This window comes from Perissodus microlepis, chromosome 12, assembly GCF_051167445.1.
Source record: "Perissodus microlepis isolate ML-2025 ecotype Zambia chromosome 12, ASM5116744v1, whole genome shotgun sequence".
NCBI classification, from domain to species: domain Eukaryota; kingdom Metazoa; phylum Chordata; class Actinopteri; order Cichliformes; family Cichlidae; genus Perissodus; species Perissodus microlepis.
The window spans coordinates 34,880,091-34,952,179 of record NC_140472.1 but is presented as its reverse complement, the minus strand read 5'-3'; the positions used below and the strand labels follow the sequence as shown (position 1 = coordinate 34,952,179).

The following is a 72,089-nucleotide window of genomic DNA, read 5'->3' as shown; positions in this document are numbered from 1 at the left end:
AATCTATCTATCTATTGTCGCCTCTTACAGATTAAACAAGTAATTATTTTTACCTTGTTACAGCTGTGCACGACAAGCTCTGATACATACTGGATAGTAAGTGAAACATCTGTTTTCATAGTCTGAGTAAAAACAAGTGTCAGAGGCCAGGACTACACTGGAAAGGTTTTAATGGTTTACTGGTACTAAATTGACCAGGGGTAAATTTGTGAGTTTTGCATCATCTGTGGATAACAGCAGTGAAAATATACCTGAGGTTATACTAACGATCTGTATGTGCTGGTTATGTTTTCCTGTACACACTCTAGCATGAAGAGTTTCTGGGAGAGCTGCCCGAACGTCCCCTGATGTGTCAGGATCATGAGGATAATGACAAATTCTAAAACAAAAATATGCAGAATTAACATGAATGAATTACGGTGAATTTCAAGTGTTTCCCTGCAGTTTAAAATGTCAGCAGGCTGCTTGGTTTTACTGTCAGTCATAACACATTTTACCTTCTTTCATCAACAGGTTTCTACTGGTCACATCGTTATTCCCTCCTCTCTCTGACTGCAAATCAAATTCCTCTTGAAGACTGCAGTGGGGCTGCTACGCGCTGGCTTAGAGCCAGGCCTGTCTGCATTTCAACGATGGACTCGCACAGCAATTTGCCTGAACAAACTTATCCCAGCTGTACGGCTAAACCTCTGGAAAAGGCATCACTGCGACAATTTCAGGCATGTTTGACTTTTCAAATGGATTTTCAGAGATGTTCCTTCCTGTAGCTGCTGTTATTTGAGTCAAAATAAAAATAGAATCAAAGACGCACACCTCCTAAAGATGGCATTCAGTCGATGGGTGAGCTGTTCTTTTAAGTCAAAGTGGAAACATGTCAGGAGATGAATAGCAGGACAATAAAGGCTTTGACTGTACTACAAAATGACACCATCAATACCATACCATAATAATGGAGAGGTATAAAAACAGATGTTTTAAATGAAAAATGGAACAGTGAAAAATGTTCCTGTCTAAAACCCTCCCACGAACTCTGGTCGTGCATACATTTCAGTGTTCTGTAACTCTCACGTGGATTTATGCATAAATATTTGCATGTTCTTTCTCACTTTGTGCTTGTTTCTTTTTCTGTTGTGAGGACAGCTGAGACGTGAGTCTTTAGGTCTTTCATTTTCATTTGTAAATACTTTGTAAAGCTTAGCCAGTCAAGGTCATATAAAAACGTATCTAACTAATAACTATCTGAATTTGCAATTGTAATTTTAATCAAGTGTTTAAAAACATCTCTATTAAAAAACAAACAGTTAGTTCATCTTATTCTATAATCATCTACTTAGATTTTCTAAATCACACCATAATCCATTAATGTAATACCTTATATAGAAACAGTGACTCTGTAAAGTATAATGACGCTATCTTTAATCACATTATATATGAGCTCATTAATCAGTACTAAAAATATCTGAGCTCTATAAATGATGAATTAAGTTTTAAGTAATACTTTATTAGTGCTTAATAGTGTGTAATTAATATGAAGTTGTTACTAGCTGGTGTCTGGTCAGATAAGAGATTGTCTCTTCCCAATTGGTCGCAGCAGATGGCCCCGCCCCTCCCTGAGCCTGGTTCTGCTGGAGGTTTCTTCCCACTGTCACCAAAGTGCTGCTCATAGGGGGTCATATGATTGTTGGGTTTTCTCTGTAGCTATTATTGTGAGTCTACCTTACAATATAAAGCACCTTGAGGCAACTGTTGTTGTGATTTGGCGCTCTATAAATAATATTGATTACTTTGTGGTAAATTACTGCAGTATAGCTAACAGCACAGTCTAACAGCCTCTAACAGCAGCTAACTGGGATCATTGATCTCTGATTTCCATCACTATGAAGCTGTTTCAGGTCGTTTTTTTCCCTCATACAGTATTTGAGTGAAATTTGACTCCAGACTTTGAATGACCCGTTGCATTACCCTCCTTTTCTTCTCTTCTTCTGATTTCTTGGTGGATGTGCTTGGGATCATTATGCTGTTGAAAGCACCACTTGTGGTCCATCGTCAGTTTTTAGACACATGGCTTCAGAGTTCAGGATTCACAGTTTAATCGATTATTGCCTGCTGCCCAGTCGCTGATGCAGACAATAGCATGCCAGCTCATTCATTGCTGCTGTTTGGAGGTTCTTCTGTTAAAAAGCTGTCTGCAGTTTGTATCAAGTACATCTACTGTCACTCGTTCTGGTTAAACAACACACTTCAGCAGCGACACTTGAAAGCGTTACCTGTAAATCCTCTTGTGGAATTTTGAGGTTCTGGTGGGGCGCTCAGCTCTGGACCACCTGAAGATAATTTTATTAAAGGGGGAACATGAGCATAAGTCCAAAGTCAGAGTTGCAAGAAACCATCATCTTTTTCTCTTTTCTGAAGGTTTCGTGCAGGTCTTCTGATATCTGCACAATAAGGTCACACATTTCAGTGGCAATTCACCTGTTGCTTCCTAGAAAAGGTGCACCTGATGTAAAATTTCACAAATATAGCACAAATATTTGATGTCAAAACAAAGACATTTCCTTCTGTTTGATTGCAAAATTTTGGTTTTGTGTGTCATATCCTCCTGAGACTCATCCTGTTCATTGTGTCCTCTGCAGTGGACAAAAAAAGTTCAACTGAAACATCCTTTTTTTCCTCGGTTCTCGGGAGAAAATGCTGCAACATTTACTGTGAAATTGTGCCTCTGTATACCAATCCTATTTAACCCTGTAACACATATTTGATACATGAGTTTTTGAGACCTCTCCATGTAGCAAAAATGATACAAATTATGATGATACAAAACATTATTTCAAGTTTCAACCAACATTTCAGTTTCAATTGTTCCATGGTTCAGGCTTCGCATGGCCAAATTTTGTCTGTAATATGTTTTATGACCCCAAGGTCGTCATGAAAGGCCAGGGAAGCTGTTCTGTATCCAGGTGTCCAGGTGTGGCGTCTCTGTGCACCTGGGAATTATGGGAATTTGTGCCTGAAACTGAGCTAAGATAAGATTAGAAATACTTTATTTATGTCAAAAGTGGTGAAATCACCGAATAAAAGCATCCGGTTGAATCTAAAGTGGAAAAAAGTGAAGAGATTAACAAATAGAAATCTAATATGATACAATAAGAAGGTGAAATATAAAATGAATGCAGGTGTTGTGGTGTTTATATGTGTAAAGTAGACACATACAGCATCCCACTATCATCTAGCTGTGTCCTCTGTATATGCAGCTGTGGACAGAAAAAATATTTTGGTCAACGATGCACCGCACGCAGGAGCAATACGCTGAAAAGCCTAGCATCCACCCTCTGTTTTGCTTTGCCATGCTTCATTTTCTGTTTTCTGTATGCTCCAAATTGAACTCATCTTATTTTGGAGATGATTGCATCCCCTCTTGCCGACTCCAGAGTAAACATTTACTCTGAATAGGAAATAAAACTAGTTCAGTAAAGTGTACAGTACAAGCTCGCTTCTTGGAAAGGCCGCAGAGGAGCGGTGGTTTGGGTAAGAACCAATCGCGGGCTCTGCTCAGACTATCCTGTCAATGAGTCCCTTAATACCATAACAAAACACGATGCTGACACATACGACAGGCCCGTCTGTTTGTGAACAAGTCATCACAAGATTCCCATCCAGGGTTAGAAAGTTACATACACATCAGTCCTGACACGGAGGACAAAAAAAGCCTTTTAAATGGAGGCTGGTGGGGGGATTTGTATTGTGAAAGGCATGAGAGGAGCGAGGTGTGGCACTTTGACAAGCTCTTTGTGAGCACAGGGCTCACATATTAATTGCAGCGCAGGGCGGCTGCCGTTGCTGTCAGAGAGCTTTGGTGCACAGCGTCGGGTGAAATACCACAGGCTTGAATCAAACGACTAAATACTTATCACACGTATTGTTCTCTCAAAGTGAGTGCTGAGTGTCAAGGCTGATGTATCTGAAGGCAGCATCTGATCCCATTTGTCAGAAGCACGTCTGTCATTACCTCAGTAATGAGTAAGGTCTTGAAATCTGTCAGACTGCACAGAGCTGACAAAACATACATCATCTCCTTTTTACAAACTCTGATAAGAATGGTGTGCATTACAGCAAGTGATGACCTGTATAAACACTGAATACTACAACACTGTGTGGAAAAAATGCACGCCTAATCGGAGGAAATTCACCGTACATTAGAGGCGGAGAAATAAGGAAAAAAGACACGAGGAAACAGAGGAAACTAGAAGTGGGCAAACAAAAGAAACGTGGCTGTTTCACTGACACAGACTAACAATGGAAGCAGAGTTTACATAAAGGTCAAAATCCATGAGAAAATACACCACAAAGTAGCACAATATATCACCTGTGTTAGCTTTGTCACACAGCTCTTTTGTCGGAGCCTCCAGGCTGACGTACGGCTGTTCAAACACAGTTGTAGGAATCATCTCAACAAAACACATCAGCTCTCTGCTGTCAAACTAAAGACACTCTTTCTCTACACAAGTGTGGGTGAAAGGCAGGCTTGGTGATTAGCTGAAACACAGTGATGTGAATTGATGATTTGCTATTTTTTTATATGTTTGTCACATTGAAATGTTTCAGATCATTAAACAAGTTTTAATATTAGACAAAGATATAACAGGTAAACACAAGATGCAGTTTCTAAATGAGGGAGTTTATTAAGGGGAAGAAAATCCAAACCAACGTGGCTCTGTGTGAAAAAGCGATCGCCCCCTGAGCCTGATCTGTGTTTGACTTAACCGTATCCCAACATCTGCAATCAAACGTCCTTGGCAGGTCAAACCACAATAAATAGCGAGAGCGTACAGGTGGTGTGTGTGTAGTTGTCTGCCTGTTTCATTTCTCGTGTGATACTGTGAATTTCTCGAGTCCAGGAAACTAACCACTCTTACTAGATTGTATCAGGTCATCTCAACAAGAACAAATTAAGTTGTTGAATTTCATACAGATCCTACATGATTTAATTACGTTCATAGAAACATAAAATTATTTTGTTCAAATTACAAGTTAGACTTTTGTAAATGTGACAACCACCCAATTTCCTTGTTTTGAGTGCAGGACCAGGAAACTTTGTATAACTTTTCTGCCTTGGTCAATGACATCACAACTGCATTTTGTATTTACTGGGTTATCTTTGTCTAATATTAAATGTGTTTGATGATGTGAAACAAGTAACAAGTGTAAGTGTGACAAATATGCAAAACACCAGGAAGTCAGGAACGGGGCAACACTTTTTCACAGGGTGATATACAACATTTCCCTAATGTTCAAAGCACATGGCAACAGTGGGGAGGAAAAACTCCCTTTAAAGACAAAAAGCACCTTCAATAGGACCAGATTGTGACTCAACAGGCTGGGGTGATGGGAAGGAACATATAAACTATGCAGCCTCATAAACACAAAGTGAGAGACCACAGAGAGGAAAGAGCACCAGTTATGGGGGGGTGCTGTGTTAATGCCATAAATAAATAAAGCTTGTAATAAGCGTAATAATAATAATAACAAAGAAATTATTTACAAAATGAGAAAATGTTTAAAATAAAGTAAAAATGCTAAACCAGGATCTCCACAAACACAAACACACTGAGTCACACCTTTGTGCGCTCATTGTAAACTTTCTATCCCACTGGGACAGACTGGTCTTTGCTAAAAAAAAGAAAAAGGTCAGTAATAATAATAATAATAACTTTGTATAATGTCTGTTAAGAAATCCAAGGACCAAAGAGTATAACTAAACAAAAGGATGGAAGTTAAGAGTCCCGTGATGAGACATAACGAGGCTTCAAAAGTAGGCAGTGCAGACGTTTGGACGGATCTAAAGAAATCACAAATCAAAAGCATTCAGATAGAAAAAAGAGCACAACAACACCGTGATCTTAAATCTTACAGCTGACCTGATAATTTAATATGTAGTTTTTACTAGAGTAACTTTGCCCCATCCAAAGTTCAACACAGTCATTTATCTGCCTTTGTGCTGCCACCATTTGTTTGCTGTCTGCAACAAGCCTGTTTAAGCCCCTTTCTCCTCCCTTTAGACAAAGGTTCTTCTCATTGGCTGCCCCTTGCAAACATAAGGTGTGATTTATATGTTCAGAGCCGGAGCTGTGTGCCCGAGATCATCATATCAGAGGAATCTATGCTCTCACTGAAGAGATACAGAGCCAGGTAGAAACAAACGACAGAAACACTGAGTGTTTAAGCTGTGCGACATCTTATTCTTGATGGTACAGAAGTGGAAAGAATAACCAAACAATCAGACATCATTTAGACTTCATACATTTAGCGCAGGTTTCTGCAGTACTAGTATTTTAGGAATAAAAAAGGATTTTATTTAGACCATTCACACTAACCTGTGTGAGTGAAAACAAACACAGGGCACGTCATTCCTCAGAGGAACCACAAAACAAATACATATGTCTTCCTGAACGGCCGACAGACACATTCCTCCACAAATGCAGACAGACATGTTGCAGCCTTCTTTACACCTCAGCACCGCTCAGCCCGTCTGTGCATGTGGTTAAGATGAAGTGGTCTTAACAGCTCGCAGATGCTTGCCGTGCGCTGATGGTGGGCAGGTATTCAGGGCTGACTTCATTCACTGTGACAAGTTTAAAACACATGCTGGCTTTGTAGCTTCAGCTACAACTTGAAAGGCCTGGAAACACATTTGGGTAAAATGAGCCAAACTAACCATTCTGCCCCGTTTCATCCGTTTCATCCAATTCCAGCTCGTGGTGAAAGAAGAGGACACAACTCAATTACAGGTGCCATTAACAGGCGTGTATCAGGAGCTGTTTCTGGTCTATTTGGACTTTAAACGTTACAGGAAACTTTTTTTATTTATGTTTTTTTAACTAAATTTTGTGCATTATATTCCTGCATTTCCCCTACAGCTTTCCTGGTTTTCCTATGCAACTGTATACTTTTAGGGTCAGAGTGAATTGTCAGGATGATGATTGTTTTTTTCAGCTGGGTGCAAAAAGAAAAGCAGTGAGATGCTGTCCTACAGACCTTACGTCAGTGAGGACACTTAAATGAACATTTTGGGTTTTAAACCTATGTCTGCCATGTTTATTGTGCTGTTCTCAACCCTTTATCATCTGCTTTTATCTTCTACAGGCTTCAGGCTAACGTTCCTTTGCAGTAACACCCCTGAAATCCGGGTAGGGACAGATCTTTCCAGGAAGTGCGAGTGACAGGAAGTGTTTAAACTGTCAGGGCTCAAACTTTCCAGTTATTTATAGTCCTTCATTTATTTTATTTTTTAGAATGAGCCAACAATACTATTTCATACAGCAGCATTTCCAGATGCAGAGCTGTTTGTTTTTTATTGAAAACACTCAACTAGGGTGAAGATGCATGATTAGAAAATACTGGTCCGTCCTCAGAGTGCATTTTCAGGTTTCATTTGGAGGATTCGATTATGCAGAAGCGCGGAGTAAAGTTGACGTTTCAACAGTTGCCCGTGCGCTGACTGATTAGACATCAACATCTGTGCTCGTGTGTAATCTGTCCAAAGATATTAGCAGGGTTATCATCGTGCTGCTGCTTTGTCCGGCCCAGGCCACCAGATGTCTGGCAGGCTGTAATATTAAACAGCGTGCTTTAACAATGAATGGCAGAGCACCTGCAACAAAGGCAACTACAAAGGGGCTTCCTCTGACAGCGTTTCCTCTCTTCTCAGCCTCCTGCATGGCCCCTGCACCATCTTGGAAAAAGATCTCAGGGCCGTTGCTCCGGACCAGACGCCGGTCCCCTGAGAACACTCAAAGGCAGCTCTCACAAATTGAGCACCGACAGGCAGAAACTGAGGTTGCGGTGAAGGAGGAGGGCACGGTCACCTGCACGTAAATCTCTCCAAGTTCCCCTTTCATGAGACCCGCTCGAAGAGAGCAACAACAAACAACGGTCAGAGGGTCGGGGATAAAGCACAGACCTGCAGCTGGACACGTTTAGGAAAATTATTTACAACAGATAATATTAGGCCGAGCTGGACACCCCTGATATCCGAGTCAGTCGCTGAACACCTGCGTTTTCCAGCAGTCTGTGAACATCCACTGTACGTGAAATTTTAAAACCAATGACTTTTAAGGATGGAAAACAGATGCAGGTAAAATATTCGTAACCTGACACGGACACATGGCTGCGATGATAAGAGCGACCTGATGATTGGAGAAGTGTGGATGCAACTTTAAATCAGAACAACTGAAAGTAGGTGATGTCCAATAAGCATAGGTTGTACAAAAGGAGATGTCTGTTCCTATATGCAAAATACGCATTTATATATTATATATAAGCATATTGTATTCAAGAAATATTTAATTATGATATGCTGAAAAAATACAACACATCTTTGCAGAGTTGATTTTGTGCGCGTTGTGTCTTAAAAACACACAAACTCACCAAAATCAGAAGATCATCGTTCCATGAAAAAATAATGTGATCAGCACATGAAGACAGTTAAGTTCTGTTATTGTCACGATGATAATGTGACAAAACTACAACAGCAACACAGCTGAGCATAACTTAATGATGACCGACGTCCTAAACACACTCAACCTGTCACAAATGCACAGAATCATAACTTCCGACATGCCAATAATAAGTCCACCAATGTGCCGTGAACGTGTGGGCTCTAAACGTTAAACATAAAACAACACGACGCCTAATTAGCTGATGTTCTTTAATGCCACCTGAGAACTTCTTCATTTGTGCACCAGCCAATTAGAATCCAGGGATCGAGACACTGTTTTTCCTGTCATGTGATGACGCTTGTGTCTGCCTACTGAGCATGTGCAGTTGCTGCATGTCCCTGACTTTTCTCTGAAACTGCTCAAACGCACATTGCAGTCGACAGGCCCTTACTTCACTACGCAGCCAAAGCCTTGCTGGTATTTAGTTTATTATATACATTCAAAGTTATATCAGTGCTTTATGTTTATGTTTTTTTAAATATCAAACATTGTATATAATGTTTATATGTCAACTAGATGTTTAGCTCATTGGTAACTTCTAAATCTGCTTTACTGCAAAAAAAAAACTGTAAAAGATGGATGCAGAAGTGAGGACAGCGTGGAAGAGCCACAAAGATGCATTTTTGTTAATGCCCAGCAGGAGGTAAAGAGACCTCCAGTCCAATAGAAGTCTATGGGAAGTGACCCTCAACCCTGACCTGTGAACTCTGAGTTTTTAGGCTCAGTCACACATTTTAATTCATACTGAAAAAGAAAAAAGAACTTTTCAAATGTTGGTGCCAGTGAGTGTGCAGCATCACCTCAGACCCCCCTCACACTTATTACTTATTATGATGCTGATGGTTACGCCCATCTTCATATGTCACTGCAGTGGTAACACCTGGGAGAGCAGCCACACTGATCACTGTGTTTGATTTGAATCAGTTTGTTTTTTCTCTTTGCTTTTGAGAAATAAAGAATCTTGAAACCAAAAAAGGCAAATGACAGACTGAACAGGCAGTCAACAAGATCTTAACAAGATCTGGGAATCAGTTCACAGTGTGTTATCCTCTGGCTTAACAGTGTCTTCTAAATAATAAATGAACGTGGTTATAACTAGAAATAAAAAGTCAAAAATGAATAAGAGATAAAAGGAAATAACAGGATTAAAGTAAAAAGAGAAAACTTAAGAACTCACAGAAAAAGTTCTTCCAGCTGCTAATATCAATAATAATTTGTATGTACTGTAATACAAAGAACAAGCAGTGACACATGTAATGTGAACTGTATCACACTAAACAAGCACATTTACTGGTATCTACTCATAACAAACATGGCCGCTTTATTATTTCAGTGCTGCCTGTCTGTGCTGTTCAAACAGCCATTCCATCATCCAGCTCAGAAATAAATCAAGTACACCACAATGTAAGCATTGGTTATTCAAATGGGACTCTCAGATAACACAGAGAAAAAGCAAACAGCTCGCTGCCAAATGTGGCTCATGTAAAACTAATTATAACACAGGCTTTGTTTGCACCTGTGGAGACGCAGTGTGTGCACAAGCCTCTGTTTCTGTTAGCTGCTGATGTGACGGCGCAACAGGAAATTAGTACTAATATCTAATAACTTTAATACTTTAACTTTAATAACTTACTTTTGTCTTTGTTACTTTGCTGTCTAGTTTCTAATTCTGGAGACATTAATAATAGCTTTGATTGAAACCTATTATTTATTTGTTTATTTGTTAAGATATTTCATGAAATGTGTGTGTGTGTGTGTGTGTGTGTGTGTGTGTGTGTGTGTTCTACATTTAAGTTCATATGTTTTGTGGTTTATATAAATTATTTATTGTTTCACCGTATCGTCTTTGCTGTCTTCAGATTGCGATCTGCTTGGATTAGAGCTACCATACACGGTGTCTTTTATCTGCATATTATTTTAAGCACATTTGTCATCTTGCGTATAGACGTTTTATGTGCAATTAAAAAAAATTATTGCTTGCATTTGCAATCCAAATTATTTTTCCTTTCATTTGGAATTTTCACTGAGGCCAATAACGTCCTTTGTAAGGCCATGGGAATCAGTTTTATATTTTATATCAGGGGTTGCTGATGGAAAGAGACGTCTCTAAGTATTTCTGGTATATATGAGCCTCGTAGAGCTGTGCAGGCTTTGTCTGTACAGATGAATCAAATTAAAAGCAGCCCACATTTAAATGAAAATAAAATAAATGAGTGAATGAGCAACACTGGAAATGGTTTGCTGACTATTTATTTTTACAAGATAAATTTAAAATATAGTTGCCAGACAAACATCTAATATAAAAATGTTTTAACCATTAATTAATCAACTATTGAACTAATTTTATTCCACTATTATTAAGTCAGCCAGTAAGTAAAATGTATAAAATAAGAGATAAAAATAAAACATATAACAACGTAAAGCAATAGAATAAAACAAAAAAATATAAATTAAATGAAAAACCTGTTGTGTATAAAAATGTCTTCAGCTGGTTTCAGTGGAGTCTGCACGACGTGAAGACAGTGGGAGTGAATTCCAGCCTTGCTTCTCTCCCTGAAAGCCCGATCGCCACTAATTTTGAACCGAGTAAATGTGGCCAGCAGCAGCCTCGTACCTGAAGACCTGATGTTTGAGTATGTCAGAGATAAACTGGGGCTGCGACCATGAAGGGCCCAAAAAATTCAAACTAAAATTTTCTGGCAACCAATGAAGAGAAGCCAAAACTCGAGTATATGCGATTTTCTGTTGGTGCCAGTTTAAAGTTCTGCAGTCTGAAGACCAACCAAAGCTGATTTATTAAAACATAAAAAGAAAACAATAATAATAATAATCTTTCAGAATAATCAGAAACCGTATTTTATGCTGAATGGTACCAGAAACAGAAGCACCTTTCAAACCTATTTATTTACTATCAAAAATGACTAAAAGTGTTTTCTAATTGCTGCTGGAAATATTTGGTATTTAAAAAGTAAAACTCTCACATGTGGTATTCTTTATTCAGTCCCATTCGGCCTTTAAAGAGACTAATAAAGCAAAATAGGATATTTCAAAGAAGAGAAAATTGAAGAGCCCTTCTTTGCATTTCTACTTGAATGTTCTTTTGTTTGACCCTTTATTTAAAAACTTTTAGACTTTGAATAAATTGTCATGCCAGTGATTCCCTGAAGCCTTTTACGGAGGGTTTCAAGGTGAATGGAAGCCACAACCACTAGTCCTTTTACTGACAAATGACTGCGGCCAAGCCCTTTCCTGGCTCGGTGAATTTGAAGGGGGTGGTGGCTTTCACCACAAACTTAATTAGGTTTGTTTATTTGGGTAAAATTTACATTCAGGAACCCTGTGCACATCCTTTATAAGGACACGTAAGAAAAGGCAGAATTGTTAAGGAGGGGAAGTTAGGACAAAGTTTCGTGAGCAGCTTTGTTTATCGATCTGTGGGGTGCAGGCCATTCAAATGATGGCTGGTCAGGCCTTTCAATACCTTTGAAGGTCATCAGAGTGTCACTGCTCGTGCACAGAAAGTTCACATCAAATAAAACTGTTTTTTCAAAAGACTGAAATTTGAAAAATAATCATTAACATGTTTTTAAATATTTGATTTTTATTGCAAATCCTGTTGATTACATTTGAAAATAACCATAAAACAGACGAGTTTTGTGCATATTTGTAGGATCTGGTGGATCTTATTTTTTATCTACTGTAAAAAATGAGAAATATAAACTTTCTAATGTGAAGCACATGCACATTTCTTCCTTTCAGCAGAAGACTGCCAAACGGTTTTGGGTGTGTTAAAAAAAAAAAGCCAACAGGGCATTAAAATAATTTACTTCCCTGAGTGGTTCTGAAAGCCTGACAGCACCAGTTTGTAGAAAGAGTCAGCCTGGAAGTGATCCCAAGGAAATATTTAGAATATATTACCATGCTGAAATAGGCTGTAATCGTTATTAATCGTTATTTTAATTCATTTGGATAAGATACACTTCATGTAAATGCTGACAAATTATGAACTGTACTATGCAGAAAAAAACAATACTCTGAGTTTAAATAAACAATGTTCAGTAAAAACAGCTTTATCTTTTCATAATGAAAACAAAACACAGTTTCTGATATCAATAGGATGCAAATGGAGCTTTGCTTTGCCGTGCATTATTTGCATGGCTTGCCTTTAAACTCTGCTATCATCAGACTTGCTAAGTTGGTAAATGTAAACGTGTGCTGTAGTACTCAATCACTCTGGATTTGGCGTGTTTGTTTAGAGCCCAGGCGTGTGGTTCTTCACAGCTGCTTGTGTCAAAGCAGGAGGCCGGCTCGCTGAGGCATCCGCTGGTCAGTGTCTCCATCTTGTGTTCACTTCACAGACTGCATGCAGGAGCGCTTTCCTTAAGCTGCTTTAATGTTACCACAGCAACAGTGTGCAAACACTGTGCTAAGATGTAGTCAGACTGTGACTGACAGCTGACAGCGACATGATCTCTCATATATTGTGGAGTTTTTAGCTCACGATATGAAGTCCACAGAGGCAATGTTGTTGTGATTTGACACTATGTAAATAAAAATGAACTGAAGGAGGTTTTTTTAATAAACTACAAAAAGTAACTAACAACATAAAGAGTTCTATGAGATGAAATGTGCAACATCTGCATGTTGTTAGATTTGATTTAATCACTTAATTGATATATTTTAAAGAAGACGATGCTTCAAGGAGAGGAGAGCTGTGCTGACTCAGTGCTGCAGTTTTGTCTGATTGTGGAAAGACAAACACACAGCGATGCAGGAAATATCAAATCATATGTACAAGTGCCACAAGATGATGTATGCTGAGACGTTTAATCTCAGTTTAGGTTTAACAATGTCAACTTACTGTTTATTGGCTTTTATGCTTTTTATCCCTTTCCATATTTTGCACTTTTAATATACTAGCTACTCCTCACGGATCCCCTAAAAGTGTGTAATTTGTTATTTGCTATCAGGAGAATTTTTATGTTCTGTTGTATGAATGTAAATTATATCTGCATGAAAAGAGGTTGCTTGTTTATATCTTCATTAATGTAGATGTGTATTTATGGTTTTATGGAGGAAGAATAGCCAAGGCTAAGACTGATAGCATATTTTCATTAAATACAAGCAGCTAGAATAAAAGCAAAAAAGCATAATCACACTTAAAGGTTACTGATGATACAGCAGAGAGGAGCCTCACCATGACATGGAGTGTTCAGCATAACATTTGCATATTTGTGTTGACCTTTGAAATTGAATTACTTAAGATTATAATATGATTTATTATTATTAGTGAAATTAATGCTGTGCCCCTCTTCAGACACCCCTCTGCATCCCTTTCTTCACATTTAAACTATAATCTACTCACACTCATATAGTACCTTTCTAGTCTTACTGACCACGTTTAGACTACGAGTCAAATTCTAACCATATATTCATGTAGCACTTCATTCTATACAATTAAAGTATTTTATCTGCTTCACATCCATGCCCTGTTTAGAAGTTGGATTACCCAGAGGAATCCCAGAGGATTTGAGCCAAGAACCTTCGTGCTGCGAAGGATGGTGACAGCGGTAACTGCTCCATAACCATGCCATGTCACGGTCATATCAACTATCCACATGGTGAAGGACTCTTATTGGTATTTTACTGTGAAATACTGACAGTAAGAAAAAACTGCTCATTTATTAGGATCCTTTCAGACAGTTCTCTTTAAAAGAGAATTGAATGACCCACCACTGGCCCAAAGCTCACCATCCCACGGATTCTACGTTGGATCAGGCCTTGTGTCCATAAAGTTTGCTTCTGCATGCTTTTGAAGCTTCATGTATTAAATGTTAAATATGAATAAAACTTAAATTAAAACATGAAACAATAAAAAAGTGAGCTTGTACTTTCCTGCTGTAGTGACTAAGAACATATAGAGGCATACATACGTTACATACATACATATTATACACACAGTGCAGTGCATATATGTACAGTCTGTATAACTAATTGCTAATTACTCTGATGTTAAACACAATTATAAAAGCAAAGTATTATTTTTAAGTATTCATTTCTAAAGGCAGGGAGAAGAGCACTGACAGATGGACAGCATCAAATACGTTATTACAACACAAACCATGAACCGCGCGTTTGTAATAAACTTTTACATGAGCGGGATATTCGTCCAGGCTGCTGCTCTCAAAGTTATAGCACTGGTCACAGAGCGGACACACGCCCAAAAACAACACTGCAAGAGTGACAGCGATTCAGCCTATCACCGTTTACGGTAGGTGGGACTTCCGGTGACATTGACAAATCAGTAATGGCGACACAAGAACAACTTAAACATGACAGCAAAACAACACCGAGGGGGAGTGAACTTATGGACAGCAGTCATATTTTGAAGAAATATTATAAAAATTTCATCTAATTATCTGCAATTTCAATCCAGCGAAAAGGTAAAACGACTAACGGTGGTTCGGTTTTGATGAATACTGAGGTGTAACTACTGTTAGGAACTGCTAACTGTCCAAACTTTCTGACACGGACGCAGTTCGCTACATGGAAACCAGAGCCAGCTAACGGGCTATGCTAGCTGACGTTAGCAGATGGCTAAGTTACCCAACGATCGAGCAAAGCGGCAGCGAAAAAACGGCCGAATTTAGGGCTTTTGTGAAACCGCGTGTCTATAAACGCGATACACAAGTTAAATTATGCATCTTTAAATGTTAACTAGGTCATGTCAGGTGCTCGACTTTCATCTTAACTTTGATTTTGTCTGCATATCCGTTATGGCCACCAGTTTTTTGGGGAAGCCATGATCCAATCAGAGTGGGCTCTACAGTTGATCGAGCTAACGTTACTGTAACTGTACAGGGACGGTCGGAAAACAGGGCAGCTGGTCCTCCAACAGCGTTTATCTACGTGGCGCTGATTGTTATGCATGTTTTTTGTTTTTCTTATAGGTGTTTATGACATCGCTGTGTTTTCTAACGGTGCAGATACGTTTTGCAGTCACTATGCAGCTCTATAAGTCAATCATGCTATGGCTGTTGAGACCCTGGAAATTTCTGGCTCATAGTGACACTTGTAAGCAGAACATAACGTCAGACACATGTCAGCTAATTCTTTCTATATAAAAGAATCCTTTCACGCAGCCTCGGGTTTTATTATTCTCTGTGCAGGAGAGCTTTGCCTTTAACCCTTGTGCCCTCCTCAAATTTTGCACCCCTTTCCACACCTTCGTGGACAAAAATGTCCACGCACAAAATCTGCCATAAAATCCTCATACAGCAATAATTTTTCTGCGTGTTTTCATAAATCACCAACTTTAACCTTTTTCAAAATGAGCAAGCGTTAAATGATTTTCAGAATTTTAACCCTTTAAATGCCGGTTTAAACATTTGAACCACTGCATTTTATCCCCCCCCCTCCCCCCCCACAGACACACACACACACACAAGAGGAATTATTTTCCGTATAATGAATAGAATTGGGGATACGGACATGTCAAACATCAGCAACAAGTCTGATTTGAATGGATTATTATTTTTTGTGTAGTGCACATGTATAATCATAATCAGCATACTTTATTAATTCCTAGGGAAATTATGTGGGTTACAGTTGCTCCAGTACAGTAACATTAACAAAAAGACTAGACTATGTAACAATACAATATTTTAAGATATAAGAAATAAGGAATAATACACACCCAATCTGCCATAAAATCCTCGTAAAGAAATACATTTTTCTGTCTTTAATTTTTCATAAATCATTAATCAACTGGACTTTCTCTCAATGTGTACATCACATATTCAAAGCCTGGGTATTTCAGTTCATATTTGTTCATATTTCATATGTTCTGTTGTGTTTTCAGTGTTGTTGCAGTTTGCATAATAAATGTTCTCATTGATGAATTAGATGTTGTTTCACACACACATCCATACAAATCACTCTTGGGGCTCCCTGGTGGTCACAGGACTCCATAATACAACTGGCAAAAATACAAGAATTTCATGCATTGGTCTACCATGGGGAAATGGTTGAATATGGTGAAGTACAGTAAAAATGTCAAATATCACTGCTTTTCTTCCAAATGAAATGCTAACATTACAGAATGCATGGTTTTATACTGCAATGCAGAGAGATTAAAAAATGTTGTTTCAGTGGAAGTGAATGAGGCATTTCTGTCCACGAAGGTGTCGAGAAGGATTATCAGGCACTACACAAAAAATAAGAGTAATGAAATTAAATCAGTTTGACATGCCCAAGACTCTAATCACCACCAATGTCCTATTCCCATACTATTTATTATATGGAATCATAATCAGGTTTAACTGTTACACAGGCATTGAATTAACTCAGTGGCTGTTTCCGACATTCTTTGATCACTGATAAACATGATTGATGTTGTTCACAAACAACAGTTAACATATTAAAATCCATTTTCGGATGGTATGTGCCTCATCTTGTTTTCATAGAATTAAAATCACATCAGTCATGTTCTTATTTTCCTCCTCTAGCTGTCTGGACATAGGGCTGGGCGATATGGCCTAAAATCCATATCGCGGTATAAATTGAAGCAAATGCGGTAACGATATATATCGCGATATATACGTTATACATTTTCTTCTGTATAACGTATTTTCTACACTATAAGGCACACTTAAAATCCTTTCATTTTCTCAAAAATCAAGAGTGTGCCTTATGTATGAATTCTGGTTGTGCTTACTGACCTTGAACCGATTTTGGTGTGCAGAAATCTGTTAAAAAATGTTTTAGTACAACTTTGGTAAGCCGCACTGCTTGATGGATTGTCAGAGCATTACGGCTGCCGTAGTGAGGAGCTTCGCGGAGTAATCTGGGTCCAAAACTCCGTCCCTTCAGGTCCCAAAGTCAAACAAACACTGAGAGTTAAAAACGGTTTAAATTCTTTCATCTTTAATAAAATCATCAGCGTTGCTGCTTTACCAGGTGTAACAATTAAGTTTTACATCCAGGCATCCATGAAAACAGAATTTATTACATTTAATGGAGTTAGAAGTTAGCAGGAAGTTAGCTCGCTAGTTTCCACCTAAACATGACATACCATGTTCTGACCGAGAGATTTTTGAAACTAATTAAAACGTACAGCTCTGCTACCACTTCCAACATAAATGAAGACAGAAAACTAAACAGCAGTGGCGCTTGCAGGGTTACTGAAGTTGGACTACCTGGTATATAATGTTGTGCTACGCGATTGCTAGCTACACAGCTATGTTAGCATAACATTAGCACAGTGAAGCTGGAGGATGAACGGCAACTTTTTTTCCACTCGATAAAAGTTAACGTGAGGGATTCTGGTGGTCTGGGACAAATGCAATCGCACAGCAGGATGCTATACACGGGACAAACATCAGTCAGGAGAACAACTGAGATTATTCATCCACAACACGAGGTTAGTCATTAATATACTGCAACAACATGGGAACAGAGCAGCTGCGAGAGAATTCAACATTAATGAATCAATGTTACGGAAGTGGAGGAAGCGCAGTTTTTGGCTTTCCCCATATTTCAAAAGTGCTTCATCTCTTTGCTATGACTGTCGCCCGCCATAATTTGCAGATGATAATGGTTTTAGCCGCTGCGATACTTTTGACCAAAACAGGGGCAGCTTGATGACATCATCAACATGCGCTATCGCGATAGAGCGGTTTAGTCAAAATCTCTATCGTTGGCCAAATTTATATCGTTTCTATCATATATCGTTTATATCACCCACCCCTATCTGGTACCTTCACAGGTATTCAGTAGATGTCCGGCCCCTCAGAGACATCAGGTGGTATGTCGCATCCTGGCCCTTCTCCTGGGGCGGGTATGTCCCCAGGGCCCATCTTGGGCCCCAGCCCTGGACCAGATCCCTCACCGAGCTCTGTTCACAGCATGATGGGCCCCAGCCCCGGACCCGGAACACCCAATGCACCTCACGGCATGCAGGGCCAGGGACAAAGTGATTACTCTCAGGACAGCATGTACTCTATGCATAAGGTACAGCGTGCAAACAGTACTACAAACTATGTCGTGATGTCATTAGTGCTAAAGGAAACTGTTAAAGTAGATATTTATATCACTCTGATGGATTCAGTTTTTTAAACATTTTAGTATGCTCACTAATAAACCGACCAAACTAAAACAAGGAAGGGAGGAAAAATTAGGAAGATATGAAATACTTTATTTATCCTTTTTTATATCATATTAGGGCTGCCACGATCAGTCGACTAGTCACGATTACGTCGACTATCAAAATCGTCGACGACTGATTTAATAGTCGACGCGTCATTTTAAGCTTTGTAAGATCCCAAAAGACGCAGGAATAAGTAGCAGGATTTAAGAGTGTAATAACGCATTGAAACAGAAGATGGCAGCACTGCATGTACAAGGATGCCAGCTGCCGTTAAACCCCGAAGAAGAAGAAGCTGTGTCCCAGAATTCATAGCGCAGCCCAGCTCAGTTTACAACAATGGCGGCAGCTAGTTAGTTTTAATATTACTCTTATTATTCTTTCTGGGTCACAAAATAAACGTTTAACATATTTTCAGGCGAGAATGTAGCTGTGTAAACCTCAAATATCTGCTCAGTTTATCAAGACGCCACATATTTTCAAAAGCGCTCCGACGTTTTCGGAGACGTCTGTTACCCACTAGCTCGATAGCTAGCAGGGGGCAAGGCTCGCTAGAGCCCGTGAGAACACCAGACTCCCGGCAAATTGTTTTCAAACCCACCACCGTCTTTCGCTACTCAGGTTAAACATGATATATAAGTCACTTAGATAACTTAAAAATGTTATTGTTTGGCTTTTTTTTTTAGTGTTTTATTTGTTCCTGAGTAAATCGGTTTGGCTGAGATTAAAGTTATAGTTTTTACACAGCTGAATAAACGTCAAGCAGACAGCTGATTATCAGAAGTGTGAGATGCTCGAGAATATACTCCGGTGTCCCGTTATATTTTAGATAGCAAGGAGTTTATTAAACTTCACAGAAACAATCTGCAAATTTCATTAAAATGTAATAAACTATCATCTTGTCTTTATTTTTAGTTAGCACATACCTTAAACACTTAAAGCTGTAAGCTAATGATAGTTATATAAGAGCAGATGCTGCTGGTGCAATAAGCTGTACGTTTTAAGTCCAATGGATGATGATCTGATTAATCGACTAATCGCAAAAATAATCGGTGACTAGTCAACTATCAAAATAATCGTTTGTGGCAGCCCTATATCATATAAATATATATTAGCTTAAATGAGGGTATACGACATATCTGTTGTTTGATAAATTGATACAGAGATAAATAATAAATGTGAATTTTTGCAGTACTTTTATAATCTTTTTATACTCTTGAGTTCATGCAGTGGAGGGTGGAATAGATTTTTTTTGTTATGGTAATTTTTAAAGATTTTGGCAGTTTCACAGTAGAATTACTGATGTTACTTCTGCTTAGGCAGGCAGTTCATTTTGCTGCTGTAATAATCCCAACTTTGGAACTAATAAAGGCTGTCTTATTTTCTCTTATCTTATGTTATTAATGTTTATTTTTGATATGATTAGAACCATCAGTGTGCTAAATTCAATCTTAAACTGGCAGGACAGTGTGTTTTTGCAGTTAACTTGTGTAGATCTGAAACATATTTTGCGTTTTCAGCCCATGGAGGGGATGAATGACAAGTCAATGGCAGAGGCAATGCACTTTGGTCACATGAAAGGTGTGGGGATGAGGTCTCTCCATAGTGGCATGGGACCTCCACAGAGTCCTATCGACCAGCACAGCCAAGGTTTGAAACCCAAGTCCTTCAGCTCTCTAAGCAGCCTGGTTTATTAACTTAACCTCATCATCCACTTGTGGTGTTAATGTTTCTCAGACATCTTCTAAATATAAGAGTTAATATTAAACAAGGAGGAAGCAGCAAGGAAATAAATAACCCAGCTATGTATTTTCCTCTTTCTAGTGTGTTAATGAGTAAATAACCTCTAAGACTCATTGGCTTTTGCTCTGATCCCGAGGTTGTGACCCTATTCTTCAAGGCTTTGATGTGTGGTTGGTTGTTTTTTTAATATTGACAATGAAACCTCCTTTCTGTCCACTTAAGGGTACATGTCTCCCCACCCATCCCCAATGGGAGTCCATGAGCACGCTTCAAGTCCCATGTCAGGAGGCGGAGGTGGACCTACACCACCACACATGCCCCCTGCCCAGTCAGGCCCTATGATGTCAATGGATCCCCAAGGAGGCATGTCCAACATGTCCAACATGGGCCAGCAGGTGAGGGGGTCATCTGCTTTTAGTCCAGTACAGCTGCAGCAGCTCAGAGCTCAGATTCTGGCCTACAAGATTCTGGGTCGTGGGCAGCCGCTACCGGAAAACCTTCAGCTGGCTGTTCAAGGTAAAAGGAGCCTACCCACAATGCAACAGCAGCAGCAGCAACCACAACAACAGCCGCAGCCGCAGGCACCAAGTGCCAGTCCTTACAACAGGCCTCCAGGTACGATACAGATTTATGTTAGTACAAATATTTTGTGAGTATCTTTGTTGTGAAAGTCTTTGAACATTAACAAGTAAAGATAAAGAAGAATTATGATTTTGTTTTTGGTTCTTTTTTGTACCTTAATGTGAGGCTGTAGTGTAGAAAGATGCCGTTGCTGTCAATAAATTGAGTAAAAAGCTTGAAATTGTCATTGAGCCCAGATTGAAACATTCATATTGAACCTGTTTTGTCTGACGGAGAACAGAGATTTGTGTGATTAATGGTGTAATGACAGAAAAGAGGCGTGAAATAATTTTCCTTTACAGTTTCAAATTGTAACAGACATATTGTTGAACTATGAAATCTGTTATTGTGTTGAAAGGTATGCCAATGGCACCTATGGGGGGTCCCCAGTCGAGTCCCTGCCCAGCCCCGGCCATGCAAGTACACAATCAAAGCACAGGACCCAAGCCTTGGGCCGATGGTAAGTTTGGCAGGTGTATGTGGTAAACCTGGGCTCTGTGACTGGACCGATAACACAGGGATCTGCATGTGGCTTCACAGTAGGGGTGGGGGAAAAAATCGATACTGTGTAGCATCGTGATATTTTGTTTGCTAATAATGTATCGATACAGGGACAGCAGAAATCGATATTTTGTTACAAAAAAAGTTTTTGTGGACTGGAACTCTGACTTCAGAGCATGTTGATCCTTTTTCTGAGAAAAAGTCCTGACATTCCTTCACTGTCCAAATGTGTTTAACTTGTTTTTTTGGCAGCAATAAACATGACAGTTTACTTATTTTAATTTAAGACATGTTTTATTTTAATTAAGTTTAAAACTTTTTTATTTAATGTAAAATTATATTTTGTTTTAATTTACTTTCAAATTCTTCAGTTGCTGAAGGGGCTGCATAGTTTTCATAAATTGCATAGTTCAGAATAGCTATAATTGTCCCAGATGGTTGCGTTCAGTTAAGTTGGACTAGACTGTAATACAAACCGTTCAGTTTGTCAACAATAAAACTGACTGAAATGAGAGAAAGACTGAGTGCGAGACTTTGATATTAGATCAAATGAATATTGATAAAGTTTACCTTTATGTACAGAATCTGAATATCGCAAAATATTTTAAAAAATTGCAATAATATCGTATCGTGCGTTAAGTATTGTGATAATATCGTATCGTGGGATGTATGGTGATTCCCACCTCTACTTCACAGTCAGTCCCACTTTTCATTCTGCCCAGTCTAATCCAACATGCAGTGCCCAACAGATTTTTCTGCATGACTCATTTTTCTGTCAAATGGCTTAAAGCAGATAGATCCCCAAGCATTTACTAAAACTTCAGTTCAGCAGGTAAAGGTGAAGAGAATAATGGTGCAGTAGTACTGCAAGAAAATATGACAAGAAGATGAAATCTTTAGAATGAATAGTAAAACAGTCATAAATTAAAAACAGATACAGAACAAGAAAATCTCATCTTCCACTGTGGTCGATTTAAAATTGAACAAATAGAAAAATGAATCTGTCAGAAACATCAGAAGCTCAGGGAGATCTTTCTGACAGCTAATTGCTCCCAGGTGAGGACACTCTTTCCTCTGTCATGAGCTCTGGCGTTGTGTTGGTCAGTTAACCGTGTATGAGGAACAGAAAAATTGACCTCCTAAAGCCAAAGGGGGAAACATCCATAAGATATGTGTAAGTGCCAGGTTGTCTGTAAACACACAGGTGCATTTACTGAATTAAGAAAACCCTGGTTGATGTGCGTGTGTTCATAACTTCCCATGTGATAATTTGGTATTTAGGAATAATTCCCAGTGCAGACATTTTTACAGACGGTATTTTTACCTAACGTATCCAGTTCGTCCCTTTAGGGTCATCACAGTGGATCCATCTCACCCTCTGCACCGTCTTCTCTCACACTAATGATCTGCTCATCCTCTCTAACTACATCTGTAAACTTTCTCTTTGGCCTGAAAACTTTCTTGTGTCTTTATAATTCTTTGTCCAGCGTATTTCCTCTCTCTCCTCTGTAGATGTTCAGACCATGTCCTCTCCAAAGATCCAAGCTGAGCTGTCCCTCTGATGTGCTCATTTCTAAATTGCTTCCATCCCCATCTTTGTCTTTTATGTTAGTGTCTCCAAACCATCATAGCAGGTCACTCACATCTTGTAAACCTTCCTTTTCACTCTTGCCGCTGTCCTTCTGTCACCGATCACCCTTGACACTCGTCTCCACCCTGCTGCACTCTTTTCTTCACCTCTTTTGTCCACTGTCAGTTGCCCCCAGGTATTTAAGCTCATTAAGCATAAAAAACTCATGCAGCTTGTTGTGGTTAAAACCAAACTGAAAAAAACGAAACGATACTGACACGTAGGACTGATGTGAGGTTGTTGTGTTTTTAAATTTTTAAAAACCTTTTGGTACTGAAGGAATTTGAGATTTTGGTCATGTGGGACTGGATGCAATAACCAGAAGTCTTTGCTCTCCAGGTCAGTGTGCTGAAAATCAAACCATTGCACAGAAGCAGCTCACTCCTGTTGCTAGTGGTCGCCCCTCTCCTGCACCACCTCAGGCCTCTGCTGTGCCAGCTGGGCCCATGCCAGGCAGTTCGGGGACCCCTCAGCCTCCTGGGCAGCAGGGGTCCGTAATGCTCCCGATACAGCACAAGCAGAACCGCATCACGCCTATCCAGAAGCCCCAGGGCTTGGACCCGGTGGGAATCCTGCAGGAGAGAGAATACAGGTAGACACATTCACGTATTCATCAGTGGTCTCACAATGGTGCAAAAACTTCACATCTACACAACTCATCACATTAAAGAATAAAACTGCCTGCATGAAATCAGTGGTAAAGGAAAGTTTGAAGATGAATTTATGTGTCGAGGTCAAACTGCTGCACATAACAAACTGCATTGCTCTGCATATGTGACATTACATGTTTTTCACTTGAAATGAGTTTAAGTCACATATCCAAACATTGACTGTGACACGAAGACTTGCGAGCAGAGTCTGCGAGCGTTTGACGAGGGTTAAGGTTACAAGCTTTACCCGTATGAATATGATAACGTGAGAAACACTTTGTGGTGGAGCCTCTATGGCCTTTCTTAAAGGTGCCTCGCGTGCTCAATCACAACTCACTGTTATCCCCGCAGGCTGCGTATTTTTCTAAAAACAAAGATTCCCGAAGGAGACGTCGGGAAGCCTCCACAGACCTTAATCCTGCTTTGGCCCTGAGGCTTGTTTTTCTCTCCATAAATTTGATGTTGTTTTGATGATCTCTTCTTCATGTTGTCTTGACTGAGCTGCATTGGTTTAGACATGATTAGAGAGAGACTTGTCCTCAGTCCACCTTGTTTGTCCAGTGAATACATTATGAAATACTGTGCCTCTCACAGTGTTGTGGAACAGCACTGCATTATTGGTAGTGTTATGTAGTAATAAATATACTCCTGAGGCTGTTGAATAATCAAAACAACTTTAGATCTTATTGATTTAATGCAGTTTCCCCTCAGAAAGCTACCTGATGATACTACTAAATAAGTAAAGCTCACAGTGTAGCTGCACCATGGATGTGTGAAGAGGACCAGAACTCGTACAGCGGGCAACAGACCACCCAGAGATATAGGGGAAAAAACTTTCAGTAAGACTACACAAAACGTGCAGGTTTTATGGTTTAGTTGGACCCAGAGTGTCATCATCCGTGTTAACATGCACCAAAGAAGCTAAAGAAGCACTGGGAAACTAGACTTTAAGCCTGAAAGATACTTATTGAGCAAACACTCAGTATGCACCTGAGGCAATGAGACCATGTGTTGATGGAGGCTCTAATGAAGGTAACTGCAAAACAAAACATACGTCAAAAAAGTAAGAGCCATGCTAGATTCAGATGTTGCAGATTGCTGTGAAAAGTGCAATCTGCATCCAAATCCCATCTAAATAGTATGATAACATGAATCACATTCTATGGCTTTAACAGCTGACAGGTCTCATGGCAAATGGATATAATAATAATAATAATGGATATATCACCATCGTCCAAATTTCCAGTGATGTAAATACCTGACAGCATGTGGTGGCCAAATGCCTCAATAAAACACTGTATGTGTGTCCAGTGTCCTGCAGTTTAACCAAATGTCTCCATAATGTCTCTCAGACTGCAGGCTCGGATTGCGCATCGAATCCAGGAACTGGAAAGTCTGCCAGGCTCGCTGCCTCCGGACCTCAGGACTAAAGCCACAGTGGAGCTCAAGGCTCTGCGTCTGCTCAACTTCCAGCGTCAGGTACGCGGCAGCTGCAGCGTTTCATGTTTCACGTGACTGCATCAATGTAAATGCATAACTGCAGCGGCTCGTAGTCGAAAGGAAAGAGCTCACTTTTGTTATCACTGGAAGTTCATCGGATCACCCGCCGTGTGAGTGTGTGCGGCGCTTTTATCGATAAATCCACACTGGGCTGGTTTGCTGCTCAGGTATTCTTAGAACAGCGATGCCATTTCCACTGATTTATGTTAAAGGTACACGTACATACAGAGTTTGGACTTCTTACTCTCAGTCAACAAAATACATTCATCCACCTAAAAATATTATTATTAATTTGTTTTCTGTAGGCTGGGTTTTATTGTAGTTTTGGTTTATCGACACTTTCAGAATTCTTAATTTCTTTTATGCAGTCGTGCTTTAAATAGAAGTCAAATTGTTCATTTTAAGCCCTTTGATAATACAATAGTGCCTCAAGCTGCAGCTTAGCACTATTTTCAACTCGTACTCAATGTGTACTTTAGAGATACAGGTTAGATTAGATCACTTTAGAGTTTGATGTGTAACCCGTTGATGAATATCCCAGCTGAGGCAGGACGTCGTGGCCTGTATGAGACGAGACACGACCCTGGAGACGGCCCTCAACTCGAAGGCTTACCGGCGCAGCAAGCGGCAGACGCTGAGGGAGGCACGCATGACCGAGAAGCTGGAGAAGCAGCAGAAGCTCGAGCAGGAAAAGAAGCGCAGGCAGAAACATCAGGTGAGTCACACCAGAGTCCATGTAACAACCCACAGCACTTATTATATCATTTATCTTATTGTTGTTCTTGTAAAAACTGCAGTGCCATGGAAATCATTAACAGTAGTGGATCAAAAATCTCACGGTTCGGATCGGATCACGGTTTTAAGTCACGGACCGGATCAATTTTCGGATCAGCGAAAAAAAGAAAAAAGACAAAAATTGAACATTTACTTATTGAAGTCTTTTTTGCCTGTTAAAAACATTCATCTCTAGACTCATTCCACACAATTATTAAAAACAATTATGGTTCAATATAGGGCAGTGTAGGTCTTTGTATCTACCACTCAATTCAATTCAGCGCCAAATCACAACAACAGTCGCCTCAAGGCGCTTTATATTGTAAGGTAGACCCTACAATAATACATACCGCTCATTATATCGCACTCCGCTGTGATATAATGAGCGGTCACGGACACGTAGCTTTCTGTTGCCCTGGAGCTCCACCCATTTTTAGTTGGGCAACAGAAGATGCCTGGGACAGTTCAGCCATAACTTTAATCTTTTCCTGCTCATACATGCTTGGGTACAATCATGTCACTGAAGTGGACGCGCAGCGGGATATCATAGCGTGGCTCAAGCACGTTCATCATAGTTTAAACCCCTTGTTTTGCACAACAGAATACAGCCTCATGTCTGCAGCTAAACACCCCAGTAGCTTCTGTAATAGCTTTAGCCCGGTCGAACTGGGCAGCAAAGGGCTGCTTAAATACCGCAAACTCCTCTGCTCCTCCACTTGGACCGCTAGCGCTGACCATAGCTACCACAGACTGACCACGCGCACCACACACATACTGTTTTTCCTTCTTTTTCGGATCACAAAAACCGTGGAGTGGGATCGGTTCAGATTACGGATCAACCGTGATCCGCTGCACCACTAATAAAAGGTATTCATGACAATTTTTGGTTAAAAAAACAAAACGCTACCGTCTCATTTCCTGCAGTCAAAACAAATGCAACAAAAGCAATCAGAAAACTGTCAACAGTGCGACAGCATCCAGCAGGTCCTCCGTGTGAAAGCAGGTGACAAGCTGACAGGAAGGAAAACTCATGTGGCGTCAGGGTTGTGTCTGCAGTGACGAGAACAGAAACAAAAACTTGTGACTTGTTTTTCAGGAATATCTCAACAGCATCCTCCAACATGCCAAGGACTTCAAAGAGTATCACCGCTCTGTGTCCGGTAAGATGCAGAAGCTCACCAGAGCCATCGCCACCTGGCACACCAACACGGAGCGTGAGCAGAAGAAGGAGACGGAGAGAATCGAGAAGGAGAGGATGAGGAGACTCATGGTGAGGAGCGCCAAACCAAGATGAATCTTTTTGGAAGTCATGTGTTTTCATAAATGCTCAAAGCAAAAGTTACGGATATACAGGCTGATTATTCACTATACTTGCTACAAGCATATCACAGCTTCCTAAAGCCTGCTGAGCTTGGACCAGCCTGCTGGTGCTGTTCTTATGATGCCAGTTGTTGCCACTGAGCTCAGTGTTGGCTTGACACACTTAGACATCTGTCTAAATGTTGCTCTCTGCATCTGTATAAGAAATGCCCCCAAATGCACAAAGCAGACCAAAACTGAACCTTTCAGAATTAGTATTTAACGTGGGTGATGGTCTCAGTGAGAAGCAGGATGTGACTGTCCACTCGTTTTCCGCTGTTCTCATTCTTCTCTGGTGTCTGATTTCATTCCGACTCATTAAATCAGAGCTGGAGTTTGTCAGCTAAATAATAGCACACCATACAAACGTCCACAGTGTCGTGCTGCGGCTCTGCGTTCCTGTTTCGCACTTCTCAGCCCCCCACTCGGCTGCCAGCGCTGTTAGTGCTGCTGAGGCCTCATTACACGCATGACTGAAGAGAAGGGAAACTGTAAAAGTGTCTTATGATACAGACAGAGGAGGACTTTGCGACAGAGACAGTTTACAGATAAGGTCGCTGGTGTGCAAATACACAGTTTAGCCATTTAAAAGTCTATTTATTAGTTTTTTAAAAATTATTGTTAGCATGTTTTGTAAAGGATCTAATTGTAATCATAATAATAATTAAAGATCCTAAAGGTTAAACTGGCTATTAACTATATGAGTGCAGTGGAGTTTATTTGTAATTCCGTCCTGTTATTATAATGGATCATTTACACTTTACCGTTACAGCAGCTCTCGTCTTTAATTTGATGTCACTTTGGCTCATCCAGGCAGAAGACGAGGAAGGGTACCGAAAACTAATCGATCAAAAGAAAGACAAGCGTCTGGCCTACTTGCTGCAGCAGACGGATGAATATGTGGCCAACCTCACCACCCTGGTGTATGAACACAAAGCTGCTCAAGCTGCCAAGGAGAAGAAGAGGAGACGGAAGAGAAAGAAGGTAGGAGGACGAAGGTCAAGTGTGTGCTCTGTGCAGCACTCAGCTTCAGACAAACATGAACACAATAAAGTGGCTGCTGCTGTTTATCCTTACCTGTAGGATATGTGGCCTGCTCTAGGATCAGCAGTGTCATATTCAGTTCAGGGCAGTTTGTTTGCTCTTCTCTCAGTGTTCTCAAATGCTCCTGAGTAAATGATTTCGCTACAACTACACTCACTGGCCACTTTGTTAAGTGCACCAGTTCAACTGTGCATTAATGCTCATGTTGCAGCGACTCGGTGTGTCCGGCCACGTAGGCCAAGACAACCTGCTGACGTTCAAACTGAGAATTAGTTCAGGGTCAAGGACAAACGGGGATTTAAGTGCCGTTGAATGTGGCGTGGCGGTTGGTATTTCTGAAGTGGTCTGGAAAAGAGCAAATATCCGGTGAGCAGCAGTTCTCTGGGTGAATGCCTTGTCGATGTCAGAGGTCAGAGGTGAATGGCCTGATTGCTTCAGGCTGATAGGACAGAAACAGTAAGACAAATAAGCACTCACTGCATACAAGGTATGCAGAAGAGCATCTCTGCATGGGCGACATGTCAAACCTCCAAAGCAGCACAAGACCACTGGTGTAAGCTAAGAACAGGAAGCTGAGGCTCACAGGATCGACAACAACAGGCTGGATAAATGTTCCCTGCCCGATGATTTTTGATTTCTGCTCTGATATTCAGACTGTAGGGTCAGAATTTGGAGTAAACACATCCTGCCTTGTATCAGCGAGTCAGGTTCCAAGTACCAACAGGATATTGTTTTTAAAAAAACACCCCAGCTATTGTGGCTGACCTCGTCCATCCCTTTGTGATAACGGTGTGCCCGTCTTCTGAATCTGCTTCCAGCAGGATAACATGTCACAGAGCTGCCTTACAGTAGTTTCTTGAACATGAAGAGTTCACTTTATTTAGTCGTTCTTCACAGTAACCAGCGTCATGGATGTGCAGCAGCTCTGTGATGCTGTCGCACACAGTATGGACCAAACTCTGTGAGGACTGTTTCCAGCTCCTTGTTAAATTAAGCAGTTCAGAGGGTAAAAAGGGATCCATCCTGGTCCTAGCAATGTGTACCTAATAAAGTGTCATGTGAGTGTACAACAGGAACACAAAGAGCACCTCAGATTTCCCATTCCCTTTAACCGGTCAATGGTAAAAAAAAAAAAAGAACGAAAGCACATATTATTATTATTATTCTCAGTGTTTTTCCAGCTTTGATATGAGTCAGTGTTTTGAAGAAAATGCCATCTGATTGGTTGATGTGTTATTTATGTAGAAGGTGGATGGCGATGGTGAAGGCACTAGCGCAATTGGACCTGATGGAGAGGTGAGTTACTGTTCATGTTAAATGTAAAAAATGTTTTTTAGTTTGATCTGCAGCTAACTTTGAGTTTACTGAACGCCACCTCATTGTTAGCATGATTCCCACTCTGCAGCTTACCTGCTCAGGACTGCAGACAGAGTCGGTGCTGAGATGTGACAGCAGTGGACATTTTTTGTGGAGACTAAAAGTGGCAATAAAATCACACGAGTCCTGCACTTATGTTCAACATGTGGACACAAACATGAATGAGTGACAGTCGTACTGATGGATGTGTAAATAATCAGCTGTCGAAAATCAGGCACTTCTGTTTCAAAGACTTTTTCAGGGTTCGCGTCCCCCCGATGTCGACAGATGTTCGCTCTTCGTCCTCTGAATATGTTTAACTTTCAAAATTAGTAACGCTGATAATTATTCCTCTCATGCATTTGCTTTTATTGTGACTGATACAAAATCCAACCTACTCTGACAGAAAAAAGAAACAAATAAGGAGCCGAACAAACAAACAGTAATTATCCATTGAGAGGCAGACTGCACCCTGGGCGATTGTACAACAGAGGCATGTTGTAAACAGTCCTCCAAAAGCAAAAAGACGTCTGTGCTGTTTGTTTGTTTGCAGTCATAACTTTCCACACTTTTTAATCATGTTCCTCTGTGTGCTCCAGAAGCTCAGGCTGAACTTTGATGGCAGGTTTGGTGAAGCTCTCATTGATGTCGTTGCGGTTGTTTACCTCTAAAGGGAACTTTGGAGGTCTGAAAGTTTGGTTCATGTTGGGATTTATTAGTCTCATTTTTTTCCAGTGAAAATAATTTATAAAATAATTAATAAACAAAATCTTTTGAATTGTCTGTAGAATTATATGTTTTATAGCTCTCGTTTAATTGGGGTTATGGAACTAATGAAAAGTGTTTTACGTTCATTATATGCAGGTTACATCAGCGGTGGCTGATGAAAGTGAAGCTTTGTGGTTTATGGTTCTCATTTCTAAATGGATTTGAAGATTTATATCATACTTTGATCAATATCAAAGTCTGCCGCTCATCTTAAAAACTTAACAGCTCATATCTTTTCAAAAAAAAAGTTAAAAGACTAAAGTTTGAAGATGAGTTCAGATTTGTTTATGCATGCTGCTTCTTGTGTTTCCTCTGTCCTGTAGCCCATGGATGAAAGCAGCCAGATGAGTGAGCTGCCTGTCAAAGTGATTCAGACTGAGACTGGGAAAGTCTTGCAGGGAACCGAGGCCCCAAAATCCAGCCAGCTGGAGGCTTGGCTCGAGATGAACCCCGGGTGAGTTGCACAGCACTGTCGTCGGCTTCTGATCTCTTTGAAACGAAACCGTTGGACACTCCAAGATTCTGCTGGTGGCAGTCTTTGTGTGTTCGGCCACGGTGGCTCGTAATGCTCACACAGACTGCATTTTGTAACGCCAAGAACAAAACTTACCAAAATCAATTCCAAGAAAATTCTTTCAAGTCTAGAATTAAGCATTGCTATGTTTTTCAGGGCGTCATGCACACCAAGGTTTGTGAACGCGATGACTCGAGAACGAAGCAACATAGGAATTTCAGACAGATGCCATGGGTGTATCTGCGAAAAAAGTTTTAGATTTTTAAACAATATTTAATAAAACTAGGAAACGTTGAAATTCTCCTTCCACACTCTGATGATATTGTCCGAATATCAATATCCCCGAATCAGCACATCTCCTTCATAGTTAAACATGTTTATAGTGTGAATCTTTTACTCGCTCTGTTTATTTATTAATAAACTCTCTTCACTATCTGGAGAGTTGTTGCTTGTTAGATAAATTCTGCTGAAGGTCGTCATTATGTTTCTGTGACGGGCACAGATGTTTTAATGAGGCTTTGTTTTTCTGTTGCTTCTTTTGAAACAGGTATGAAGTGGCCCCGCGGTCAGACAGCGAGGAGAGCGGCTCAGAGTTTGAAGAGGAGGTAGAGGATTTTCTCATTAATAAACTTTATATTACACACGATCCACCAGGGGGCGCTGTACACTTTATTATCCACATCAAAGTTGCTTCTTTGTTCCACCTGTGCTGCTGTTATTTTATTAAGCTCGCTCACAGTCATGTGTTATCAACTTTACCTTATAAGGAGGAAGATGAGGCGTCCAAAGGAGAGACAGAGGAGAAGAAGATAATCGATCCCAACGGAGATGGAGCCACTGAGAGAGCTGCCAAGAACATCATCGAGTATTGTATTTCCTTCTGTTATCTCCCATTTACTCGGCATGTGTTGCATCAGCTAGAAAGAAGCGTTCAGTTCACATACGCTGGAAGTTGAGTGTAGACTGTTTTTTAACAACCTGAAACCTGATTTTCCCTGCAGGAGCCTCACAAATAAGCAAATAAACAAACCTCTGGCTGTCTTTGTGTTGGATGTGGATTTCCAGAGGAGCTCAGACAGTTATTAGTCTGAGCTCCTGGGGTCAGGCCTCAGTTAGGCGCCATTAAATTAAATTTGTAAGCTGGTTCAGTTTGAGTTAGAATACTTTCAAATGCTCTCTCTCTCTGTCTCTGTCTCAAATGATCAAACACACATGCAGGTCAGCCAAGCAGGATGTGGATGATGAGTACAGTGTTCCTACTGGCCAAACCAGCTCCCAGTCTTACTACGGCGTGGCCCACGCTGTCATTGAGAGGGTGGAGAAGCAGTCGTCACTGTTGATCAATGGGATGCTCAAACAGTACCAGGTACGCACACACATATACAACATGTCTGCTTTTGTAGAAGCTGTCTACTCCTCCCTGTGCCTGAATCTACCAGAGGTCTCTTCCTGTTAACAGGGAGTTCCTTTTTTCCACCATTGCCAGGTGCTCCTCACAGGGCATCAGTGGATTGTTGAGTTTTTCACCCTAATGTTGTATCTTTGAGGGAACTTTTTGGTCCAAGAAATCCAATAACATGACAAGAATTTAATAAATGAGTCAAGCAAGTCGACATTGGTCACATTTGCAAATAGATCGAGGGAACATATAGAAACACTTGTTGTGAAGCTTCTGCTTTTTTCCGGCTTTGTGCCAAACAGTGTGTCAGATGTTTCCTTTATCCTAGGCTGGTCTAAAACGGCGTTCTTGCCTTTAACTGGTTCGACCTCATTTGTAAGCGCTACCACTGGAACTTTGGCGTGGATGAGCAGGGCTTCCTAACTGTTCTTGGACAGCTTGTCCTGATTCTGGCTGAACAGTGTGGCCCAGTGCTGCCACCAGCAGACACGTCTAATTTGTCTTGAATGCCCTGTGAGGACTTGAGTTTCAGTTCAGTTCTACCGAGTCTGTGAAAAACATCTAAAGTGTCCAGCTGGAGCTGTCTAATGAGATGGCAGAACGCTGCACAGAGATTTGCAGCGTCATGCAAACATATCAACTCTTTCAGCAGCTATTTTATCTTCCATCAACAACTATGTGCAAAACAGACGTAATGTGGATTTCAGGTTAGAGAGCAATCCACCAGGAATGTCTGCTTGCATGTGGTTGAAATTGGAACTTCTTTCCAAATGAAAGTTGAGTCAGATTGTGCCCTCTTTCAGCAGACCGGCTCCTTTCAAATCAGCGAGAACTGATTTGCAGAGCTAAACTTTGTCTAAATGTATGTCTGCATGTTCACATGGGAAGCCGCTCTCATCTCCCAGCCTGTCTCTAATGGGATGTGGTGCACATCCATGGGGCATTTTTAAGCACGCATGGGATCCACCCGAGCATTTGATGTGTGATTTGAGAGGCATTAGACAAAGTCATGCAAACACTGAGCTTGCATGGGCAGTCAGCAACTTGATTGCAAACAGAAATCAATATGGCAGCTTGTTTGAGACCAAAACTAGTGCAGCAAAATGTATTTATAACAACATGGTAGACTGTCTGCATACAAACAGCTTTAGCGTTAATTGGATCTTCATTCTCCAACTTTGCGCTAGTCTAAAACAAAGGGTCAGTGGATGACAGTGTGTTTAACACGTAGTTTGATAAATGACTTCTTTTGGCTTTTTACCCACAGAGGTTTTGATTGTGACTACAGTGACACGCGCTGGCGTTCCTTTATCTCCCCCTGGGTATTTGGACTTGATGGACTGCATCATTACTGTGTGTGTGTCTGTGTGTGTGTGTGTCTGTGTGTGTGTGTTTCATCAGTTTTTGTCAAGAAAACAGAGTCTTGTCATGCTTTCTGTTCTCATATATTCTAAATGCATTTTGCAGTCCATGCATGTCTATTTTTGTTGTAAATGTGAGTGAAACAGTCCAGCTGTCGAGTCTTGCAGTGCCGGCGCCAACTTCCTGCTGTGCTTTCAGTGCCACCAGTAACAGCTTCATAATCATCAAACGCTAGCATGAAAACAGGCTACAGATGGCAAGAAAAAGTTCTTATAGATGAGTGCGATTTCATTTGATAAATGCGATGAATCCACACCTCAAATGTTAGATACGTTTTATATTATTGATTCATGTAAACAAGCATCACGTTTCGTGGGAAAAAAGCCTCTCAGCCTTCTAGAGGTCTGAACTAAACTTAGTACCTTGATCAGAAAACTAAACTTCCTTTTTATTTCTCTTAACCTTTAACTTAAGTCAAAAAAATTTCCTACATGTGGGACTAATAAAGATTTATCTTATCTTAATCAGCAAATTAGGTGATAGTTAAAATAACAGCTCGAGCCTTAAATGTATTTATGTTCTTTAGTGCAGGTAAATTAGCCTCTGCTCTCTGTGATGATGTCCTAGTATATTTCCTGAGGGCGTTGCCGCCCTCTGGACATGGAAACAAATCGGTTTCAGGTTTTCTGAATATTCCCGAGTCTGTGGGCAAAGAGCTGGTGACTGTCACAAGTCTTCGGTCATAGATAGAGGCTTTGTAAACAAACACATCTCCTGTTAGGCACATGAATGCGTCTTAGTCAAGCCTGTCTGCCTGTAGCGATGCAGACACCCTCATCTCGTCTTCAGCTGCAGCGTACATGACCGTGAGAGACATATTGGCAGAGATCTGGAACTGGCAGCTGGGTACAGCTAGCATTTGTTTTCTATCCAATCACGGTGCAGTCATCCTGTTTGTCTGATTTATGGTGTGCCAAATTTAAAATGAGATATGGCGCGCTGCTTGGGGAAAATTGGACATCCATTAATCGGATCAAACGTCTGCGGTGTCAGTGTATATATAGCAAACCTAAATTCACAGAGACTATGCATTAGCTCTGCTGCTGCATGTAGTGAAGTATTGTGCAGTTTATTGGTCACCTTTTCTGTTGCCACTGTCCTCCTGACCTTTCCTCAGACCGTCCTTCGCTGATTGTTTCCCCACAGGCGAAACCACGCAGCTGGTGACAGAGTTATTTTTCTCCCAATGCTTTAGGATATAAAATGCTGTGGCAGTAACATCAAGTTAGCCGGCAAAGCTCACAGTGAAAAATGTCAAATGAACTTCTTGCCACGTCTAAAGGTTTGCACATTTACAAGTACAGAGGCAGAAGAAATGCCTTTAGATTCCATATGTTTGGTAGTTCTGTCTTTTAGGCTGTCACAGCTAAAGGCACAGCATGACATCATGGATATGTGCGTCTAGTTATGTTTAAAAACTTTAAGACATGTATAATTTCTGCACTTTTCTGGATTTTTCTGGATTAAGTCTGACATGTCAGAAAAAGTCACTTGTCCCAGAATCCAAAATTCAATCAGTCAGCAATAAAAAAAAGGATCAAAGATGAGTTTCAGTGTAATCTTTTGTCGCTTTAATGTCTTTTTTTCTTCTTAATTCAACTTAATTTCACGGCGTATGTTTACCTGTCGCCATCTGCACCCCACCTGCAGTGGCTCTGTGCCCCGACAGCAGGCCCCGCCCCACAGTTTGAGAAATCAAGTGTGCTGCTCCACAGTGGGATGCTATAAAAACAAAGATTGCACCAACAAACGTACAGAGCTGGATGTTAGAAGACATCAGAAGGCCCGTAGTGCTACACAGACCATCCTCAACATGCAAGAAACTTTTATGGGCTGCTTTAGCTTCATCACCTGATTTTTAGGACTGCCCTATGATAGGATAAACATAGTAGTGCAAGGATGCATTTACTTGACTTGTTGCAGGTGCCTGTGGTTGCCTTCATATCTGCTTTTATTATTCACAGCAGCCAAGGAGAGCTCCATTATTCATGTTGGAATATAGATGATTGTAAACTCTGGACATTATTAATTGTATTGTCTTTTTAACATCTAGTTAGACGTGTATTTCTCCTTTTTCTTCGTCTTCACCGTTTTATTGTTTGTGCGTTTTGTGTGCACACAGAGCACGCTCATGCTTTCTTCTCTGTTTTTTAGATTCAGGGGCTCGAGTGGATGGTGTCCTTGTACAACAACAATCTCAACGGCATCTTGGCTGATGAAATGGGGCTCGGCAAAACCATCCAAACCATCGCCCTTATCACCTACCTGATGGAGCACAAGAGGCTCAATGGTCCCTTTCTCATCATCGTTCCTCTCTCGTTAGTACTTCTCTTCCAGTATTAATCGTGACTCTTATCTCACAATGTCACGACACCCTAAAATCTAACATTATTAGAGTCACCTGAAAAGAACTTCAAATGATAATCACTCGTGTGAAGGCTCTCTTTTTGTTCGTGTATTAGCAGCACTACACGTAAACTACCCTGAAGGTCCTTATGAGTGCTCCCTCACTCCCTTCCTGTCCTTTTAGCTATTTCCATTGGTGCCAGGAACCTGTTTAAAAGGCATAGGCTGTATTTTATCAGCTTCAGCTTTGGTAGCATCCATTTGAAAAAGCACAAACAGCTTTTCAGCATGACTGCACCTGGAATCAAGGGGCACTGTAATAAGAAAAAAATGTGTATTTTTATATCTTTCTAATAGATTTGTGCTCTCCACATGCCCCTGTAGACTCACAGTGAAATAGCCTGAGCAGTACACGGGCTGTAATGGAAAGCAGGAGAATTGGTGTTTGCTCAAGTGTCAGGTGTTCACATCCATCTCACTGTGATAAGTCCAAATTCATGCTTCGTAATTATTCTAACAATATGAAGTACGGTGCATACTAAAAACAGGGTACGAGAATACTACTGCAGATATTTTTCACTTTGCAGTGTGGAAAGGAAATGGGTCCAGCTGCTCACAGCTGCATTAAAAATGCATTGTGCATGAAGGTGCTTATTGTTATTGAAGTTAAATTGGTGTTGTTAGGCCACTTCCTGTTAGTATGAGGCGGGTGGAGGCACGGACAGACACTCACACATACGTGTTTCAGGTCTCGCTTCTCTTCTGCTTTTTTGACACCAGGTGCTGAATTGTGGATCTGCTGGTTTGCTTTGCCTGTGATAATTGAGGCAAGGTGCAGAGAAAAGTTCAGCCAATCAAATTGCATTTATTCAGATACGTCAGTGCAGCTGCTCGGCACTCAGATTGTGTTATTGAAATAACCTGAGAGAGTACGCTAGTCATTCAACATTTAAACTGCAGGAGAAATGAATCATTGCTCTGAGTAATCAGAACATCTTATGTAGCCAAAGAGCCAAAGCAGCGAAGTTCATGCTAACTGCTAATGGAAGCTTGCCCTGTGGGAGAGATACCACCTGACCCCTGAGATGGATATGACATTACTGCTCTAGTGACTGCAGCAGGACAGAGGCATTACATCATCAATAAAGTTTATGTGACCCTGCACGCCCCTCAAACCACACGCTGTTCTGGTTATGGCTTTCTTTTCTTTACTGTGCTTTCACAGTACTTTTTGGGTTTAGCACAGTCTTCGGTCCAGTCAATCAGCTCTCCTGCTGCCTCCTCTCTCTTGTCACCCAGCCTCACTAAAAAGACCTGATTACGCCTGCTGCACCACCGCTCCCCTGCTGCAGAGCCAAAGACCTCACCTCTGCCACAGTTTAGTTTTTTAACCTGCTAAAACAGCACAGGAGGATAATTAGCATGTCTGAGTGTGTTTTTGGCCCGAATAAAGATGCTGAATTTGAGTACAAGGCTGTGTGTGCATCTCATTATAGGGTCAAAGGAGCCAAATTATTTGATGGCAGTTTTAATGATGAGCAGAGAGGCTTGTATTTATTTCATGTGTGGGGCCGCTCACACAGTCCTCACGAACACTTTATAACTGTGCAACATTAAGGCTAAAAACAACCCATAATGCATTATTGTCCATTACAAAATAATATCTGATAATGTGAATAACTGATGACTTTACAGGGTGTGGTCGAAATAAATCTTTAAAACTGTTTTCAGAGTATGGGAATATGTCCAATTACTGATGCAGCTTCATGAAGTGTGTGATTCCCCTCATTGTTTTTGACTTACAAACAGCAGGAAACCAGCGTGCTGTTGTTCAGGGGTGAAAATTCAAAGTGGTTTAAGGCTGATGAAAGTGTGCAGAGTGCAGGAAAACACTCGGCTTTTTAATTGTTATTCCTCTTAATGTTGGTTTCTAACTGCAGGTGTTAGAAGATTAGAGTGAACAATGGTTGTGTTTTTAGAAGCAAGCCTATTTTTTAATGATTAATGAGCAGAGCACTTTTTTCTTTCTAAGTGATGGAAGCTGAGCGGAGGCTTAATTCGCTGCTCAAGGCCACTGTGTGTAATGTGCTCTTGAATATGCAGTGTGCAAATATGGAGTAAAGCCTAAAACTGTCTGTTTTTTAGCACACAGCAGTTTGTCCCAGTGTGCCACTGAACAAGAGCTCATCTCGTCTCTGCTTTTGTGCATTTCCATGGTTTCTTTGGCTGTTTTTGTAAATGAAGTGTTGATGAATCTGTCGTCTTTGAAGATTCTGCCTTTACTGCTAAAAACATTCTGACCACATTTAAATGCTGTTTTCAGGACCTTGTCTAACTGGGTCTATGAGCTTGACAAATGGGCTCCGTCTGTGGTTAAAATTGCTTACAAGGTGAGACAAATCTCTGTTTTTTAGTCTAGTCTCTTTTTTCACATCACAGATGTTCAGATTTTCTGCTTTTTACGACAGAACGTTGTCTCTTCTTTGTCTCTCCACATATTAGGGCACCCCTGCTTTGCGTCGTGGGCTGGTGCCTCAGCTCCGCAGCGGGAAGTTCAACGTCTTGCTGACCACCTATGAATACATCATCAAAGACAAGCATATACTGGCTAAGGTGAAAAGGATCAAACCTCTTTCTTCTATCTATAATGTGCTTCCTAACTTGAACCCTGTTGCAGCATCTCCATCACAAATATCCACAAAATGAGCAAAAGGAAATTATGGTGAGCTTCCATCCACCGCTGCTGCCGAAGCTCAAATCAGCAAAACATCTGGAAAAGCGACAGAACTGTGATTGTTGTTTGTTTCATGCAGTAATTTGAGAGATGTTACGTTTCCTCGCTTTGCTTCAGTTGAATAAATCATGCATCATGCATTATTCACTGACGCTCGCGTTTGCACTTTGTACATTTTGTTGTTTTTAATGAACAAACTTTTCATCTTCAGCTAAAATTCAGATTTTTGTTTTTCTCACTCGAGGCTTTTTAAAGGTTAAATATGTGCATCTGGCAGTAATTGTATTTTATTAACATAAAAGTTTTGCAATAACACCAAGTTTTATTACTTGTGATGAACAAACCTGATTCCAAACATGTTGGGACGCTGTGTAAAATGTAACTAAAACACAGGGATTTGCAAATCTTACAAAACTATATTTTATTCACAACAAAACACAGAAAAGACAGAAAATGTTTAAACCGAGTGAAATAATTGTTCATTTTGTATCTGATGGCAGCAATATGTCTCCAAAACAACAGTTTGCCACTGTGCAGCATCCTCTCTTATTTTAACATCAGCCCACATCATCAAACATCTGGAGCTGAGGAGAGCAGCAGCTGGAGGAAAGCTTCCGGGATTTTGTTGCTCCCACTCGGACTGTTTTTCAGATGTGTTGCTGCCATCAAAATCAATCACCTAAAATTGTGCATTTGTTCGGTTTAAACACGTTATATGTTTTCTCTGTTCTGTTGTGAGTAAAATATGAGATCTGCAATCAGTGAATTCTGTTTTTATTGACATTTTACAGCTTTTTTGTGCTCATAATACACATTATATGACGGGGCACAAAGATTTCATCGGGTCAGATGAGAACGTGTGAATACTCATAAACACGCTAAATAAAAGGCAGAGTCAGAAGCTTGTTGTTTGTATTTAGAATTATTCTGCAGCCTGACGGTCGTCAAAGTGCAAAATCAAAATCCTGCAGTGACGACTGAGATACAAACTGAAATATTTAAAATGCTAATTTGCACTCGGGTTCTGTTTTGTGTCTCCTACAGATTCGCTGGAAGTACATGATCGTTGACGAGGGTCACCGCATGAAGAACCACCACTGTAAACTGACACAGGTGCTGAACACGCACTACGTGGCTCCCCGTCGGCTGCTCCTCACCGGGACTCCTCTGCAGAACAAGCTGCCCGAGCTGTGGGCCCTGCTCAACTTCCTGCTGCCCACCATCTTCAAGTGCTGCAGCACCTTCGAGCAGTGGTTTAACGCACCCTTCGCCATGACAGGAGAGAGGGTAGGTGCCAGGAGAGCTACCAGTGTTTTAGTTTTAAGCTAACACTGGCTGATGCTGAAGTCTGGGTTTTGCAAATCAAGTTAATAATTCGTTTTAACCTTCGTAGATCAAATAATAATACATAATGCATTTTGTTTTGTCATGTAGTATAAATTTACAAAGGAGATATGAGAAAGAGACGAATCGTTTCTGAAAGCTCTGTGATTAAAGAGACCGAAGAAGTTTTACAGTTTGGCTGCTGTCGTGATCTCACTCGTGGCAGAAACCATCAGAAGGAACCTCGGGCACATAAATGGTTAATAAGTCCTTCATGTCATTTGGATCAAGGCCACTTAAAACTTTTAAAGTGATGATAAGTGCAGACATTATCATTCATTATCAGAAAATACCAAAGCTTCTGTGTAAAAACTGAAATCCTTTTAAAAACTGTATTTACAGCCTTTTCTTCCTGCAATGGGCCTTTTTTTACTGAACACAGAAATACTTCCCATTTAAAGCTGTTAAATGGACCTGCTTCCTGTTCCCCTCAGCTCACTGCTTTTCTTTGCAGCAGTCACATGTTTCATTACTCCTGGCAAGGAAGCAAAGGGAAGTTATTTAGGTCATTTATATCTAAAATTTAACACGGCTTATTTAAATGCACAAGGGAGAATGTTTTTATACCCACTGCATTAAGACTGTGTTCTGAATGTAATTCTGAGCATCCACAGGGAATTTTATTTCCTGCCCCTGGAAAGTTCAGTGAGTCTCACGAAAACAGGCAGGATTCAAAAAGTAAAAGATTTCAATAAATAGACACCCGAGAGTTATTCTGGGTGTCGTCACTATAGGAGTGACATTTCATGTCCTTCTCTACATTTAGAAGCGGTTTCCTCATCGACTGCTTTCGATGCTTCTGTACCGTCTTCCAGAGCGCAGTAGGCTGAACGAGCGGTAGCCAGCATGGGAGTGGTCTCTGATATCTGTCTGTGCTCTGACATCGAGAGTTTGCAGTTTCAGCAGTCATGGGACTGCGGTTTGGACAAAGGTCCCGGTTCAATGCTAGGAGAGGACACAGCCCTTTGGGGTCGTGTCATATCAAACATGTGGACACCTTTCATGTGGGAGTAGGCAAAACGTTCAAATCCCCCGTAGCAGTGCCCGCTCCCACCAAGTTCAGCGATCCATCTTTAGATTACATACAGCTCATCTCATATTACTTTTTTAGATGCATATAATTAAAAGTTATAGATGATTTCTAAGCTGAAAAATAAGTTTTCGTTTTACTAAAGGGAACCTGTTCTGCTCATTTCCAGCTGTACAAGCGTTGCATGATTTAGGAAAAGAATATTTAAGCGTATTTTTACTGGAAGCTGAGCTTTCCTGCATTAGTAGTAGCTGTTTTAGTTCATGAAAAACAATTTGGTGCCCTGGGTGCAACAGAAGCACCGTGGCCAAACATAACAATTTTTAATTAAAAAGGCACCCTTAAGGAAAAAGTGGATTCAGGCACGCTTCTTGTCATCAATTAGTTTTTAAGTGATGTGTAATAATGACAGCAGAGTGAGTCAGTGGTTGGAAACAGGCCGGACCCTTCTGTCTGGAATTTGCATGTTCTTTGTGTGCCAGCATGGGTTTCTTCCAGGAGCTCTCGTTTATCACGCCATGGAGAACATGGCATGTTAATAACAACCTTAGTTGGCCAAGGAAACACATGCAAAAGAGCTTCTTTCTCTTAAGAGTTTTACTTCTGGGTTAAATGAAGGTTTAGCGTAAAGCAGCATGTCGGCAGGTAGGAATCTCTGCATGAAACAAACAGCTGCGAGGCATCGTCTCTCACTCTTTCTGACCTGTTCAGGTTGACTTAAACGAGGAGGAAACCATCTTGATCATCCGGCGTCTGCACAAAGTGCTCCGCCCGTTTCTCCTGCGCAGGCTGAAGAAAGAGGTGGAGTCTCAGCTGCCAGAGAAGGTGAGGTTAACACGACTGAACGTTGATTTAGGACGCTGCAGAGTTCTCAGTGCACCAAACCTGCACTGCTGTTTGTATGTAATGCATGTGTAAGTCGCTCCTAATGAGCTGATTTCAAGGTTACATGCAGCTGTTTTTACACTTTGAGGAACGGGATAGTCTTTGCTGACCTCGGATGCAACATTCCTGCGTTACAAAGTAATTGAAGCTGCAGGTTTGTAAGTACTGCATCGAGCTCCTGGCCACACTGTGCCGGAGGTGTTTCAGAAAGTAATTGAAGAAAAGGAGATAAAGTAGTCTGTGTGACCTAAACACATTGTTATCAACTTATACGGTTGCATTGCTTAACTGTTGTGACACAGAGCCAGACACCTTAACTGATGACAGGAAATTATCCGTAGCCTTCTTCTGACCATTCATATTATTAAAAAGAATGAAAGAGTTTGAAGGAGATGACTTTCTAAGCTAAGCACAACCTCACAGCTTGTTCTTTGTTATTATTCTTTATGCCTGTATTTTCATTCTCATTAGTGTATTTTGTCAGTGCTGAGCTGACTGATGGGGATTGTGGATTTGGCTCGAACAGCCTCACTATGGAAAAGACACCACTGTGCCACTGGAGTTTCATTTAATTATTCATGTTGTCGTTCACACAGGTGGAGTACGTCATAAAGTGTGACATGTCTGCCATACAGAAGGTTCTGTACCGCCACATGCAGAAAGGCATCCTCCTCACTGACGGCTCAGAGAAAGACAAGAAGGTAGATCGTCAGCTCCTCGGTGGCTTCGCTGTGTCGCTTTGTTCTGTCCGTGTGTGTCGACAAAGCCTTTGGGAAGAGTCTGCAGTGATTTGCCTGCTGTTTGACATTAGAAGGACCTTGAACTTTCTTTGAGTGCACATTTGCTATGTTTGCATAATTTAATTGGATATTATAAATTTAATTTGACTCCTGAAGCTACATTTTAATTTCCAGCTTTAGTTTAATTTCTTTTAACCAAAGCACTCGCGGGAATATTCTGCCCGTGATCTGCGTTCAAAACAAACTAGTCAGTGTTACCTACGTCCAAGACGTTGTAAAGAAGTGTAGTGTTTTTCAATGTGCTGTCCATGGATACGTCACGATTGTGCTCATCAATATGACCATGTAAAGGGGGGAAGAGCCCCTCTGAGAATCGCTGCCTTATCGTGGTGGAGGGTTTGTGTGTCCCAGGGATCCCAAGGGCTATGTTGTCCGGGGGCTTCTACCCCCTGCTAGGGTCTCCCATGGCAAGTTGGTCCTGTGTGAGAGACCAGACAAAGGGCGATTCAGAAGCCCAATCAAGGGAACAGTTCACCCTGCCTGGGATGGGGTTACCGGGGCCCCGCCCTGGAGCCAGGCCCAGGGAGGGTGTCCGAGGGTGAGCGTCAGGTGGCTGGGCCTTAGTCCATGGGGCCCGGCTGGGCACAGCCCGAAAAGGGACGTGGGTCCATTCTCCTGATGGCCCACCACCCGCAGGAGGTACGTTAGGGGTCGGGTGCAACTGGGACAAGAAATGCCTCCTGAATCTGAATCTCCTTTTGACTTTATTGAGCTTCGTGACAGATTTTCATCTGCTTTTATTAACTGAAAAAGCTCTAACAGCCCAGTGCACGCTGACTGTCCCCACTTATTTTAGAAGCTGAGGAAATACTTCCTTCATGAGTTGGTAAAGATCAAACACCGAGTTCTGACGGAGTCGGCACCGCTCTGCTCCTCAGGAGGCTGCAAACACGGCTCCAAATCAATCAGAACGTGGTTCCTTAAACAAATGTTGGATCGGTCAAAACTTAGTTCACACCTTGTTTTCACTTCCCACAAGCTTTTAAAAAATAGTTAATGATTAAAATAAGGTCTTGTAGGTCATTAGTAGCATCAGCATATCCAGACCTTCTTTTTTACTCATTTTATCTCTAATACATTTCTGCAGGGCAAAGGTGGAGCAAAGACCTTAATGAACACCATCATGCAGCTGAAGAAGATCTGCAACCACCCGTACATGTTCCAGCACATTGAAGTGAGTGGGATTGTTTGCTAGAATATTTTATGTTGATTTCAAACTGTTGCACATTTACTGAATTGTGATATTTAGGTTTCAGCTCAGGGTGAGAAGCAGATCATTGAACACATCTGTGTCCCCCTGGTTTTCACCGCTGTTCCAAGTGAGCTGTTTCACGGTGGCTTTAAACCAACATTAAACACCTGGTCCTTTTACATTTGCTACAAATTGGTTGTTTCCAAAGTTCCTAAGTGTTGGCTTGTGATGACAGTTAACGGCAACATCAGCCATATTTGTTCCACGCCGTGCTGATTCATGGTGTTGTTGGGACATTGCCTTTAAAAGTAAAAGTAATTCCTCAGATGCCAGGAGAGCATTAAGCGTCTCGTCTTTGCTCTCGCAGGGAGTAATAGAACATATGGCTTGCGGTGTTTGCAGAAATTGATCAGGCTGGTAGACTTTGAGGCTGACGCTCATTTGAGCCCATCTGTTTGGATGCTGGGGCGGTTCTCAGATGAAACATCACAAGAGGCTGAAAACCTTAATGGCTCATTCAAACAGACTCTCTGTAACTGCTTCAGTCTCATGATTGAAGTCCTGATAGAGTCATGTAAATGTGATCAAACAGTAAGGTTTTCATTGATGTTTAGTTCTTGTGTTTGTTAATGTTCTCAGGTCCCCACACAGAAACAGAACTGATGCATCAGCTGGTTAAAACCTGCCTGTTGTTGCAAATCTTGTGACATGTTCACAAGAAGTCATATATTTGCCGTTTATAGGACTTAGTTTAATTGTCTGTGTTGCTTTGACTAGTTGATGTTCTCCATTGCAGGAATCCTTTGCTGAGCACTTGGGCTATCCAAACGGCATCATCAGTGGGTAAGTCGTACCATCAAACACCTCGTGTCCTTCACTGTTACACTGTTACTGTTATGAAAACATAATAATACAGTGGCCAATCGATCTGTTTTGTGCTTTGAAAAACACGTTTGATTTAAGGCAGTGCTGTAGATGCTCATGCATGGGCTGAGTAAATAAGTAAAATAAAGATTTAACAGTGATTTAAGCTCATATTGATGCTCAGACATCGTTAAGCACTTAACTGCTATATTTAGTTCTGCAGAGATTCAGGATTTCCTGCCACGAACGTTTGCTTTTATTTTCATCTTTATTAATGATAAAAAATCCACACATGAAACTGAATGATTAATATCGTTTACGTCAGTTTACATGAGTGCAGTGATAGAGCTTGTCAGTTTGTGTATAATCATTTAACACCTAATTCAGGATGACGAGGTTTCACATGCAAGAAGCCAACGTGTCAGATAATTGCTGCATCTCTGCTGTGCTTGGCACTAATTGGCACCAGATAGCAATTATTCACAGCAGCAGTTCACCTCAAACCCCTCGTGTGAGAATGGGTCCACGCTTAGATCACAGAATGCAGCTTTGCTTTGGAACATGCCAGAAACAGCCAGCTGTGTTGCAGGAACAGGACACGTGAACCCGACGTGAAAGACAGCGCCGATTTCATGGAAGGGGTATGCAGCGCGCTGGAACGAGAGTCAAAGTTTGAAGTGTTAAGCTCGCCGCCTAATGCTGCTTCAGGCACGAGGATCTCTAAACCTTAGAACAGGCTTTTCCCCGCAGCACGGCGTGCAATAAATGCTCACAAAAGAAATTGCGGCCGTTTCAACTTATGTAGCGCTCGACTCCAGGTACACGACGCCCAGCTGAAAACAAGTCGAGCTGCCTGAGATTCACAGAATTTACAGAAAATGTAAAACTTTTGTGATTTATATCGTTGTCTGGACGATAAATGTCTTATATGGGAATATGAGATTTTGGTCATATCGCACAGCGCTAATTTTGCAGGATTTTTACTACAAAACATTCCAGTAAAACAGGCGTGCTTTTGTCCCATTTTTGTGGAGACAGTGAAGGTTCCACGGCGTGCAAAGAAGAGCGTTAAGTCTGAAAAGGTTAAAGCTCGAGAAGCTCTCATCGTAAATTGAAACCTTATTATTTGCAGCCTTCGTCACGCTCGTTATAAAATATATTACTGACCAGAGGTGGAAAGAGTACTAAAATATTTTACTCAAGTAAAAGTACTATTACTTTGCTGAAATTTTACTCAAGTACAAGTAAAATTACCTGTCTAAAAATGTACTCAAGTAAAAGTAAAAAGTAGCTCATTTAAAATGTACTAAAAGTTACATAGTTACTTTTCTGTCAGCAGGAGGACAGCCGCTTCTGAGTAGTGCAAAAAAAGACAGTGGATATAAATCTCAAAGTAGTTCTTTTTTAGTGAAAAGAAGAACTTTACAAATGAAAGTGCAGTGGCAGTTAAACTGCAAGTCTATACATGAAAATGGATAATGGTCACCAAACCAATCAACCAAACTGTCAGGTATCACAGTGTTTTCAATACAAAACCACATCATTCGTTCACATGAGAATGTGTTCTAAACTGTCAAATAAGAGAACAAGTCCTGAACTGAACGGCAGCTGCTTTAAAAATGTTTTTTCATTTTTTAAACTTGGCCCTGCCCTACTGTACCTCTAGATTAAAGTTCCTGTATCCATCCTAGAGTGTTACTCTCTGAACCTCCTGTTAATTTTGAGGAGCAGTTGATTTTCAAAGTTAGTAGAGCTCATCCTTGCTCGCTTTGCAGTGAACAGTAGTCCAGCACAGCTAAAGAGACGCTCGAAGGCAGCTGAGGCAGGCAGGCCAGTGTTAAGTTTGAGAGAAAGTTTTTTGACGTCCCTAATAAGACATCAATGCATTACATAGCTACCGCTGGTAAATTATACCAATATACCTCGTGTTTTGTTTTATTGGACAGTAACAGGCTAGTTAACGGGAGGTTGCAAGTGCTAATTAACAAGTAACAGAAGTCAGCTGTCTTTGACTAATCTAAGGTAAGTGAGCGCTCTGTTATTCTTTTGCCTGCAGTGTGAACATATGTGGGTTAAGTAAGAAAGTAGCCGCTTCTGTCTTTAATTTAACTATTTTTTAAATAAATTATTATTATTAACAAACAGGAAAAACGTAGGTAAACACATTTTCTTTTAGCAATTTACCAACCCAGTAAAAAACATGTAAGTTGCGTGGACAACAACGTGCCCGATTACAGCAAGTTGCTCGTACCAACCAACACTGTGTTCTTCACAGATGTCTTAACGTAATGTGATTAATTTGAACACAGCCTCTTTGCTACCATAACGGTACGAGTTGTATTTAACTTACCTCTACATGCTTGCGCAGGTTTGATGTGGAATTTTTAAAAGCTGCTAACTCGGTCTCTCTGGGCAAACACAGCTTACACTGCATAATAAAGCTGTTGCCTTTCTTGCACTTGAAGCCGAAATGGTCCCTTAAATACGGCCAGGGGTTCACATCTGTTTCTTCAGTTCAGGGTCAGCAGAATTCGACGGGGCTTCTTTTTTCACTGGATCCGTAACACCGACGTCAGACTCCATCTTTAACGTGACCTTAGCGCCAATTTGTTCTACTACCCATCATTCCCTGCAGTATTTCCAAAGCGCAATGTTTTTTTTTATTTTTAATTTACTCAGTAACGGGTGTGATTGAAAACGTAGCGAACTACAATACTTTTAAAAAATATACTTAAGTAAAAGTAAAATTACAGACTTGAAAAATGACTTTAAAAAGTACAAATACACAAAAAAACTACTCAATTACAGTAACGCAAGTAAATGTAATTCGTTACTTTCCACCTCTGTTACTGACATTGTTTTAAATAGCATAGGTGTAACCAGTGATTCACCTCAACATACCTGAATGGGGGGGGGTGTCCAGTGGAGTATCACCTTATTTGCTACATGAACTGGGAACGTTCACTTTAGGCGAGGTGTTAAAGTTTTGCTCCACTTCATGTCACACAAACGGTATCTTGACCTAAAAATAGTTAACGATAAACAGAAAAGTCTTTTAGTTTAAAAAAAAGTATGATTCAAGGCAAAGAAAATAAAACATTATAGAAGCTACTTAATAAAAGATGCATCGTGCACATAAAACATGATGAATAATAAAAACCACTGTAGAAACTCATTTATTGAGAAGTCCTTGTTCATACCTGCTGTAAGCAGCAGCAAGCTTTTAAAACTGAGATCAGATTCTCTGTTTTTCAGAGAGAATTAACATCAGCGCCTGTGTGTTTGGGTTTAACTGATGTTTGTCATTGAAGTCAGGCCACAGGCCGGCATTTCTCTTCATGGAGCTCCTGTGGTCAGTGACACGCTCATTAACAGAGCAGGATGTTTCAGTGACATACAGCAGGGAAAATAAGGATCGAACATGTCACCAATTTCCTGAGTAAATATATTTCTAAAGCTGCTTTTGAATCCACACATGTGAAGAAATCAAACCATGGACAGAGACAGAGTTTTTAACAACACAGTCTTGGTAATATATTGAAAGAAATCCAGCTCTATATTCTCATATTACCCATTGGAGCTGTTTAATAAACAAATCAGAAACAGAAAAATTAAAGTAGCTTCAAGTTCCAGGAGACAGAGGACAGATTAAAAAGCTCAGATAATGTGTTGATGTTTCATAATGTTCTTCAAAGATTTAGGGAACATGTTTTCACAGAGATGACGTCAAAGCCCAGAGCTGCCTCAGCTGTTGTTCAGACTCTGAGTCAGGCTTTCATTGGCCAATTTGAAACCATTCACTGCTGTCACACTAGATGCCACGCAGGCTTTAAAAGTCTATTAATAAAAGTTTATGATCCATTTTTTGTTTTTACTATCTGCACTCAGGCCTGATCTGTATAGAGCATCTGGGAAGTTTGAGCTCCTCGATCGCATCCTGCCGAAGCTCCAGGCCACCAACCACAGAGTGCTGCTGTTCTGCCAGATGACCTCTCTCATGACAATCATGGAGGACTATTTCGGATACCGCAACTTTCAGTACTTGCGTCTCGATGGTGAGGTCACACACACATCTGTTTGAGGTGTCCTGAGCTGAGCCTGTGAATCAGGACAAAGGCAGAATCAGCATATTTTAAAGTCCTGAAAGAAGCTGAATGGAAACAAAATCAGATCCTGTCTTTGTTGTGTTAATATGCAGTGAGGGGATTAATGTTGTAGTATCTTTACCTGAGACAGTAAAGCACCTTGTGGTGAGTGCTAGAGCTGCTGGATTATTGCACTGCTCAAGAAAATGAAAGGAACCGTGGAAATCACACATGGGACTCAATGCACGAATACTCGAGCTGAAAATCTGTACGGATGTTCTTTGTGTCTAATTTACTGAGAACAAAATGATCGACTCAAAATCACACCAAATGTCAGAGTTAAAAGCTGAAATCTCAGGCTGATCAAAGTTGCTCCCACATGTCTGGACGCACTCTCAACAACATCTGGACGTACAACCGATGAGACGGCATGTGGTGTCCTGGGGCATTAGTGAGCCACTGGGTAAACTCTGGTGCTGTTTGGTGGGTTCAGATTCACTGATACATCCCAAAGGTTCTCGAGTCACCTCCTCGTGTTTCCCACACTGGAGTCTTGATGTCCTGGTGTCTAGGGCTGCTCAATTAATCGAATTTGAATCTCGATTACGATCTGGGCTTTCAACAATCATTAAAAATGACTGAGCCGATTATTAGCCCCTCCCTCGTGCTTGACTCTCGCGCTGCTCCGTGTGGCAAATCGAGCGCACCTCTCTGCATTTCGAACACGTGTCACAACAATTAAGAGCAGCGGTCTCCAACCTTTTTGCGCCACGGACCGGTTTATGCCCGACAATATTTTCATGGACCGGCCTTTAAGGTGTCGCGGATAAATACAACAAAATAAAACTAGTACCGGTACCGAAAAAAAGAAGATTTATTCATAACACACGTGAAAAGATTGGTTGAAAAGAGAGGTAAAAAAACTTCAGTGGTGTGGAAACATTATGGGTTCGTGGAGTCAGACGTGGATCAAGTAGACATAGTGTGTAAACTTTGCTACGGTGTCGTAGCTGCACCACAGAGCAACACTGCAAAGTTCACTAAACATAGATGTTTACATTTTTCATTTATTTTTTATATTGCAAACATTTGCACTGTTATCAGTATTTGCACTATTTTATATTATTTTTGACAATCTTTAAAGTCATTATTCAATACATTGTTATTGTTAAATAAATATCGTCAAATAATCGAGATCTCAATTTCAGTGAAAATAATCGTGATTATCATTTTTGCCATAATTGAGCAGCCCTACTGGTGTCTTTTCCACATTCTTCAGAATGTACTGGGAAGCACCAAAAAAACCTTCTTATAACGGCACATATCGATTTGCCACTCTTGGCACAGTTGGACGGCCTGTGGAACTTAATTGGGCTGCGGTTATCTCACGCTACCAGCAGTGGAAAAAACAGGCAAAAAGCAGCATAGAGAAAAAAATAATTCAAGGAATAAGGAGAGGGCAGCGATCTGTGGCCACCACCTGCTAAACCATCCTGCGATTTACAACAAAGCATGAAAATCGGATTCTTGATGGTTGATGCAGGATGATGTCCATGAGGTTTGCTGTTGCACTGTGATGTGTTTTTGAGTCGTGGATTTTGGGCAACACTGAAATTATTAATCAGTACAAATTACAGTTCACAGACTTTAGAAGAACACTTGACTTAACTTAAAAAAGGGCTTTTGAATTAAATGTGAACCAAACTTTGTCACGGGCAGCATGTTTAGAAAGGGCAACAGTAAATGAAACGCAGCGCATTAGTCACAGTATATTTGTGGGCATTGAGCCCTTTAAATACATTATATGGTGTTTAAAGGAAAACTTTCCTGCCTCTGCCATTAGGACTATTTTAATTTGTTGTAACTCAACAACAGCCAGATCCCCACACGTGCCATCGCAAACAAAAGACGGGTTATTAGCCGCTGGGTCTGGCAGCAGAGACCCGAATCCACTGAGGAGCTGTCATTGATTGATTGATTGATTGATTTTTCCCCCGGGACTCGTACTGAAACACAATGGGACGTTTAACTCGATAGCGTATCAGTCTGTTTCCTTGATTTTAGCCTTACTGCAGATTTGTTTTTCCCAGCAGTGGAAACGAAAAGCGTTTCATCAAAAACATCACAAACAGAAATACTGTCACAGTTGGGCCAATTAAAAAAAAATAGAAGTTCAATACTTTGGTCTTACTTTGTTAGATATAAAAGCACATTACACACTCCTGTGCTAAAGAACACAGTGCAGCCTGTCCTGCTTCACACCAGCTTGCAGTGACTCTGTCTTCGTCTTTTTTTGCCTCCATGCTGCCTGGCTGTCCATCTGTCTCTGTGTTTGATGTCCGTCCTCCTCACTCTGATGAAAGCACCACTCTTGCATACTTTGAGGGAAATTCTTGAAATTTAGAAAATGTTAATTTGCATTAAAAGGAAAGGTCTGTGTTGCAGTGACTTCATGATGTCCTGCAGAAACACGTGGCTGTTATTTAAAGCAATAACCAGAATGAATCTATGGATAGCCCTTCCACTTCCTATTTATCCTGTTTTATTAAAATGCCCATAAGCCACCAACGGCCTCAGTGAGCTGGAACTAAACAAGCTGTTATAAGGTCAAACCACATATATAAGATACGTTTGGTCAGACGTGGATGTGAAAGGCAGTAAATCACTGATGTGATTTTTGTCTTGGCGTTTTGTGGTGAAGAGTTCTCATCAAATCATTAACAGTTTCAGTCTGCAGTCTGAAGCAGTACATCATTTTGATGCTCAGCATTTCCACTGTCTGCACAGTACAGCAAACTAAATGAAGATGTAAGCCCCTTACTCTGGACCCGTCTCTGGACTTTAGAGACACCTCTGAAACAGTTTGATTGGTCTGAGATGAGGAGCAGTTTACACACGCTGGAGCAAACCAACAGGAAGAACTTCATGCAAACTTCAAACAAAGTGATGATGTTTCTTATGAAACAAAAGGTTAAAAGACCTACACCATGTAGGTCTTTTAACCTTTTGTCTCTGCTGGTGTAGCCGACATCAGCAGAAACAGAACATATTAAAGGATCCCTGTTAGGAGTTAATTCCGTACCACAGATGACAGGTTCAGGTGATCGGACCCTTCATTATACTAAACCATAACAGGCCAGTTAATGCAGTTATGTTATTTACCTGTGGTGTGTCACACTCTTTGAAGTTATGTGCATCTCTTTCATACACTCTCCGTTTCTCTTGAATGTCTGTTCAGCCTCATTTTGCTTTTAGAAAATGGATTATTCTTCATCGTCTCACTTGATGTTTCTGCATTACTGCGTGTATTTGGTTACTTTGTTTTAGGGCTGCTCAATTAATCGAATTTTAATCACGATTACAATCTGGGCTTTCAACGATCATTAAAAATGACTGAGCCGATTATTAGCACCTCCCTCGTGCTTTACTCTCGTGCTTTACTCTCGCGCTGCTCCGTGTGGCAAATCGAGCGCACCTCTCTGCATTTCGAACACGCGTCACAACAATTAAGAGGACCCGAGGGAAGCTCGGAAAGCTAAGCAGAAGTTATTTGGAGAGGAGAGTGACTGCCGTTGGTTGAAAAGAGAGGTAAAAACCCTTCAGTGGTGTGGAAACATTATGTCATCTTTAAAGTCATTATTCAACACATTGTTATTGTTAAATAAATATCGTCAAATAATCGAGATCTCAATTTCAGTGAAAATAATCGTGATTATCATTTTTGCCATAATCGAGCAGCCCTACTTTGTTTTATGTCTTTAATGCATCTAAGGATTCATTTGATAATGAATTGTATGAGATAGTAAAATAAAAATTCAAAGAATAAAAACAGATTTCGTGTTTCAGGAACCACCAAGTCCGAGGACCGAGCAGCACTGCTGAAGAAATTCAATGAGGAAGGCTCTCAGTACTTCATCTTCCTCCTGAGTACCAGAGCTGGCGGCCTCGGCCTCAACCTGCAGGCTGCTGACACTGTGGTCATCTTCGACAGTGACTGGAACCCTCACCAGGTCCATGACTACAGAGTTTGAAGTGCTCAGTATGGTGTTGATCATATTTCAGGTTGTTTTGTTAAGTGTGCGTTTACCTGGATTTTATATTTCTGTGTTGTGTTGTAAAAAGATGGCTGTGCCTGTTTTCTGTACAAATCCCACAGAGATCAGGTTCTTTCTCCGCTGTACCCACTGCTGCCCTCTCTGACCAGCCAATCAAAAGCAGGAACGTCAGTGAAAGCGTCCCTGGCTGTCAGCCAATTATTTACAATCTAACAACGAACAAAATGATTCTGTAGCCTAGCAACAATAACAGCAACGATCTGGAAATGAGCTCATGGGCACTCGGTGGAAGAAAGCCCGTAGAAACAAGCTCTATTATAAGAACCATACAGTCCTGTGCAGACGTTTGAGGCAGGTGAGAAAAAATGCTGTAAACAAAGAATGCTTAAAGGAAGTGTTAATCATTTATTTTCATCAATGAACAAAATGCAGTGAAATCTAAATCACATCTTTGGTGGGACCGCCCTTTGCCTTCTTCTACGTACACGTGCACACAGTTTTTGAAGGAACTCGGCTGGTCGGTTGTTCCACCCACAGATGGTCCTCACATCCTTCTGTCTCTTTGTGTAACCCCAGACGCTCTGTGGGGGCCGTACCATCACTCCCAGTACTTCTTGATCTTCTTTATGCTGAAGATAGTTCTTAATGACTTTGGCTGTATGTTTGGGCTCGTTGTCCTGCTGCAGAACACATTTGGGGCCAAAAAACAATCATTTATATTTCTGAAAGCGTTCTTTGTTTACAGCATTTTTCACACCTGCCTAAAACCTTTGCACAGTACTGTATGTTGAAACAAACACATGTAAAAGACGCCATAATACAGTAACTGGAACAAAGTGTTCATCTTCATTTCCAAGGTGTGTTTGGTTCTTCCAGCTTTAGCTTGTTCTAGTCCAGCGCCAGCAGTTTATTAAACCTCAAATTTACAAAAAGTGAAATAATTGAGTGACTCAAATATTTAATAAATTATTTACCTTTGCTTTCTGGCTCCAAAGGTTTCCAGTGATATGCAAATCAGATGAACTGTGCCTGGCTTCATATCTTATTGATACCCCACTACATTGATTTGTGACAGGGTTGACAACTAATCCATTTTGACTTTGGCGAGAATCATTGATTAATTTTTAAAATGGCATCGGGTTGTGAAGCAGCCAGCAGCTTGACTCCAGATGAATTTCACAGCGAGTGGACTGTGGGAGGCGATGGCTTTGGTATCGTGTCAGGTGCTACTGTTGAGTTTTTGCTTTTTAGTTTTTCCGGTGTTTTCAGGAGAGTTGGTACAGTTGGAAGAGAGACGGTGCTGTTAGCCTGACTGTCAGGCTGACAATCATTCGTGTTGTCTCAGTGGTTGAGTAGAGTTTGTTTCCAGCTTTAATGTAAAACAGCCTCTTTTATGTTGATGCAGGACCTTCAGGCTCAGGACCGGGCTCACCGCATCGGTCAGCAGAACGAGGTGCGCGTGCTTCGTCTCTGCACTGTCAACAGCGTCGAAGAGAAAATCTTGGCTGCTGCCAAATACAAACTGAACGTTGATCAGAAGGTCATCCAGGCCGGCATGTTTGACCAGAAGTCGTCGAGCCACGAGCGCCGCGTCTTTCTCCAGGCCATCTTGGAGCACGAGGAGCAGAACGAGGTAGGATCGTATTTCCATATGTTGTTGTTTGTCTCCAAGGCAGCATCGTTTGGGGAAGAAGATGAGGAGTTATATTTTTTACAAGACTCTTCCCTGAACATTTAGTCTTCAGTTAAATTATGCTTTGGTTTAATAGAACTACTGCAGGCTCGGATGATTCCTTTGATACGAGTTATTCATCCTTTTAATATTCCAGCAGGGCTCTAGACTAACTTTTAAAAGTTAGTCTAGGGTTCCAGGGTTTAGTAATCGTTTTAGTTTTATTTTCTGTGGCGGCTGATTAAAATTTGTAAACCATACTTCACTGATTTGAGCTGAACGTGAGATGATTGTGTTTCACTTGTGAAGAACACTGTCTGCTAACACCTGCCTCCTTTGCTATTTTAGGAGGAAGATGAGGTGCCTGATGATGAAACTCTGAACCAGATGATAGCCCGCAATGAGGATGAATTTGAGCTCTTCATGGTAAGATAATGACACATCATTGCGAGATTGAAAGTAAAATTGCCATTTCAGTGTAAAATTGATGAAATGACAGGTGTTACAATATTAATTCACCCAAAATAGAGAAGCGGACAGCTGGTTCTTTCACATCTGTAAGGCAAATTGATTATAGGTTCATGTCAAGGCTGTTTGTGTGGTTAAATTTCACCTGTACTGAGGCCCGTCCCCTGCCAGATGCTGCCTTTTGCACGATAAATTAATTTAAGACCAGTTGATGCGGGGAGTGTGAATCTGGAGTGATTCAGAGGACACCCCATAGCAGTTTCACTCTTTGCTACTCATCATGGTCCTCTGTGTTGGCTCAGCGTATCACTAAGATCACATTTCTAATGTTTCTTTTTTTTTTAATTCTCACCACATAAGCTCGGCCTCCTGCGATTTTCATTGGTCTCTTAACTCTTCCTAGAAGCGAGTCGAGCCACTGAGCAGCCACCTGTTTGTAAAACTTGTTATTACAGCAGGCACCAGGACAGATTCCACAGTTTAATCTGCAAAAGAAAGCTGCTCTGTTTTGGTGACTGTAATCTAAGTGAAATGTAAAAATACCTTTATCTCCTGACTTCTGCAAACTCTATTCTACTCTATCTATAATACAACATTACTTCCTGGCAGCTCTAAAAACTCCCTAAAAGCCTCCAGCTGATCCAAAATGCTGCAGTGAAGCTATGAATAAGGACTAAGACTGTTTCTTCCATATTAGCCTCTCATTCAGTCGAGGGCTGGGCGACATGAAGACAATCTAATATCACGATATTTGTTAGCTGTATCGCGATACACGATATGTTTAAGTAGAAACTCAACTCGTATTCTCTCGCTCGTCTGAAACTCGCTGCTGCCGTATTTTTCCCTACCTGTCTATAAACGCACATGCTCAGCAGTGGGTCAGGTAGAAGACTTTCCAGTTGGGCGGGTGGGGGCTATTGATAAATTGCCATTAACGTTTTCTTTTAATTGTTAAGTCCAGCTTAGTCTAAAACCACTGGTGCAGTAAGCCTAAAGCATTCAGAGTTGTGTGTTTCACTCTAACCTGATGTGTGTTTCCTGTTCTTGCCGTCTAAGCGCATGGACATGGACCGGCGCAGGGAGGATGCTAGGAACCCAAAGCGTAAGCCTCGCCTAATGGAGGAGGACGAGCTGCCTTCTTGGATCATCAAAGACGACGCCGAAGTGGAGCGGCTCACCTACGAAGAGGAAGAGGAGAAGATGTTTGGTCGAGGGTCTCGCTGCCGTCGGGACGTGGACTACAGCGACACGCTGACTGAAAAACAGTGGCTGCGGGTAAAAACTCGTTGTTTCGTTATCAACATGTCAGCCTCAGTCTCCACGCTGCAGCCAAGTTAGAGGGTTTGTGTTTTCCTGCAGCTTCACCTGGAACCTCAGCAGTTAATTATACGATCATAGGTGATAAATGTGATTCACATGAACTCGACTGGGTAATTAAATATTTGTAATTAGTCTCTGTGCTTCACACCACACTTGTATTTAGTCTCTCAGTGGATGAAGATTGCAGTCGAACATGCAGTCTGCTGTTGTCCTTGTTGAAGACTGCCATCAACCTGCAGTTTAATTACTCTGGTTTATTTTATTGTATGTGGGTGGATCTGCTTCTACTGCCACATCATAAGCAGGCTTTCAGGAAGTATCTACAGGTGTGACAGGAAGTATAACACACAGGTGGCTTATCTACCAGCAGTAGTTTTTTACCCCTCTGCTGTAAAAGGCTGATGAGGTATTGTTGTCTCACTGCCGGGCACACGATGTGGAAGCCCAAACCTGTGAATGCGATAACTCGAGAACTAAGCAGCATAGGCGTTTCAAACTGATACGTGATTGGTGTGTCTACTAAAAATCTCCGCGACCTTGGCCTCGAGGTCAGGCGTCAAAGGTCACGTTTTCTGAAAATGTTGTGAATGCGATAACTCGAGAACAAAGTGATGTAGGAGTTTGAAGTCTCAGTAACCTCGGCCTCAAGGTTGTGACTTAGAATTTCAAATTAATACCATAGATGTGTCGACAAGAAGGCTGAGGAGTCGCACTGGCCACTGCCAGCATTTTTAGAAATACTGTAAAGCAGACAGTAAGTTAAAAGTGCCTCACTAATGACAATACTCTTTAATAATATATATATATATATATATATATATATATATATATGCAAGTAACAGTTTAACCTAAGTCTCATTATGACTGCATGCTGTAGTTTTGCTTGATTTGATGCTAAAGGCACCGATTCACACTCAGCAAATAAAGTGTGACGTTCCCCTGGAGAGAGAAGCTCAGATCCGTTTTATTGACTTCAGCTCAGTTCTGTGGGAGAACGAAAATAGAAAGAAGAAAGTTTCAGGCCAAGGTGAGAATATATTGAAACACTGTCAACTGAGTTTCAGACGAACGTTAATTAAAAGAAAACAACTTAAACTTTTAAGCAATATAACAAAGCTAGAGATGTGATGTACATAGAAATCGTTTGTCAGGGAGCAAAGCATCCCCCAACTCAAATGGTTTGAGTCATATAAAATATCAACAAGTACTGAGTGAATTTCAAAATATGAACGTTGTATAAATTGACAGGCCTGTTTCCAAAGGCAGTCTGGAATTCAGTCGTTGGCTAAACCTTTTATTCAATTCAGTTCTATTTTATATCAATTCAGTTGAATGCAGTGAATCAAAAGAACAATCGCCTCTCTGCACTTTATGTTGTGAGGTTAAGAACCTAGAGTAACAAATCACACGGCCCTCTATGAGCACTTGGCAACAGTGGGAAGGAAGAACTTCCTTTCAACAGGAAGAAGCTTCCAAGTGAACCAGGATGAGGGGAGGGAGGCAGGACAAAAGACACACTGGGTATGTAAATATTTTACTGATGAAGCTGTATGATTAAAGGGTCCAACAGCTGATGGGTATTGAATAGCGGGGTGCGACACAAAGGATGCAGTTTGGCATGGTTTTGCTTAAATAAGCAGGGTCTTCCTGAAAAAGGTTTCTGCAGTCTGGCATCATATGTTGCTCCAAAATGATTACATAGCTCGGGCTTTCAAAAACCTCTCGCCGTGGTTTTCTGTACCTCTGTGCTTTAATACATCAAGAGCTTTTATAGTTCTCCTAGATTGCTCCGAGGAAACTTCGGACATTTTTCAGGTCACAACAGATCATCGTTAAACAGTCATTAAAGAGAATGGGTTTCAGAGCACAGTGCATCCTGCCCAATGTGAAAACACTGTTGGTCCTACAGTGTAACAGCATGCACCACTGATAATCTCTGAATCTTTGCAATGAGAATTGTTTTTGATTGTTGAGATACTTGCTGTAGGTTTGACCTCACCTCCGCTGTGGCTCTTTTCACGTTTTAGGCGATTGAAGATGGAAACCTGGAGGAGATGGAGGAGGAGATCCGGCTGAAAAAGCGCAAACGCAAAAGACGTCAGGACAAGGACGGAGGCAGAGAGGACGGAGGCGCGAAGGCCAAGAAGAGACGTGGACGACCGCCAGCAGAGAAGCTGTCCCCCAACCCGCCCAAACTCACCAAGCAAATGAACGCCATCATTGATACAGTGATCAACTACAGAGACGGGTGAGATCATCCAGAGTTTCTGCAAATCTTGCAAAATGAGCTTGCTGCATGTTTGAGATAACGTATCATACAGTTAATATACCAGCAATTCATCTTTCCATTGTATGACCATTCAGGAAAAATAGCATCAAACAGGTGATTCACATCAAACAGGTGATTCACATCAAACAGGTGATTCACATCAAACAGGTGATTCACATCAAACAGGCCTTTTGGGATGAATGAAACGAGTCGAATAATTGGCTGGATGATGTATATAATAGCTGATCTGATTAGACACTCTAGTAACTCCGTGTTCAGTGTTATTTCCATAGCGTATAACATATGGAAGCGAACACGTTATAAAGTTGAGTAGAACATTAGCTGAAAGCCCTGTGGTTATAGAGGAAGGTCCTAAAGGTTCTTACCAAATGAGAGGACTTTAAATAAAGCACTGCCTTATTTTTCATTTCACACCAACAGCATTAAAGCTGTTAAAACTTTAATTACAGTTGTACTCTCTCCATTCAGAGCGGGCCTTCTGAAACGCTAGACAACCTTCTTATGCATATATTTATTTCTTCAGAGCTGTGCAGCATAATTCATTTAGCTCCGGAGCTGCAAAGAAACACAAGAATGCGTGCCAGATTACATTTGGCTGTCTGAAGAGTACAAATGCTTATAGGAGTGGAGCGGTGGGCTTATCCTGTGGAGACTCCGAGGACAGAATTAAATTACTTACATAGCAAATTAGGAGGAGGACCCTCCAGTCTTAGGGTGACTGGGGCTAACACCTGATTTGTAGCAAAGGAAAGTGTTCCTTTAAGTTCTTTTATCAACAAATATTAAGGTTTTGTTTTTGTGTTGTCTTTTGTTTGCGAGCGAGCGAGCGAGCTGCTGCTGTCAAACTTAAATCAATAGATTGGCCAACAGATCATCCCGTGGTCATCGATATCCAAACCAAGTCCCTCATAAAGGCAGCAGGGACGGTGGGGAAACCAACCAGAAGAAGAGCTGATTCAGCATGTGTTAAAAATCTAGCTAACGAGGAGCTCGTGCTTGAGGGTGTCACCCTCAGTACATGAACTGAGGTGGTGGTTACAGTAAAATTTACGTTTGCATGCAAAAAGGTGGCCCCGTTTGCGAGAGTGTAGCAAATAGTGGCGTGATTATCCACTGGAAAGTACAGCCTTCTCGCTGGTCGGCACGGTGAAAATGAGCAGACGTGAGGTAATGTCTGAGAAACGGGAACCTCGCATTGGTTCTTCCCAACAGGCCAAAGAAAATAAGTGTGCGTCTGATTTGTTGTGTCTGGATACTTTCTCTTTTGCCCACATGCAGAGTCACGAGCATGCATCTCCCTGTGACATCCACCCATGCATGACAGAGCATATGCATTTGTGTTCACATTGCTCTGAAGTGCACTGGCTCACTGCTCGGCTGAAGCTTTTCCAGGAAACTGCTACCTGCCGTTCCAGAAGTCGAATTCTTTCCTCTCCCTGTTGATGGTTGTTCTTCCCAGAGCATCTCAATCACGACTCTGGCGCTGCTCTCTCCACACTTGACTGGGGCAGAATTTGAAATTTCCAGTGCAGGACTTTGGATCCCTGGGTTACAGTGATGTTTCCTAATAAAACAAAGTGTGACTCTGCATTGCTTAAAGCAAATGCGGGCGGAGTTCAATCTGTTGCTGAAATGTAATAAATGCTTATCTCCTCAGTGGAGGCAGCAGCAGCATCCAGGAAACAGGTTAAGGCTTGTTTGGCAACACCTGTGGTTTCCAAATATGATGTGTCACACACAGAACAATTGGTTTCTAAATCAATAGTCGTTGATTGAACCCCAGCTCTTTGATGGAAGTCAGCAGTTGAGTGTGTTTCCCAAAGTCTTTGTTGCTGGGCTTGATAGGCGTCATACATCAAAGATATTAAACCCGTCCTGAACCCTCCATCCATCCCTGTGGTTTCAGTTCACACAGCACAGTCTGACGCACCGAGCTACCATATTCAGGAGCCTTGAAGCTCAGTTGTTCTGCTGCTTGTGTTCTTGTGACTGTTTTTGGCTGCTCTGTAGAAATAAAGTTATCCATTTATTTTCCTGATGTCACACACCGGACAGCTCACTAAGTTAATCCAAAGTGTTTAAATGTTAATGTTAATTGTGAGCCCTTTGGATTCAGGCAGCTGAGTGAGAACAGTGGAAACGCTGTCCGATGATTGATGCTGTGGAACGTCATCTCTGAAGTTGCTTGTATTTTTTCCCCTTGAACTCCTAAATTAATGACTGCAGATTTGAGATTTCAGTATTTTTCCTCCTGATTAAGAGCTGACCTGGTATAAAATGATTGATGAAGCCTCACCGACGGCCAAAGAAGCCACAAGGACATCCTTAAAAATAATCCCACATGTTGAAATGTTAGTGTTTCTGCCAAGTCTCTGTACACAAAAAGAAGGGAAGTCAGAGCTGGCAGAATCTAACAGATAATATTGGGCATTTGAGAGAAAAATGGCCTCTGTGCTTTCTTACAAATGCAGATGAGTTGATCTTAGTGACAGGAGCAACGGAGCGCCTGCGTTTACCACGCATGCTGGGTTCTCCTCATCCTCCTTATCTCTGTTTTCTATTTTCACAAACTCTGGAGAAACTGCAGGTAAAGACGCCGCCGTCGGTCTTTGTGCACACCGTTACTGCAGGCTCACTGCTGCAGCTGTGTGTTGGGTATCGCTTCAGAAGACTCATCATCTAGTTCATAATTATTGCCTTAAATATCATCTAGCAGGAAAATAAGTGGATATATCAGGGTGAAAAATACTACCGGATACTTTGAGTGAAGTTTGATTACTGCTGGCATTTTACTTTCTGTGTTCAGAGAGGGCCTCTGTACTCGGGGGTATCTATGAAAACAGCTCGTACGTCAGATGGTTTCAGGAGCTAACCTGTTACAGCTCTGCGCTTGTTTCGTTTTTCCCTCCTGATCTCCAACTTCACTTCTTTCTGACTCTTGGCACTCTGAGATCCTTCCAACTGTTCTTTGCTTTGCTAACTTTAAACTGACCCAAACACTTGTTATTTCTGGCCATTTGATAAAGTAATATTTTAGCATCTGAAGCCCGACTTCTAATCTAAACTAAACTGTGTATCTAAACTGCTTTAAAATGAATTTTGTTCCAGCTCTGGTGGTTTTGCTTTGGGGGAAGCCAAAACCTCTCTGATAGGAAGTAATGTTTCTGTGTTCGGGAAAATAAGTCTCTGGTAATTCTTTTTGCAGTAGTCACTTTATCAATCATGTGTAGTAGAATATGAACCTTTCTGACAGGAGTGACCCTCCCACAGAGACCGATGTCTGCAGACACTGATGCTGATGATTGTGATCAGCGTAAATCACAGTAATTAACTTCTCCCTTCGTTAAAGTCATTATTAGTTCTCCTTTTTCCTTCTGCGTGTGCTAAGTTTGCTGTTCAGTCTGACAAAATGTTATATCTCACTTCTCCATGTGCCTGCTGCTGGGCCCTCAGCTAAAGGTAAAAAGACCCTAAAGTATAAGAGAGACGTCGATACAATTAGATGATTTAATGTGAGCAGCACTTGGCGATAGTGGGAAGCAAAAACCTCCAGGTGGCTCAGGTATGGACAGCCATCTGCCGTGACCAGTTGTAGGGTCAAAAAGGAGACAATAGATCAGGGGTGGGCAACTCCAGGCCTCGAGGGCCGGTGTCTGCAGGTTTTAGATGTGTCCTTGATCCAACACAGCTGATTTAAATGTCTTTAAGCTCTCCAGAGGCCTGGTAACGAACTAATCATGTGATTCAGGTGTGTTGACCCAGGGTGAGATCTAAAACCTGCAGGACACCGGCCCTCGAGGCCTGGAGCGCCCCACCCTGCCATAGAGAGATAAAAACAAAACACACTATGTGAGAGAAATGACAAATGCTGTAGTGAAAAATAAACATGCATGTTTAAAAGAGGAGAGGCGTGAAGAAATGTCTGAACCTGTGTCAGTGTAACTGAGGGTCACCTGATCCAGGTTTAACTTGATGCTTTATCAACGTTTAAAGTGCCCAAGCTGGGAGCTGCTGCAGAGGAGAGGGGCCTGAAAGCAGAAAGCAATAACTGCCACAATGATGTGGATCTAAAGTAACATTTACACCCAGTTGGTCTCGTTTTATTAGGAACACTACAGCAGTCTGACCGCAGCATCCGTCCCACGAGGCTTCCTGCGCTCGCTCTTTGTTGCGGCGCTGTGATGACTGCAGCTTGTGTGCTGTTGGTCTGTGATAGAAAGCACCGGCTGTTAGTGTGCAGTAGAGTTTGACGGCATACAAACTGCTGTTTTTGTTTTTCCAGCTCTGGAAGGCAACTCAGTGAAGTGTTTGTCCAGCTTCCATCCAGGAAGGAACTCCCAGAATATTACGAACTGATCCGAAAACCTGTGGACTTCAAAAAAATCAAGGTTCGTGATCTAAGATGATCCATTAATTTGTGCAAAGGAGGGATGGGTTAGTGGGAAAGAAAGGGCTGAAAATTATAACTCCCGGTCCTTTAATAGAAGAGAATACTCAGTAAGGTGAGAAACTCCTTAAATGTATTTAAAAGATGAAAGAACTTTCTGTTTGATACTCTATTAGTTTAAATTTAGTTCCAACTGTTTTTGGTATTTTACCAATCAGCTCTTTTCTCTGTTACTCGAAGAACCCGGTAAATTCACCGTCCGTGGAGCTTCGTGTCATGATGGATTTGAAAGGAAGGGCAGACGGTGAAGCTTGACGTCGGTGTAGTTTAAGGTTGTGCGACCTGTGTGGATGTAGGCGTCGCTCAGTGCCGCTGTTTTGTTTTTGTCTTTCAACAGGAACGTGTGAGAAACCATAAATACAGGAACGTGGGGGACCTGGAGAAGGACGTGATGCTGCTCTGTCAAAACGCACAGACCTTCAACTTGGAGGGATCCCAGGTCAGAAACCCTGCTGTGGAACTCTGTTCATTTTCCTGCTCATCTCCGGGGCTTTGTTGGTACTCCTGGACTTCACTAGAATAGCTTTATGTATTTATATATGGTTAGAATGATTGTGTGTAGGCGGGGCCAGCTGTTTGTTCGGTGACGGGCTTGACCCTGAGAATCTTGGCTAGACGGAGCTCGCCGTTGCTTTGATCGGCTCCTGTTCTGCCGGACTCGAGCTCGTTTGCAAACACATTGTGTTATAGTTATTAGCACTGAGCTAGCCTAAAATGAACTGTACACCCCCCCGCAGATATACGAGGACTCCATCGTTCTTCAGTCTGTTTTCAAGAGCGCCAGACAGAAGATCGCCAAGGACGATGACAGCGATGATGACAGTGAGGAGGAGGAGGAGGACGACGACGATGACTCAGAGGCCGAGGGTAAGACGCACTTTGTGGCTACGCGTACCAACACACACACACCAGAGACCTTTTGTTGTCTCATTGAAATTCTTCTCAGTGCAAACCCGGCGAACACTGCTCGGGTTTTATATTCATCCCAGCGGGAGCCCCGTGCACTGCTGCTGACAGACGGAAATGATGTTTTAGACATAGGAGTGAGTCATTATTAAGGGAGGACATTTATTGTGAATGAAATGTTAAAAAGCATTTAAAACCACGAACTACAGCTGATGTGCAGTAATGACACCTGAAAGATTGAGAGAAGGATCCACATGAGTATCAACACAAATCCCTGACAGCCCTGCATTAGGAAGGGCCTCCAACATAAAAATCTACCATGTCAGCTAAACGTTCAACAAATAGTTTCGTTTCTAATATGTTTGGTTAAACAGGATGTCGTAGCTTTTATTCTCAAACATGCTGAAGGGAAGCGGTGCAAGACTGTGTTCACGTTTCTCCCGTGTTTCAGCCAAGTCAGTGCGGGTAAAGATCAAGCTGAGCAGGGAGGCACGCGGCCACGACAAAGGCAAGAAGAGGCAGAGCCGAGGGAAGGCCAAGCCGGTGGTCAGCGACGACGACAGCGACGAGGACCAGGATGATAATGTAGGTTGTAAAATAATTGTACTTATGTTGCCGACACAGGTGGTTCAGGTCCATCAGCAGCTGTTGGCTGTCATTAAATCTTCTGTAGAATAAAAGGATAAAAACTTGTAGTGTACTTATGTGAAACCAAATGAGCACATGCTAAAGCTTACGTAGATAATGACGTTCAGTTCGCTATATTTCCCGGTACTATCCGCCTTCTGCTGTTCAGCCTCCGCTTCACTCAGGAATGTGAAGTTAAAGCTGTGCAGGCACCACGTCTGTGCCCACTATCAAATACACCTTGTATCCTCCCCTCTCCTCTTTCTTTCTGCTCCTTTGTCTGTTCTATACGGGAATAAAACCACGATGAGGCCACATAAACGCTGTTCTGTGGTTACAAACTATAGAAGTTTCTCGTGAAGCTCGGTACAGCAGCAGGAATAAGACGTAGCACATACAGGCAGCTTCAGCCACTCAAACAGGGAAAAAGCTCAAAGTTTCATTGATCTTGTGGGATGAGATTTTGAAGATTTTAACTTCTTTGTAAATCGTCTGATGCAATCACACTCAAAGTCTTTGAAGACCATCTTTCCAAATTCACTGTTTACTCGCGTCATATAGAGTGAGCTTCCCCTGGCTTTGGTCTCATATACCGACAGTCACAAAGCTCCGTGAAGCACCCTTTAATTCCTCGTCAGCTAGCACGTCTTTTATCTGTGTTGATGTGGCGTTTGCCGCTCATTTAAAAGCCAAATCGCACATCTAAAGACCCAAAGGACCATCAGAAGGATGTAAATGAGTCCTAAATATTTCTTAAACATGGCTGTTTGTGAAGCAGGTGCATGTAAAAACCACACGTTTATATTCTCCATTTGTTGTGCGATACTGTGAGAACGAGGTGATGTAGGACTTTCAGTTGATACCGTAGGTGAACGTACGAAAAATCTTGAATGAGTTTGAATCCCAGTGACCTTGACTTCAAGGTCAGAGGTCAACTTTTATACCATGGGTGCATCTACTGGGAGGCCGAGGGGTGGCCCTGGCACCTCACTGCTGCCAGCTAAACCTGATTGACTTACCCTGGTCAGAAGTTTATTTTATTTTCATCTAGCTTTTTCCATAAATAATGAAATAATAATGGATTGCATTTATATAGCACTTTTTGGGGCCCTCAAAGCACTTTACAATTCCACTATTCATTCACTCTCACATTCACACACTGGTGGAGGCAGCTACAGTTGCAGCCACAGCTGCTCTGGGGCAGACTGACAGAAGCGAGGCTGCCATATCGCGCCATCGGCCCCTCTGGCCAACACCAGTAGGCGGTAGGTGAAGTGTCTAGCCCAAGGACACAACGACCGAGACTGTCTGAACCGGGGCTCAAACCGGCAACCTTCTGGTTACAAGACGAACTGCCAACTCTTTGAGCCACGATCGGCCCGTAAAGTCACCAAACTACAGCCAAAATGTTACTGATGCTGGAACTAAGCGAGCAGTGTTTTCCTGGGCTCACACCACACGACAGTCGTCACTGAGTCAGGCGCTTTTCATCTAACAAGTTGATTCTTCCTTCACAACAATTATTTGACATTTTTATTTTTTAATCATGGACATCATTAGGCTGATATTGTTTGGTCTCAACCCGACATAAAGGAAGTTCACGGGTCGCTCTGTAGGATCCGAGGAACGTTTCCGTCAGCAGCCAGTTGAAATGCAGTATAAGGGACTCTGCATTATTCATTATGTGTGGCTCCACGTTCACTTACAGTCAGTAAGAGTTGGCTGAGGAATGCTGATTTTATGTGAACAGCTTCAGAGAACAGACGAGTGTCGCAGGAAATCTGACCAAGTTTTGGTGAATAAAAATGCAGCTCTGACATAAAATGAAAGCAGCAGTGCGGGCGGTTCCACGCACGGCTAATTTAATTTAGGATTTGTAAAAATCATTTTTATTACAAACATCATAAAAACCTTTAAATCTGTCTCACGGGATCTGCACGACTGTTTTCAATCCAGCTTAAGAGCAACAACGTTGGGTTTTAACGTGATTACATGTCAGCGTTTGCACCACCTTCATATTATACATGCCTCAGTGCAGAGCTTCTCCATCATTTTCTGTTACGCCCCCCTGAGGAAGAAGAAAGCATTTCACGCCCCGCCCACTCTCCCCGTCACTATAAATAGTATCATTTGTCTATAAAATTGTTATTCTAAGTACATTTCTGCATAACATTGTATCCTTATTAACATTAAAGAAAGCAAAAAAGAAAGAAATATAGATCAACTTAAAACAAAGACTAACAATGTTGTTTAGTCTGTAACAGAAAGGATTTAAGTACATGTAGTAGTACTGCGACTCTCTAAACTACTACAGATAACGTGCATCGATTTGCCTGAAATATAAAAAACATCCTTCTTCAAACTATAAACATTTTTGAACCATTTGATTCTGAAAAATAAAATTAAACAAAATCAATAAATACATTTAAATTGATCTGCAACATTAACTGCTCAAGTAAAGTACAGATCCTAAGAACGCTGCCACCTACTGTAGCGGATGTGCAATTACACTGTACGCCAGTCCGTGTTCCCCGGGCGGGGGCACTATTTGAGAAGGACCATCTTAGTGTATTTTTCAGCGTAAGTGAGCAGCTTACCTTTGTCCAGGTGTTGCATCAGTGTTTGTATTTATGATGCTGAGTGTTTGAGTGTCTTATGTTGGCTGAGCTCGGAGCCTTCACGTTACTCCGTGAATATGAATGCAGCGATTTCATCAGCTGTCTGCCGGCCGTGGTGGGAGCACGCTCTGCCCTGACGGAGTCTGTTCAAAGGACAGCCTTGTCTGACTCGCCTCACTCCTTCACCGCTCTCCTCGTTAGCCTCGGAACAGGGAAAGATGTGAAGACCGCGCCGTCCCACCTCTTTTTCCTCCGGAGAGCTTTCTTATTTCAGCGTTGTTGTGCGACAGGCCGCGCTGCCTCTCGTTGCTGCTTCGCTGCATCCTCTGCCTCTTAATCTTCCTCGTTCTTAACACTCTTCTTCTCTTTGTCTCTGCAGGATCAATCAGACAAGAGCAAAAGTGATGACGAGTGACGAAGGAGAAGCAAGGGCGCGAGGATATTGTTTACAGCACTTAGAAACAAAGGACAATATCTTCCATTGCTGTTGTTCAGGTTCATGTTCCTTAAACTTTGCTCTGTGTGTCTTCTGTGTGTGTCTGTAGGGTGTATTCTCATCTCCTCTCCCACCAGCTTAGAAATGTATTACTTACAATCGATAACATACAGCAATACCAATCAGCTTATATTTCTCTTTTTAAGACAATTTTGTAGTATATTTTTTAACTACGTGCTTTAACAAAACACAAAATGTACAAAAAAGAAAAACACACATTGGTCATCCTATTTGCGCTTTTGCTTTGTTTGTAATCGCTTGCTTGCACTTTAAAAAACCCCTCAGTATCCTGATTTTTTAAAAGTAAAACAAAATATGTATCACCAGTGAAATCAAAGCTAATTTGGAGAAATGGCAGTCAGTTTTTTAAGTTTTGGATTTATTGTTTTTAACGTGTGCCGTGCCAAATGTAGACAAACTGACCGTTAGCTTAACCCCTCCCACGTCCAGCGTCTGTCCAATCACAGCTAGGCTTTTTTAAGCTTGTACGAAATAAATATGAAAGTAAGCAAAAGATTTAATAGTTATCTGCCTCAATGTGTAGATTAAACACGCTGTCAGCATGTGCGCTCCATAAAGAAGCTAACACCTACTAACTGGCCCAGGCTGAGGTCACCTTATTCTGTGGGGTGAGTGGACGCGTGTGGAAGACTGAATCATTAGCTGGACAGCGTTTGGAACAGTCTGTGTCGCGTGTTGTACCTCATGTGGACAAGTCCACAGTCCAGTCCAAGTCCTCAAACTGTTGAAAGCTGGGCTCACGTCTGTGTTAGCATGTAGACCACAGTCTGTGTGTCACAGATGAGTCCACAGTTACGACACTTTCTCTCAGAACTGTAAAGAATGCAGTGGAGAAACCCAAAGTTCACTTCTGCTGTTCATCGTAAAACAATCCAGTTAAATCTCATGGTTTAGTCTAGGAATGGGCAGAAGTGTCAGGCGGGGTCCTCGTGGTTCCAATGAAGGCTTTCTCTGTTTGTCGTGGACCAAAGTGGGTTAGGGTTCTTTCACCTGCCCCAGGGAGGCCTTGAATCTTAAAGGAGGAGAACTCCCGCAGGACTCACATTGAGGCATTTTCTTGACGAGTGGCAAAATGAGAGATGTTGATTTCATTGTGGTGCAGACAGCCCACAGCCACTTTGACCTGGAAGAGGCGACGAGTGTGTGAACGTTGAGGTACTTCTGAGTTTCCCAGCTGCTCTGAAACTCTGGCCACTAACTGTACTTTAATCCAGTGTCTCCCTCGGGGTGCACATCAGTCTGTGGAGATGCACCTTTGTCTCTTATCTGGGACTTCCTCGAACTCAATTATCTCTTCAGCCTCTTTATCTATCCTCATGTGCACATCCTCCCTGTTATTACCATCAGTGACTGAGGGCTCTATGTAAGCTCTCTAAATGTGATATGTCCGCTCAGTCTCAGTCCTGCAGCAGCGGCGGGCTCGCTCAGTAGCACAGCGTACTGCTGCAACATCAGGAACAGCTGTGCGCTTCATCAAACATTCACACACACCTGATTACTTATATATTTACCTACAGTAACAGGACATTATGTAGATCACATAGTACTAAGACAGGGCATTTTAGTCATCACAAAACAAATGTACATATTAATCAGCCTCTGAGCCTGACACTGAGGCACACGGGCCCTCACGATCAAATCTCTTTGTGTTCTGTCATTACGTTACAGTTCACACAAGGCCTGTTCTCTGCTTTCTGCTCCATCAGCCCCACCTTAAAGCTTCCTCCTGCTCTCTCCCAAAGCAGCATGTTGGCTGCTGTCCTCCACCTCCTGCTCTCCTACATCTCGCTCTTCATTAGCTACAGCTGCCTCCTTTCTTTCACCTCCCACAGAAACTGTGGAAATATGAAAACAGAGACTGTAACACTGGGCCAATTATTAGCGTGTTTTTCCTTTGGTCTGTAGGCACTCTGTTGTGCTGTTACCGTTGGTCCAGCATGTCTTTGAACCTCCTTAGGAGCGGTCTTTTTGAGTCTTTGGAACTAACATAATTGTTTTCATTGGTTTGAACAGTCGATAAATGCTGAGCGGCTGCTGATAGATGTCTTTGTAGCTGTGTGGTGTGAGGGATTCCCCGAACAGTCTCGTGTCACTGCCCTTACTGTTTGGCCCCGTCATCAGTTTACAACAGTGATTCACTGTTAGGTTCCCAGGGCTGCAGGGCAGAACACGCTCTACTGCATGCTGCAAACAAGCAATCTGTCCGTACTTTGAAGAAGAAAGTACTTTTAGAAGAACATGATTTGGTTGCATGTGGGCTCTGTAAGGGAAAGCCAACACATAACCACTAAACAGCAACTTACAGGGCAGTTTTGCTGTTAGCCCAGCAGTTATAGCCACACTGAGTGACTGTGACTGTTAGACTGAGTGAGTAGTGTAAATTTCACAATATGTTTAGACTGTTTGGACATTAGAAGACTAACTGCTTCCTCTGATTCTCCCTGGAGACCTGATGACGTGTTATCAGTTTGCAGAGATACAAATGGCGTTCTTACCTTCTGAAGTGCTCAGCTGTGTCCCTGCATCACCTTCATCAGCCTTGAAGTTCTAAAAATTCCCAAACTGTTCACACGTTTAGTTAAAGATCGGCACCTTGTTCATGAGTAGAGCCTGCCTGCACATTGAGATACAGACTCTCTGCATCAGCTTTTGGTTTTTAAAAGGGAACATTTGTTTCTTTCAAGGTATTTAAGATCATACTGTAGACATTTCTAAATACCTGGGACGTTATAATACTGTGATATCACCAAGGCCTCATGTCCCTGTTGTAACTTAAATATCCAAACAAAATAAAAAGGCTCTTTAAATACTCGCTAAGAACTTCTTGGATTAGCTGGCGGGAGCAGAGCTGTACTCTTGTGTCTATGCGTTCACCTCATGTCGAAGCTTTACAGTTGCAGTAACGGTAACAGGAGGGCGGGGCTTAGTAGACGGTCAGTAACGCGACTACACGATTGTGAAAACACAGGCAGATAAAAACGTGCGTCTGTAGCTGACAGATGAACTTGACACAGCCAGAAATGTCCAACGCTTTTTTACCCGCTTCTAGTAAGACAGATATAATCGCACATGATTTAGGGAGGTGCACGTGGTTCATGTGTTCTTCCTCTAATGTTTTTAACATTTTCTGTATCACAGCGTTGTCGCATTAATTTTCTCGTTTTGTTGGAGTTATTTTCTACGTAGAAAGCTCGTTTCAGACAGCGGGTTCACGGGGAAACATCTCGCTTCGGGGAATGAAACCAGATTCTGTCGTAGCGCTAAATGTAGCGTCTGAATACATGTTACAGTCGTTTTGCAAAAAAATAGAAAATGAAATCATAAAAATCTGAAAAATAAGTGTAACAAACCGAGTCTGACGGGTTGTGACGGCCTGAATTACTACAAAGAAAACAGTATTATGAGATTAATGAGACGTGTCGGTTTGTTTCAGGTGTTTGTGTTCCTTGTGAATTAATTCTAAACCCTCATTTTATTGTTCATGTGTTATTTGTAGCATGCACTCTTGACAGTATACCGTGCACATGCAGATATATCATTTTTGTGTAATATGTGCTTGCCGACTCTCCGTAAGTGTGACTTAATCTTTGCTTTCTTTGCACAGTGTCTTTGTGGTTGTATCTCATAGCCCAGGGCAAATAAACATCACTGATTTCCAACACAAAGATCGCGTCTCTGGTTTTTCTTTGCCTTCTGCTGTTTGTTGTGTTTGTGTTGCCGATGTTGCCGCTCACCTTTGTTCTGACACTTTATTTCAAAAACTCGTTAAACTCCTGAAGTTCATCTGTTTTCGGTTATAAAACTCAGTCTCTCTAATTAGGGAGAACTGCAAAAGTCATGAAATATGAAAGATCTGAATGTGCTGTTCTTCTGCACTAAAGTTAACGAGCAGCGTAACCTCAGTGGTTTTCAACTGATGCAGATCATCTT

General features: G+C 41.5%; 1 protein-coding gene across 1 annotated transcript; it reads left to right on the top strand.

Moving 5' to 3' along the window:
* Positions 1 to 14,808: 14,808 nt before the first annotated feature.
* On the top strand, positions 14,809 to 71,824 carry smarca2 (SWI/SNF related BAF chromatin remodeling complex subunit ATPase 2). The gene is made up of 34 exons (XM_084947550.1): positions 14,809 to 14,938; positions 18,262 to 18,506; positions 20,160 to 20,289; positions 20,605 to 20,997; positions 21,362 to 21,463; positions 23,474 to 23,726; positions 25,137 to 25,263; positions 25,826 to 25,999; positions 27,155 to 27,328; positions 28,231 to 28,401; positions 29,707 to 29,757; positions 30,909 to 31,039; positions 31,647 to 31,704; positions 31,867 to 31,964; positions 32,318 to 32,465; positions 36,075 to 36,238; positions 38,590 to 38,656; positions 38,769 to 38,879; positions 40,045 to 40,287; positions 42,125 to 42,238; positions 42,895 to 42,999; positions 44,186 to 44,272; positions 45,087 to 45,133; positions 49,043 to 49,209; positions 53,086 to 53,249; positions 54,700 to 54,927; positions 55,315 to 55,392; positions 56,491 to 56,709; positions 58,782 to 59,002; positions 63,327 to 63,432; positions 63,829 to 63,930; positions 64,229 to 64,358; positions 64,849 to 64,982; positions 68,022 to 71,824. Exons 2-34 carry the CDS (start codon positions 18,273 to 18,275, stop codon positions 68,055 to 68,057), a joined length of 4,767 nt encoding a protein of 1,588 aa, XP_084803676.1. The 5' UTR covers positions 14,809 to 14,938; positions 18,262 to 18,272; the 3' UTR covers positions 68,058 to 71,824.
* The last annotated feature ends 265 nt before the right edge of the window (positions 71,825 to 72,089 follow it).

Coding starts and splice junctions, on each gene's coding strand:
- smarca2 (XM_084947550.1), top strand. CDS start 18,273: ATGTCCGGCCCCTCAGAGACATCAGGTGGTATGTCGCATCCTGGCCCT. Junction 36,239..38,589: donor CTCATCATCGTTCCTCTCTC/GTTAGTACTTCT, acceptor TGCTGTTTTCAG/GACCTTGTCTAACTGGGTCT. Junction 64,359..64,848: donor CGATGACTCAGAGGCCGAGG/GTAAGACGCACT, acceptor CCCGTGTTTCAG/CCAAGTCAGTGCGGGTAAAG.